Consider the following 72,089-nt stretch of genomic DNA (forward strand, 5'->3'; position numbering starts at 1 on the left):
AAAGAACTTCGGAAACTACTAGAAGCAGGCTTCATCAAGGAAGTCAAATACCCTACATGGATCTCCAACATGGTCGTCGTTCCTAAGAAAAATGGAGGGGTTAGGATATGCATCGACTTTACTAACCTCAACAAGGCATGTCCAAAAGACAGCTATCCCCTACCGAGCATAGATCAACTGGTTGAAGCAGTGGAAGGGTACGAAGAGCTGTCATTCATGGACGGATATTCTGGTTACAACCAAGTAGCCCTGGCAGAAGAAGATCAACTACACACAAGCATTCTACACCCCGCATGGCCTTTATTGCTACACTAGAATGCCCTTTGGACTTCGAAACGCAGGGGCAACTTACCAGAGAATGGTCGATGCTATCTTCAGGCCATGGATTGGTAGTACCCTAGAAGTCTACGTTGATGACATGCTCGTCAAAAGTAGGCGCAAAGATCACCACCAGGACCTGAGAGATATTTTCGAAGCAATGAGGAAACATCACATGAAAGTAAATCCAGAAAAATGCACCTTCGGTGTCACCTCAGGGAAATTCCTCGGATATCTGGTAACAAAAAGGGGTATTGAGGTAGACCCCGCGAAGATTCAGGCCATAGTGGAAATGCCATCTCCGAAGAATTTAAAAGAAGTGCAAAAGCTCAATGGGTCCTTAGCAGCCTTGGGCAGATTTATTGCCCGATCCTCGGACAAATGCAAACATTTTTTCAATATTCTCAAAAAAGGGAGTAAGTTTGAATGGACCGCAGAATGCGAAGAAGCCTTCCAAAGAATCAAGGAATACCTGGCTTCAATTCCAATCCTGCAGAAGCCTGATCCTGATGAGGTTTTGGCATTGTACATAGCAGCGACAGAAGACGCAGTTAGCGCAGTGTTGGTCAAAACCAATACGAAGAACAACCTATCTATTATGTCAGCAAGACCTTCAATTCTGCGGAAAGGAATTACACGAAGATCGAACAACTCATCCTGGCATTAGTATGGGCTACTCAAAAGCTGAAACCTATTTCCTAACTCACTTCATCCGCGTCCCATGCAAAGCACCACTGGAAGCAGTCCTCAAAAGCGCGGGAAAAGTAGGTAGAATAGCCAAGTGGAACACCCACCTGGACCAATTCAACATCATTCATGAAATTCAACATTCCCAAAAATCCCAAGTTTGGCGGATTTCTTAGCAGACCTCCCCCTGGACAACGATGAAGAGATTAGGGGAATACCAGAAGCCGACGAGGAAAGCAAGGATCCAGTTGATGTCCTCGAACCCGCGAGTCAAAGACAATGGGAAGTCTTCGTTGATGGTTCCAAAAATAAGGAAGGGACGGGAATAGGCATTATCGTCACCACCCCAACTGGACAAAGGATCGTACAGGCACTTAGGTTAGAATTCAAAGAGCATACTAACAACATCCTCGAATACGAGGCAGTCGTGCATGCCCTCCGCTTGATAATAGAGATGGGGGTAACTATGTAAGACTGACAAGTGATTCACAGCTTGTCATACGGCAAATAGGGCTCGAATACAATGTGTACAACGACACCCTCTCAGCTTACATGGCCTTTGTCCAAACATTGGCATCAAAAATTTCGAACATCAAGTTCCGGCACTTATGCAGAAGGGATCTCATGCACGCGGATGCCCTAGCATATATATCATCCATGCTGAAGGACAAGAGTATCGAAGCTATCAAAATAACAAGGGTTTACGAGCCTTCGATTGCATCACAATTTTCCTTTGCTACAAATCAAGATACAATGGAAGAAAATATCGAAGACCAGGTGGGAGAAGACATCCGTGACGATTTTGACGAAGAAGATATCCTGTCAAGAGCAAATCAAGACGAAGATTTCAACAACGAAAATGAATGGAGAATAACGATCCATGCGTTTCTCAAGGATGAAACCTTACCGCGGATCATAAACAAACCAGGAAAATACTCTCCAAAGTAGGAAGATATGATCTTCGGGATGGGGTCCTGTACAAGAAATCTTTCCTCGGACCATTACTATGTTGCTTATCCAGGAAAGAGGGGCATCGAATTATAAACGACATCCATTATGGTGACACATAGAATCATAGCGGCATGAGATCACTAGCCGACAAAGCAAAAATGCAAGGATATTACTGGCCCACAATGATACAAGATGTTGCAAGAACGTCCCGACGATGTGAAGAATGTCAGCGTTTCGACAAAAAGATACACGCACCAGCAACAACGTTGAATTCTGTGGATAGTCCATGGCCATTTGCAAAATGGGGCATAGATATCGTTGGGCCTTTCATCGAAGGATCAGGGAAAAGACGATTTTTGATAGTAGCCACGGACTACTTCAGTAAATGGGTGAAAGCAAAAGCCTTAGCCAGGATCAGAGACGTTGACGTGTTTACTTTCATATTCCAAAACATTATTTGCAGGTTCGGCATACCTGTTATAGTTTTGAAAGTGGTAGTAAAAGTTCGTTGCTCGGACTTGTAAAGATTTAAAAATAAAAATATATACAAAAAATATTAACAATATGGGCAAGAGTATTGGGACTAAAGATACGGCCGTTTTTTCATTTTCGAGTGGTTCAGATATTAATTCTAACAATTATAGTTCAAAAACAAAACAAATATTAACTCTAATTTATTGCCAAGATAGATTTTATAAAATATTAGTTGTATTTTATGAGCATGGCGCATCAAAAATCCCTAGGACCAAGCATACTCCATCAAATAAAATCACAAGTAATTAATTTAAAATCTTAATTCAATTAAAATTAGTGCAAAAAGTAAATAAAAGAATTAATTAAATTACCACATGGATGAATTAAGGCTTTCTCCGTCGTCCCAGTGCTTGGGTTTAGCTCGTCATAGTGAAATACCTCTCAAAATATTTTATTAAGCTCAATTGGTGTTTACAATGAAGAGAAAATGGAGAAAAGGGTGAAAATCGGTAAACTGCAACGCTTATAAGCGTTACAGAACACCGTTACAAAGAACGATAAAAGAGTGTTGTTGTTGTCTGCGTAGCTGACTACGACCCACAGTAACGGGTCGTTGTCACTGTTGGGGAACGACGGTCTTTGGGCGTCTGTTCTTCGTGTTCTTCCTCTTCATCAATGGCAGCAGCAACAACAGAGAAAAATGGTGATTCTCCCTCTGCAGCCTTCTCTCCTCTCCTCCCAACTCTCGACCACCTTCTCCCCTCTAATTTTACGTCTATTTATAGTTGTTTGGGACAAAAAATCCGACCACTGATGCAGTATAATCCTTATTTAATTCACTTATTCTCGCTGCCCAAAAATAAACAATAATTGCCATTTTTAGAAGATTTTCACGTCAATTTCAGTCCAGCACGCTCCCAATTGTCTTCTCCACGCCTCAGCACTCTCCCAACGCTAGTAGAACTCTCCCATGCACACAAGAACTCAAATTTTGCTTGCTTACAGTGCGTGTTGCTCTGTTTTGGTTTGGTGAATCCAACCAGAAATTTTAGCCAAAATTGACCGATTCCGTCACCCATACTGTGTTCCTGAACCTATATCACATCTCTATACCAAAATTCAGCCATTGAATCGACCTACCACTACTTCATTTCTTCGATCGAAAATTCTCCTGTGCTGTGAGCATTTCTCCCGCCAAAATCGAAATTCAAATGAAGAAGAGGGGTGTCCCCCTATCCTGTCTTGGTGTCCCCTTAGTAATTTGGGCTGAAATAGTAATTCTTGGGTTGAAATAGTAATTTTTCTGGTTTCCTCCGGGACATTTCTGGGACGTTTCCGGTACATTTCTGGGGCGCCTCCAGGACATTTCTTGGGTGCCTTTAGTACTTTTCTCCGGGGTGTAAATCATCACTTTTTGAGCAACTCTTTCCATACAAGGGTATTTTCTCCAAAAACACCTAAACAAACATAAAAACACAATATTAGTACAAAAATAGAGTTCCAACAATACAGACATTGAGGACAAATTAGACACAAAAATGTGTCTATCAGATACCCCCAAACATATTATTTGCTAGTCCTCGAGCAAATTTATTCTAGAAAGGAAAATCATTTGAACCCCTAGGTGGCCCTAGTGGCCGAGTTATAGTTTCGGGAGGGCTTACCCGAGATATACCCACAAAATCATTACTCCAGACCCTAACTATCTACAAAAAATCTTGGAAAGCACTAAAAAACCTCATTGGTTGGCATACTTATTAATTACAGGAGGAAGTACCTTGACGCGAAATTCCAATTGCTGTATACGAGTTTGCACTCAAGCATACTAAAATTCATATAAGTGACAGAGCTCTACTAAGATAGTTTCACGATGGACATCATACTCGGAGTCACACTAATCACATGAAAAGATTAAGAAGATGGAAAAAGAAAAATGTAGATGGTTGAAAAGTGAACGGTGTTTCCCATATCTGTCTGAAGGCCTCTGCCAAGGTGAACCTAACCTAAATGACTGAGATACCGGTCCGACTAATATTAACACACTGGCATATAAAAGGGAACCAGTGGTCAATAACTTAAATCTAGATCAACAAACTGGCAAATACAAGGGAACCAGCAGTTGACTACACAGAACAATAACCATTTTTATTTTATTTTTAACTCAACGGCATGAATAGATCTTTTTGATCCAAGCGCATGCTTCTTGTCAGCAGATTACACGATAGTTCCCACAGGTCCTGCATTCCACGCTTGCTTAGGCGACGGAAACAGGGAGAACACACGCATATTGCTATCCAAGTGTTAATACTTATTCCGATTGGTCTAACTGGTCTGGTCTAATTTTTTTTTTTTTTTTTGAAAAGGTAACTCAGTCACTCTATTTCACCCTAGCAAAGGTAACAACTTGAATCGTGTGCCCCACCAAATCACTTGAAATAAAAGAAAACTAAAAATAGAAAGTGAAAAGGACTCGACGAGATATGGCGAAACTATCATGTTATTTCTAACACCTGAGCTCTGTGCTTTTATGAATGGACTCTATAGATGTTTTCATCTAGTCAGATTGGTTCCTCAACTCCCAAAACAAAAATGTTTCCATCCACTTAGATTGGTTAGTGCTATCCTTAATAGGCGTAAATTTCTAGGATCTGGAGTTTATTTATTGCAACTAAAAAGTTTCTCCCATACCCCCAAACTTAAATCTAACATTGTCCTCAATGTTCTAAAGATGAAACTAAAAGCATGAACAAGGAGAAACTGTTACCATTTGAAGCGGAAGAGTTAAGGGAAGATATTACCTTGTTGCATGAGCATGGGATACCTCCCAAGAAGTGCTAAGTTTATAGTCTTCGTCCAGACTTAGGAAAGGATCAGTCAACTCGGATCGTATAACAGTAACCGGAATAACTGTGGGTCTTCAAAACGAAAAAGAGCTTACCAAAGGAAACTACAATAACCCAAGAAACTGAACAAGAATAACATGCCCTTATCTAGTTTCCTGATTAAGATATCTATATCTAATTTTGGTTCAGGTTCAGGTTCTATGAAAGGGTCTAAATAAAATATTTTCCTCGGATGCATTTCCTCATAGGTTGGATCCAAATTATTAGGTCCTAGAGTTTGGAAAAACTAAAATAAGAACTTAGAATCACAAAATAATAATAACCTAAATAACTGAGGATCCTCTAAGTCAATCAGGTTTGACTTACATAATTGACCACAGTGAGAGTAGTGGTCATTCTTAAGCAAATGTGTCGATTCTAATTTCCTAAAGCATTTAGGTCTAGTCTCACAACTTAATATTCGACACATTTGGAATATAAACGTTCCCACAGTTGGAAGAAAACTATTTGGTGGGAAAACAAAGTCAATCTGGGGATCATAGCCTGGGAAAACCACATCAACCAGAGGATGGGTTTCTAAAGACTGAACTTCTTCCTGGATATCATTAGGTTCGGGAAAACGAGTATGAAGGTAGTCTTGTAAAATTGTCGAGGCAGAGATATCAATTCCTAAGTGAAGGGACTTTCTGAGAGTTAAAGGTAAGGCACTAGGAAGGTGATAATCACCCCCAAACTTAGAGTTTTGGGTATCTCTAGATTGATCTCTAATTATTTCTTGAATTTTCGTATCTTCAGAGTCCTTAAAATATTTAAGATATTCTTCTAAGTTATTATCAGGTAGTGCATCTTTACTCATCTCTACGGGTCTATCTTCTTCTTCCAAGACTATTGTTTCTAAGTCGCTAGACTCTAAAACAGTATTTTCGAAATGAACCCGTTCCTCTAAACCACTATCGGCTTCGTAAACAGGAAATACTACATCGTCTAAAACGGTGGTATCCCTAATCAAATCCTCGTCCTTTTGAATAGGTGAATAATCATAAAAATTATTTGGATTTGAACTAGAAATAATATAATCACTATAAAGCTCAATTGGATTACTAGACTCCTGATCACTATGCCTACATATTTTAGATTCTTCATTACTGATATCCTCATCATCATAGTACGAAAATGATTGAACCTTATCTAAATAAGTAGTGTCTTTTATTCTAACCTCGTCCTCTAAATTAGGCAAATATTCACTATTGATATCAAGGGTAAAATTAGAAACACTATTTTGGAAATTTAGATTATTTCGAGCAAGTCTTTCGTTCGTCTCAGCCATCAACTTGAGGGGTTCCTCTATAGAAAGTTCTCTTTCGTCAAAAACTAAGTTATTCATTTCTGATAACTTACGTGTTGACTCAGCTAATTTACGTGTTGACTCTAGTAAAGAGGAATTATGAGAAGGATCATGAAAAGGACTACTTTTCAATAGTTTGATTGTATCCTCTAGAGACGAAGAAATAGTACTATAATCTTCTTGCTCGTAGGACTGATGCATGTGTGGATAGTAATTGGGCTCACCAGGGTATGACCCATATCCTTCCAAAGGATGGCGTTCCCAACCACTATTCCCAACATGGTCATAAAAATGATGATGTCCATATTCAAATTCAGGTCGATACTCATTGTATTGGCTTCTATCATACCAGTTCGACATTCTTAATTGCAAGGTAATTCTACACAACCACAAACAAGGCCGACTCGACTCCACCAAAACAAACCTAAAGATTTCTAGCAAACAAAAAGCATGATGGCTCCACTTAGATTGTTTTCTAGACCAGCTTCTATTCCTTCGAAAAGGAATTCGTTACAATTTAGGCACACCCCTCTGGAATCAATCCGAGCTAATGTAAGTTGAATCGAGGCGAGGGAAGCTCAGTGGAGCTTTGATACCCAAGGCCTCACCGCTATCACAAGGCGGCGCAGTCACGCATTCAACTCACAGAAACCATCATGAACTTTGGAGTGTGCTTAAAGAGCAACCAATATTTTTCGAACGAGTTTCCTATTAATCTCTTTACCCTATCGGTCTCGTTCTATTCCAAATTTTAAGCTTGGGTTCGCGTTATGTTTCGTTTTCCTAAGGTGGGCAAGAAGGGAGCGGTGATGAAATCCGAACCCTTATCTTGTTTAGGCCATGCCTTTCCCTTTACTAGGAAAATAAAGACAGTCTGGTTCGTCCTCAAACAATTATCACCTTAAAGCAGACAGTAACCCGCTTGCAGGAGATTCGCGGGTGTTTCGATTGGACTTACCTCCCGTACCAGACGGGCGATGAACCGTTTTCGTCGACTCGGGCCACGACTCCTATGCCGTGTGCGAACCCGAGGGGACGAGACGATATAGTAATCGTCGTCCTTCCCTGCACACATTTTATATAATAATTTTTTTTTTAATAATAATACCCTTCCGGAGGGTTAAAAAAATAAAGTCCAATTGTTTAAAGTCCAAAGTCCAAAATAAATAAAAATAAATAAAAAAAACAATTACAGTCCTTTTTTTCTTCTCTTTTCGCTTTTCGCTTTAAGATTTTTCCTCTCCAAGTCCTTAGTTTTCACTTTGAACCTGCAAAATAAAGACAAAAAGAAACGTAAAAAGGAACAAACAATTCTAAAAAAAAAATAATAAACCAAAAAAAATAAATCAATCTATATACAAGCCCGCATCGGCGGCGCCATTTTGTTTTAGTTTTGAAAGTGGTAGTAAAAGTTCGTTGCTCGGACTTGTAAAGATTTAAAAATAAAAAAATATATAAAAAATATTAACAATATGGGCAAGAGTACTGGGACTAAAGATACGGCCGTTTTTTCATTTTCAGGTGGTTCAGAAATTAATTCTAACAATTATAGTTCAAAAACAAAACAAATATTAACTCTAGCTTATTGCCAAGATAGATTTTATAAAATATTAGTTGTATTTTATGAGCATGGCGCATCAAAAATCCCTAGGACCAAGCATACTCCATCAAATAAAATCACAAGTAATTAATTTAAAATCTTAATTCAATTAAAATTAGTGAAAAAAGTAAATAAAAGAATTAATTAAATTACCATATGGATGAATTAAGGCTTTCTCCGTCGTCCCAGTGCTTGGGTTTAGCTCGTCATAGTGAAATACCTCTCAAAATATTTTATTAAGCTGAATTGGTGTTTACAATGAAGAGAAAATGGAGAAAAGGGTGAAAATCGGTAAACTGCAACGCTTATAAGCGTTACAGAACACCCTTACAAAGAACGATAAATGAGTCAAGTTGTTGTCTGCGTAGCTGACTACGACCCACAGTAACCGGTCGTTGTCACTGTTGGGGAACGACGGTCTTTGGGCGTCTGTTCTTCGTGTTCTTCCTCTTCATCAATGGCAGCAGCAGCAGAGAAAAATGGTGATTCTCCCTCTGCAGCCTTCTCTCCTCTCCTCTCCTCCCAACTCTCGACCACCTTCTCCCCTCTAATTTTACGTCTATTTATAGTTGTTTGGGAAAAAAAATCCGACCATTGATGCAGTATAATCCTCATTTAATTCACTTATTCTCGCTGCCTAAAAATAAACAATAATTGCCATTTTTAGAATATTTTCACGTCAACTTCAGTCCAGCATGCTCCCAATTGTCTTCTCCACGCATCAGCACTCTCCCAACGCTAGTAGAACTCTCCCATGCACACAAGAACTCAAATTTTGCTTGCTTACAGTGCGTGTTGCTCTGTTTTGGTTTGGTTTGGAGAAACCAACCAGTAATTTTAGCCAAAATTGACTGATTCCGTCACCCATACTGTGTTCTTCAACCTATATCACATCTCTATACCAAAATTCAGCCATTGAATCGACCTACCACTACTTCATTTCTTCGATCGAAAATTCTCCTGCTGTGAACATTTCTCCCGCCAAAATCGAAATTCAAATGAAGAAGAGGGGTGTTCCCCTATCCTGTCTTGGTGTCCCCTTAGTAATTTGGGCTGAAATAGTAATTCTTGGGTTGAAATAGTAATTTTTCTGGTTTCCTCCGGGACATTCTGGGACGTTTCCGGTACATTTCTTGGGCGCCTCCAGGATATTTCTGGGGTGCCTTTAGTACTTTTCTCCGGGGTGTAAATCATCACTTTTTGAGCAACTCTTTCCATACAAGGGTATTTTCTCCAAAAACACCTAAACAAACATAAAAACACAATATTAGTACAAAAATAGAGTTCCAACAATACAGACATTGAGGACAAATTAGACACAAAAATGTGTCTATCAATACCAGCGGAAATCGTGTCCGATAATGGTAAACAATTACAGGGGAAAAACATAGACGTGCTCTTCGACACTTTCAAAATAAGGAAAAACAAGTCCACTCCCATATACCCTCAAAGCAACGGACAAGCGGAAGCTACTAACAAGACCCTCGCCCTTATCCTCAAAAAGCAATTAGACGAACACAAGGGGCGATGGTGTGAACAGCTACACAATGTATTATGGGCGTATAGGACAACACGAAGATATGCCACTGGGGAGTCCCCATTTCTACTCACTTATGGAGCTGAAGAAGTCATCCCAAAAGAGATCCTCATGCCAACCACAAAGACCGAAGCATGGGAGAAAAATCTCACAACAGACATGATGTTAGAGAGACTGGAAAACCTGGAAGAAAGAAGGGAAGCAACATTGCAAAAGATGGAAAATTATCAACGAAAATTAGCGAGAGAGTACAACAAAAAGGTTAAGCTTCGAAATTTTGTAGAAGGGCAGCATATGCTAAGAACAATCCCGCAGTATCAACGAGAGAAGAAATGGGGAAGTTAGCACCTACATGGGGAGGACCTTTTATAATACACGACATTGCGAGAAACGGTTCCTACTATCTTCGCAATCTGAAAGGCGAGGTCCTCTGGCACCCTTGGAATGCTAAATGACTCAAACCGTACTACCCATAGGAGCAGCGCAGCTTTGCATCTGCGTTAAGAATACCAGAAGAAGAAGGCAGCGTAACAGTTTTACATGTTTCTATCTCTGGACGAGGAGTAGCAGACCACAACTTATCAATCAAACAAACTATTTAGGAAATCTTCAAGCAAACGAAATGGTCAAAAGGCCCGCTGGGTGAACGCATGTACATTGCATAATAAATTAACAATATTGGGGAAAGTAGTTAATCTACAATCTCTCAGGGATCCCCTATCAGTGTCTATGAGTGTAAGACCAGGGGGAAGGCACCCAGCAGAAAGAGATACCCAACCAATTTTAAGGCAGCGGGTCGACATAATGGGTGCATGTGAATATTTCAAATAAGCATCCCATATCCTAGAACGCTGCCTCGGCCCCCACCATTTGGGAATCCTCTGGCCCAGGATTCGTCAGCGGGGTGACAAGTCTCAAGACGATCACGAAGGTATTTACCTTCGGTGTCGCACCCAAACACTCTCACTTTTTACAAAGAAAGTTATTTCTAATTTAACACTTCACAATACTTAAAATAAAAATGAATTGATAACGCAGGTATGCCAAAAGGATGATCCATTTTATAAAGAGTTGATTACAAGTTCAGCGAATAAGATAAAGCAGGAAACACATCAAAAAATGATCCGAAATTATATAATCAACAAGGATCAACTTTCTATGACTAATAAAAGAAATCTTCTTGGACGATACAACTCCAACAACAGGGTTGTCTCTGCGAGATGAAGGTACGCTACCACCTGAAGAAGGCCCAGAAGAACCAGGCAAAGGCGCGGGAAGGGGACGACGCGGATAATTATTGACAAGACCATGTTCGAATTTAAGATCATGTTCAAACTTATCTAGGACTTTGTTGGTCTCTTCAGCCACTGACATCGAGCTTTATAAGTGATAACAGCAGTCCGCTGGTTGGCCTGAGACAGCAATGCAGATAGGCGTTCCGCCTCTTAGGAGGCAATCTCCGCTGCTTCCTCACGAGACGCGGCCAACCCTTTGAAATAGTTGGTTTGTCCTTCCTGCTGCACTAAGGAAGATTGAGTTTTTTTAAGATCATCATTTGCTGCGTGAAGCTGTACCTCGAGTGCTGAAAACAAGAAATACCAAGGGGTTAAAACGAAGAAATAATAGAATCACACTCGATAAAACGAGGTCATACCTTCGACATTAGACGAAGCCTCTTCATACTCATTAACAACTGCCTCCCGAGCCTCATCAAGAAAGTCATATTCGTCGGATAGTTTCTTATAATCCGTTTGAAGGATCGAAAGAGCAAATTGACTCGCGTCTAAGTCTACCTGCTTCATTGAATCCAAGTAACAAATATGGTTGACTTCGTCATTCATCTCCCCCATCCTTTTATGGAGTCGATACACATTCACTTCAAGATCTCTTTCAGATTCAACTTGGCAAGCAACACCAGCTCGAGACGCCGCTAGGGATTTACTAAGAGCACCAACCTTAGCCTTGCATTATCTCTTTCCTCGGAAAGATGCAGCATACTATCCCTAACCCCGGGGCCTAATAAAGAACGAGCCTGTTGTGATTCTCCTTCCAAAAAGCGCACTCTACCTCTAAGTCCGAAGCATGTCCTCGAGCATCACGCAGGTTGTCACGCGTCCATAGAAGCGTACCATTAAACATACAACGGTCATGATTGTACTTATTTTGCATATCAACCATCAATGTTCGCTTTTCACGCCACTCAGCTGCTAAGGCGTTGTGCTCATCAGCACGATCATTCCACTTTACGGCTTCGATTTTCAACTCACCCACCAGCTCTGCAATGTGGGATTTATGTCGTTCCCTTTCTTTCCGAAACCATATGAGCTCAGGGACTCCACCTACTGAAGATAGGGTGGGGAAACTAAGACAGAACACCAAAGTACAAATAGGGAATCACGAGGAGTAAAAGACCAATAAAAAATACGAACCTGTGAGGGACGATACATTTCTGCGAGCTTGCTCCAATTCGTTGCGGACTATAGCAAGTTCCGAACGGAGACTCTCCTCGGCATTACCCAGCCGCTCCTTTTCCTTCAGGAGACCCTTCAATTCACTTATTTCCATCTCGTCCGCAGATAGTTCTTCTTCTTTGTGACGAAGCTTAGCCTCCAACTTTAAAGACTTTGCTTTAAAGATATAGAACATGATTACAATGTTCGCTCCTCGTCATCTATGTCACAAATGACAAACATTATTATACCCAAGGGATCGGATATCGGGAAGAATACAATGATTCGTATATCATGAGGGAATCAGTACAAGGATTTACCTCTAAGACACGTTGTTGGGGAGAACCGTATTGGTACCCATCATCTATGGCCATCATATCAGTAACATAGGAAGGAATGTCAACCACTAGGTTAGCTTCTGAAGCTCTCAGATTCTTCTCCCACATCTCAACAACGCGGACTTTAGAAGAAACTTGCATCATCTGACGATTATAAGCGTCGGAATTCTTCTCACCAGGGACCACTGGGGCAGGGTTGGGGACGAACATCAGTTTTTTCTTCTTAAGCCAAGCCAAAATGGCATCTTTGCCTTCAGGCATTAGCGAGTAAGGGAAATCCTCGGAAGGAGATTCACCCGCAGACTTCCCTTTGGTTGTTCTCCCCTCACTCGCGCAAGTCTCGACATCACCAGCCTCAGTATGACCACCGGCGTTTTCAACCTGCTGACCGCTGGCATTTTATTTACCAATATCCCCAAGCACATCCTAATCATCATTTGGGGAAAGTAATGAGAAGTCTTCGGCAAGACCCATGGCAGCATTCACATCAAAGGATTCCCACACGGAATATATCCTACCAAAAGAAAATTCAAGGGAAATAATGGGCAGAGTACCCACACCAACAATATTATCGCCAACAGGGGCAGATCCACCCACGCCAGTACCACCAACGGTAATATTACCCTCAGACTCACCATCACCACGCGGCAATTCCTCCTTCACCATCACCACCCGCGACAACTTCTTCTTCCCCCCACTCACATCTTCTTCACTTACCACTTCGTCATCAGGGTGAGAAGTGTCGGTACGCTCTTCTCCATCGGACATTTCTTCATCCTCAGCATACCCTTCGTTACAGGACTGTAACCTCCTCATAAACCTCAGCCTCACCGGTAACCACAGTAGAAGATTGTTTTGGGTCCAAGTTTCTTCTTCTTCGACACCTACAAACCAGACAATCCCCACAAGGCTCATTTTTTCCTCACTTCAAAAATGAAAATTATTTCAAGCAAGGAAAAAGGGGCAAATAGATACAAATATAAAGAAGAACTATACCTTGGCACGCAGCAGCAGCAACACTCTTGGTGGATGGGTAGCACCAGAAACCCTCCTCCTCATCTCCATCAACGAATCAAGAGCGTAGGAAAATTCATGCCCGCGAAATTCGGACGCCAAGGACAGAAATCTCCATAACGAGCAGGAGGAGTTTCACGAGGCTGATGGTTTCAAAGGACGCCAACCGCGCGGACCAGAATCCAACCCATAAGCCCAAGGACCAACTACCTCAATAACAGTAGCATGCCATTCATAATCATGGTCACGCTTAATCCTTTCACGAGCAGGAAAGAGTTTCCGTTTAGCAGATCCCTCAGTACCAGGAACATACTTCAGCTTGGCATCACTCACCTCACTCAAAAGACGAATTTCACCACGAGGAGCAGCAATATTACGAAGACTAACACTCCACGGCTTACGGTTTCTACTGTTGACATAATCCCCAAAGGAACTGTTAAAATTCTGAGGAGTGTACCACTCTCTCTCAGCAGGATTTGGAACATAGCAGGTCATCATAGTCTCTCCCTTGCTTCGCAGGTAACATTCCTTCAGTGAACGAAGATAATTCCCAGATAGTTGTGACACGGAACGATTATGAGTGTTTGTGGAAGAGCCTTCGCGACTAGCACGTCATAATAAAAGGAGTCACCCGACTTATATAGGGGCAACATGAGACCCGCCTCGAAGGCTCCAACCGTAGTCAATAGATGAAACTCGTCCAACTGATACTTAGCAAGGAGCTCGTAAGTGATATCATCGTCAGAGGCACAAAAGCGAACCTCAAAAGCTTGAAGCTCATATTTTTACTTGAACATCTCAAGATCAATATGCTTGAAAGTGACCTTCTTCTTACCAACTGAAATGTTGCGTATCACGGGGACAGTTTCTTCTTCGTCTGCGGAATCAGAAGTAGGACTCAATTCTGAAGCTTTCCTTTTAGAAGGAAGATTTTTAAACGGATCAGCTCTCGACATAGTACCCTTGGAGTACTTCCCTTTGAAAGAACCATGGGAGGAGGCGAAAAATATTTATGCGGAGGCACTGAAGGAGGAGCCATAGAACGAAGGGGTGGAACATCCAATGATTCATTACGAGGAGAGGGAACACGCGTAATCCTAGAGTCATCACGAGGGGGATCCTGCACACTCCTTGAATCTTCACGAGAACATCATACCTAGATCCAGAAGGACCCTTCGGCACATCCCCTTTCTTAGTAGGCACAACCTTCGCACCAGAGGAAGATGAAACCATATGACCCTGAGAATCCGATTGCGAAGACTTGTAAGGTCCTTCCCCAAGTGAAGATCTGTCAGAATCTCAACGCGGAGGGGATCTTGGCGAACTAGACGGCGGGGTTTGGTAAGGAGCCCGCGGACGATCAGACATATCTACAAGGAAACACAAAAACATTTTAGATAAGAATACGAGGAGATCACTAAAGATCAAAAAAACCCATAATTGATGGTTCATCCGGATAAACATTAAAAACCCTAAGAACTAAAAATAACCAAAAATACTCCATCAAACTCCAGGGATAATACTTAGATACAGACTCACAGACTTTGTAACAAAGAACAAGGGGCAAGCATATATGCTTCGACATGTGTGTTCTTCATCACAAAGCCAAGAACACAACAGCAGGAAACAAACGGGTAGATACATAGATAAATTAATGATGAGCATCTAATGAAAAACCCCATACCTATATAGAAAAGGACGACAAGCACCCACCACAATCGAAGAAAGGAGGATTGGAGATATCAAAAGCTAGTTGTCTGCGATACAGGGGCAACAACAATCGAGAGCGAAAGAAACAGAAAATTGAATGTTGTTATCTTCCTCACAAGAATGACGATAATAAATGACTAAAGAACAAGAATAAAAAACAAGAAGAGGACGAACACTGACAAGAAGAGGATAAAAGTTTTTTTTTTCACATTCTCTTTCCTATTTATGAAGCTAGAGAAGACAATAACTGTCCCTCGTACCCAAGGAGCAGTTATGGGGAAAGTTAATGCAAAGTGGGAAACGTTCCCGTATCTATAAGGGAAGTTATTTCAGGAGAGATAAAACGTGTAGGACGACCTTTCTTCTTCTAAATTGCAAAATGCGCCCAAGTCAGAAGAAGAGGGGCAAATTGTATGTACACCTTTCATCATCCACCACGTGTACAGAAAGAGACACGTGGAAGGCATGCAAAACAAGATATCAACAAGCATCTCATCAGAAGATGCCACCGGTCAGCGGATATGACGGTCAGGGACAGAGGATCACAAAGGTATGATGGCTTAGTGGAGCACCAGATAATACCCCTTGGGTGTTAATACACCCAATCCCGAGGAAGATCCCAGATCAACGGCTGCGAGGAAATTTGACTGACACAGATGTGACCAGACAAAGAGACACTTGCCTGACACGAGCAGACATCCATCTACCCGCATTAAATACCAAATAGATCTACACGTGTCAATCATCTCGTGGAACAGGCGAGGATAACCCTTCGTATTCAAGCTCAGGTCGCAGCATATGCCGAAGACCTCTGCGTAATGGGTACAAAACACAAGAAGATAAGATTACGACGGAACCTCAGAAGTAGGACCCACGTTCCAACCCTATAAATACCCCTCTCCACTAAGAGAGAAGGGGTCGACCAATCGAGAGCAATTATAAGAGAATATAGGAGAGAGAAATAGGAAGAATAAGTAATCCCCCTACTCCCGCAGACCTATGAATACTCTAAAGTCATTCGACTATCTTTGTAATCATTCAATACATAGTGAAACACCAGTCCCGTGGATGTAGGCCTTGGTGCCGAACCACGTAAATCTTTGTCTTATTTACATTTCAGCACTTTACATTCAGCGTTGAACTTCATGTGCTTTACATTTATACTTGATTCTCTGTTTTTCCTTCATACGAACATTATTTATGATAATACTCGACTAGAAAATGACAAGCTCGAAGGATTTGAGTTGATGAATCGATATAATCATCCCCTTTACGCTTACGACGCACAATTTTAGAATTAAAACGTGTGCGAATATTGTTTGTGAACACGTAGATGGCTTCGTGATTGATGTGTTCACAACCAAGTTGGGAAAAGAGCCACACTTGTCCCCAGGTATAGGATGGTAGTTTCTCTATATATAATCAATATCAGGAGCGCACACACACTGCCACGCCGACGCCTGTTGGAAATGAATTTAAAGTTAAAGGTTAAATGGGTGTCGAAAGTGATGTGAAAATTGGTATTTAAATGATTAAAAAAAGGCTCACAATCACTCAAGTTGGTTTTTAAACAAAACTGGATTTTATTGTACTCAACAACTGTGGTCGTACAAGACCTTAACTTTCTTCCAAAATCACACTAGCTTTCACTCAACTACTGACCTTGCTACCCACTTTGGATTTCACTAGATTATAATTCGACTTACACCTACACCTCACTTGATGTTGTCACTCGATTACACTTCACAACTGAGCACACCCATGCCTATTTATAGGCTTTACTTGACCGACTCCACATGCTCTAGATTTCTCTAGAGTATTCTTATTACGGACTGACTATGCACATTTCTACACAACCCATCTTTGACTGTCTAGAAAATCTAGACTTATCTCCAGCCGTACGGACTAGCCGGCCAATTTCCTTCTTCTAGATTATTCTTGATTACTCCAAATCAAGTTTACATTTTTAACAGACATCCTTAAACTTGATTTCTAGTAACTCCAAGAATCTCTCGCAATTTAATGAAATCCCCGTGCTTCAATGGTTTCGTGAATATATCGGTAACTTGGTCTTGAGATTTTGTGTATTTCAATTGTACCTTATTTTCCGATATGCACTCTCTGATAAAATGGTATCGTGTGTCGATGTGCTTGCTGTGGTCGTGGAACACTGGGTTCTTTGGTAAAGCCATTGCTGACTTGTTGTCCACAAATATTGTTGTCGGTTCTTCCTGCTCCATTTTAAGTTCCTTCATTAAACTCCTTAGCCATATCGCGTGACAAACACACGATGCTGCTGCGACGTACTCAGCTTCGCAAGTGGAAAATGTGACAATCGGTTGCTTCTTCGAACTCCAAGTGAAGCTCGTATTTCTGAGGAAAAACACAAATCCAGTAGTACTTTTCCTTTCATCTAAATCTCCGGCCAATCACTGTCACTGTATCCAATGAGTTTGTATTTTTTTGACGATGAGTGAAATAAACCGAAATCAATCGTACCTTTTAAGTAGCGCAAAATTCTCTTGGCAGTCTTCATATGGGTAACCGCAGGTGCTTCCATGTAACGACTGATTAGTCCTACTCCGTAGAGAATATCTGGCCTTGTACAAGTTAAGTATCTCAAACTTCCAACAAGACTCTTGTAAAGAGTCGGATTGACCTTCTCGCCTCCATCGATCTTTGATAGCTTGATACCGCATTCCAAGGGAGTAATTGCCGGATTACACTCCTCCATTTTAAATCTCTTAAGGATTTTCTTCGCATATCCTTCTTGAGATATAAATATTCCATTTTCTTGTTGTATTAATTCAATCCCGAGATAGTATTACATATGACCAATGTCCGACATCTCAAATTCTCTCGTCATCGTTTTCTTGAACTCCTCGAACATTGTCGTATTATTGCCGGTAAAGATCAAATCATCCACATATAGGAAGACGAGCAACATATCTCCCTTTTCATCCACCTTCACATAGAGAGCATGTTCATGCGGGCATTTCTTAAAATTATTTTCTTGGAAGTACTTGTCGATTCTGCTATACCATGCTCTCGGCGCTTGTTTTAGGCCGTATAAAGCCTTTTTCAACTTCAGGACTTTATTTTCTTGTCCTTTTACTTTGTACCCCGGCGGCTGCTCGACATATACCGTCTCTTCAAGATTCCCATTTAGAAAGGCTAACTTGACGTCCATTTGATGGACTTTCCATCTATTTTGGGCAGCTAGAGAGATAATTAATCTTATAGTTTCAAGACGAGCAACAGGAGCAAATACCTCATCATAGTCGATGCCCTCTCTTTGTTTTTAGCCTTTTACTACCAATCTTGCCTTGTATCTTTCAACCTCCCCTTTAGCGACTTTCTTGGCTTTGTACACCCATTTCACTCCAATTTCTCTTTCTCTTTTCGGAAGTGTTACAAGCTCCCAGGTGTTTTTTTTTCTCAATAGCCTGGATTTCTTCATCCATCGCCTTTCTCCATTTCTCGCTTTTGACTTCTTCTTCGAAATTTATTGGTTCACTTTCTGCAAAGAGACAAAAAAGAGATATATTGTCTCCATAGATGTCATTTAAACTCCTCGTCCGTAAAGGCCTCTCGGTTGAGCTTTCATCTGCTGATGATGGATCATTCTGGTGCACCGCTGGAGGAGATGGAGGTGGTGTATTAGATGGAGATTCTGTTACTGGTGGTTGTTGTTCTTCTTCTTCTACGATAGGGAGAAAATTGTAATTCTTTTCTTGAACAACGAAATCCCAGAAACCTTCTTCATCGAACTCCACATCTCTGCTTGTGATGACCTTTCTATTGATTGGATTGTAAAACTTGTATCCCTTGGATCGAGAGTCATAACCGATAAATATGTACTTGGCACTCCTGTCATCCAGCTTCGTTCTCAGCTGACTCGACACATGAGCATATGTGATACTTCCGAATATTCGTAAGTGTGAGACGCCGGGTTTCACTCCGCTCCATGCTTCTAAAGGAGTCATGTTCCACACGCTTTTTGTGGGACATCGGTTTATCAGATAAACCGCACAGTCAACTGCTTCAGCCCAAAATTCCCTGGGAACTCTCTTTGTCTTCAACAAACTCCGGGCCATATTGAGAATTGTCCTGTTTCTCCTTTCGGCAACTCCATTTTGTTGAGGTGTATATGGAACCGTAAGAGGCCGACGGATTCGTTGTCTTCACAGTAAGACTCGAACTCCTTCGAGGTAAATTCACCTCCTCTGTCTGATCTCATAGCCACAATTTCGAAGCCGCTTTCTTTCTCCACAATGGATTTAAATTTCTTGAAATTGGAGAAAACCTCCGATTTTTGTTTCAAGAAATAAACCCATGTTTTTCGACTAAAATCGTCGACAAATATGAGGAAATAGTTATTTCCACCATACGAGCTTGGCTTTATTGGTCCACAAACGTCCGTGTGAACTAACTCCAGTGGCTTTGTGGCTCTCATCAGTGTTTCCTTAGGAAAACTTTTTCTGAAATGTTTTCCAAGTAAACAACCTTCGCACAATTGATCCGGGTGGTCTATTCTTGGCAAACCTCTAACCATATTTTGTTTGGACAGTAACTTTAATCCTCCAAAATTTAGATGTCCATATCTAAGATGCCAGAGCCATGACGAGTCTTTCACACAAGCAGTCAGACATCTCGCGACGTCATTTTTAATGTTCAGATAGAACATCCTATTTCCCGTCATTGGCACTTTGGCAATTAGTTTTCCTCTCTTATCTCTTATGAAAAGACTAAGGTTTTCCATGTTCATCCTATAGCCCTTTTCTAAGAGTTGTCCCAAACTTAATATATTCATTTTTACGTTAGGGACATAATAAACATTAGAAATAAATTGATGGCTTCCATTTTTTAATCGAATCAAAATTTTTCCAAGACCACTCACCGGAGTTTTCGCTCCATTTCCGAACGTCACATTGCCAGAAACTGATTCATCAAGCTCCACTAATTTCTCCTTCGTGCCGCACATATGGTTGCTTGCTCCCGTATCAAGCACCCATGTACAAATTTCATCATAGTCACCTCCTTTGCATGCCACCAACAAGGTCTGGTCTTCTTGATTTTCTTTACTAGCGTAGTTTGCTCTCTCCTCGACATTATCTGAAGAAGATCGACAGTCCGAAGCATAATGACCAAGCTTATGACAGTTATAGCATTCGACTTGAAATTTGTCATACCTTGGCCTATTATTGTTGCGCCATGAATTATTTCCTTTGCCACGACCTCTTGTGGAGCTCGACCTCTGGATCCTCTGATCATCGTTATTTTGCTTGCCTCTTCCTCTTCCGCCGTAGTAGCCGCGACCTCTTCCTCTAGCATTACTACTAGAGCTCTCTCCTTTGTCTTTTAAAGTAAGCTTAGCTTGTAGAACTTGTTCTACCGCTCCCTCTTTATTTCTCTTTCTCATTCTTTCTTCATGGGCTTGAAGAGATCCCATGAGCTCATCCACGGTCATGGATTCGGCGTCTTTCGACTCCTCAATTGCAACGACGATATAATCGAATTTTGGAACAAGTGACCGTAGTATTTTTCGATCACACGACTATCACCCATGACCTCGCCATTTCTTCTTAGTTGATTAACAACAACTAAAACTCTTGAAAAATAATCCGATATTAATTCGGACTCTTTCATGGAGAGAGATTCGAACTCACCTCTTAGAGTTTGCAACCGCACCTTCTTTACTTTGTCCACGCCTTTGAATGAATTTTGCAAAATCTCCCATGCTTGCTTTGCATTAATAGCTCTCGATATCTTCTCGAACGACGACTCATCCATTCCTTGATAGATGAGGTAGAGAGCCTTCTTGTCTCATTTTCTTGAAATGCGTAGCGCATCTTTTTCATTTTGCCGAAGCGCCGCTTCATCATCCGGTTCAACATAACCTTTCTCTACAATCTCCCATGCATCTTGCGAGCCTAATAATGCCTTCATTTGGATACTCCAATTTTCATAGTTATCTTTGGTGAGTTTAGGTACATGAAACGGAAACATTTCACTAGCCATTAGGATCTATGGCTTTGATACCACTTTGTTGGACATGAATTTAAAGTTAAAGGATAAATGGGTGTCGAAAGTGATGTGAAAATTGGTATTGAAATGATTAAAAAAAGGCTCACAGTCACTCAAGTTGGTGTTTAAACAAAACTGGATTTTATTGTACTCAACAACTGTGGTCGTACAAGACCTTAACTTTCTTCCAAAATCACATTAGCTTTCACTCGACTACTGACCTTGCTACCCACTTTGGATTTCACTAGATTACACTTCGACTTACACCTACACCTCACTTGATGTTGTCACTCGATTACACTTCACAACTGAGCACACCCATGCCTATTTATAGGCTTTACTTGACCAACTCCACATGCTCTAGGTTTCTCTAGAGTATTCTTATTATGGACTGACTATACACATTTCTACACAATCCATCTTTGACTGTCTAGAAAATCTAGACTTATCTCCAACCGTACGGACTAGCCGACCAATTTCCTTCTTCTAGATTATTCTTGATTACTCCAAATCAAGTTTACATTGTTAACAACGCCATCTCTGCAAATGTATGTACAGTAGATGATCAATCTTGGTTAGAGAAAAGGAATGATAAAACAAATCATTGATCAATCTATTCATGGATCTCCGCTTATAAAACTTACCGGTGAAGGCGAAGATGCAAACTAGTGTTGCAAAGAGATGATTAATCCTACTTGTTTTTATGTTTACAAGCTTCCGGAAAATATTTTGCGAGATCAAAAATGAACTCGCGGCTCTAGAGCTGTTAGATTATAGTGATTTGACATCAGCTAACTATGGATTTTAACCACAGTTATCCAATTAACCGATTTTTTTAAAGCTGCACAGTATTCCAACAATTTCAGACTTGATATTATACGTCTTCTTTCTCTCACTGATTGGACCTCCATGGCTATTGGTCTTAGAAGAACTCTTGTAATTGCAGTAAAATGTCCAGCACAGTTGTAATCACCACGTATTGTCATTATTCCCTTCATGAATTTGACCATAATCACCACGTAATTCTTCAATAAAGGTAATACATTTGATTTATCATTTTAAACAGCTATCTAATCTTTCGGTGCCATTTTCTTTGATTGTCCTTGTCCTGCTTCTTCAATTAATTGCTGACGATGCTAACCTAAGATCTTCACCATGATACCCTTTGCTAAACTGAAAGAGAATTAATATGAGTGTACTTAGAAAAGATGCTATGCTAATAGTATGTTAAAATAATCAAGGTAAACTCTTATATTTAGTTTGATGATGATCAAATAGACTTAACAGCAGTGTAAGCTGATTGATCAAATGGTGTTGGTTTGACGAAATATTGATAGTTAGGTTATGATTGGAAATATAATGTTAGTTTGATGATTCCAATCATGATTAGAATGGTCTTAACAAACCCCCCTTACAAAAAATAATCCCATTTTAAATTTATCTTCTTTTGGCTTACGTTTCGTCGCCGGAAAAGATAAACCTAACGCACTTTTATTAAGAATCGTTTGGTCTCTAATTTTATCAGGGTTCGGTAAAATACGAAGGATTGGTTAGAAATTTTGTTAGATAACCGTGGTTAAGTTGGACAATCTGACGATCCTAAAGCTGCGGGTTCATTTTTTGATCTCGCAGTGCGAGTTCAAAATCTTTTCCCAAGCTTCCATAGTTTTGAAAAATGACAAAGTTGAATTTATAGATAAGGGAAAATGGGGATTTCGTTTCAAAATAAGATACAATGTGGGGATTCTCAATGTGATATTAATAATTTTTACATGTACTATTAATTTAAAGGAAAGAATCCGTTAGGACCGTTACACGGTTTCTCTCATATTTATCTCACAGTTTTAGCCCTTTGTTCTTTTATAATACCCTAAATAGCGATAAATTTGAATGTTCCCCTTTTAAAGCTTTGTATTCCATCCATGAATTAGTATACACAAAGCCACGTATTTTAAGAGAAGGAGAAGATAAGGGATAGTGAAACCATTTATTGCTGGTAAAAATGTTAATGTATCTACCAGGAAATAGCTTCAAAAATCTTTTAATATTTTCATTTTATTATCGGATAACGAGTATTATTATTATAAAAATTAGTTGGAAGCCTAACAAACTAAACCCGAGCATCGTATTACTAATTATGTTTATTCCGATTTGCCATTTCTTATTTGTCCTAATTTTCTGGAACCTCATTTTCTAATGGGTCGTGAGATAAACTTTATTCCCTCCGTCCCCATTATATAGGCGGAATTTCTATTTTTCCTTGTACCACTATATAGGCGGAGTCCAAATTTCAAAACGGTTTTTTACTCACATAATCCCTATTTATTTACTTGGGAATTATCACAATTGAGTATGTGTCTCTAACATTGGAAATATAAGTAAGGGTAAAACAGGAAAAAACACATAGATGTATAAAATCAATAAAAGTTTCTTAATCTAAGAGAATTGGTCCCTCCGCCTATATATGTGGTACAGAGGGAGTAATTACTAAAAATCATCAAAACACAAATTTTTTATTTTATTGATTGATTATTTTGTATAACATGTTGATTGTTTTTTTCCAGTATTTATATGTTATGACGTAAAAGTTGTACGTTAAACTGGTGGATGGAGATTTGAAAGTTAGTTAGTTTGAATTAGTCGGACTTAGTCAGTCAAGCACCGGCAATAGTGAAGGTTGTGTCTTCTCTGTATATAAAAAGGCATTGTTGGGCTTGGCCAACCTTGAAAGGGCAACTGCATTCAGAGATGACCAATCGTAGAAGGAAGATGAAACTTTTTCTAGAAAACTAATAGATCCCAAACTTTTTACTTAGAAACTGATAGAGTATCTTCTATTGTAATTAGAACCAATAGTCTATCTTAATAGTAATTTGCGTGGTGAATATAGAACCACAAATTTTAAATCTTAGTTGTAGAAAGTATATGGGTTTGTATTTCATTTCATTTTATTTCGTTTCGAACTCATTTAAAATGAGTTAGTTTCGCGTGTTTGTAAGTATGAGATGTACTTACAGTGAGGGGTAGATTGCTTTAATTTTCGAGAGAGAAAATTCTTGTAAGGTAAGTAGAATGCGTAAAGATACGCAAGCTCGTCAACGGTATGAGACCGGTCAATAGATGAATTATCCGCTAATGACTCAATTAATTAAATAAAAACAATAATTAATAAAATTAATTTAATGATAATTTGGGAAAACAAATAGTACGGCTAGATAGGTATCGAAAAATTATACGAAATGGGTTACAAAAAGCATATCATTCATATATCGGACGAAAAAGTTACATACAAGTAAAGTTTCATGCAAAGGTTTGACTTAAAGTCAACTGACCTTGACTTCAGGATCTGACTTCTTAGAAATGATTGACACGTGCTCATCCGTGCCGCATATTGTGCCATGATGATGTGACGATTAGGATAACTCAGTACAGCTCACGAAACTAACGTTATGTGCCATGCTGAGCTCAGATTTTAACGTGTTGTGCTCGTGCTGGCATAACCCAACTTACATCTCTAGGTTGAATTATACGGTGACATTTGAATTCACTTGTAACCAAGAAGAGCTAGTATTTGTGAATGATCTGAGTTGACAACTTTCCTAGCTAATTAAGGTAATGAGATATAGATATCAATTTGTGTTCCCAAATTTATATAACGATGTCATTATAGAAATTGTTCATGTTGATTTAGTTAGTTTATTTATTTGATTAGCCAACTGTTGAATTAATTATATCTAGTACTAATGTTTGAGTTGGAATGTTGGATGTATATCAGAAAGAAATCAAGTTTTCCCTAGAGCCGAACTTGTCATCAATAATGGAAGTACATATTTTATGACCAACTAGATGTATGCCGTCCTTTCTAATGGCCACTAATAATAGGTCTATTGAGAAAAGAAATGAAATGATTTAGGCTACCCCATATTGCTTAGATGGATACCGTGCCCATAAGTAAATAGTTGCATGATTATATGAATCCAGTTCTGAATGGAGGAAGAAGACGGGTGGGTTGGGATTCAGTGAGTCAGATGGGTCCATGAGTCGGGTTATGGATCATTATATGGGTCGGATAGGTTGACTAAAATGGCTAACATATCAGGATATGGGTAGTGGGCTGGCTATACTGTTGGATTAGTTAGGTTTTGGACCAGTTATCTTCCTTGGGCTTTTCGGACCACTTATGGTCCGAATTAGGGGTGAGCATAAAAACCGGAACCGCGGATTTGACCCGTATCCGTCCGCAAAATTGCGGATTTCACCCAAACCGCAAGATGTATGGGCCGGACACGGATGGGATTTTCAAATCCGCACGTTTTAGCGGTTTGGGTGCGGTTGAATATTGAAAACCGCGGATTCAACCGCACCGCATCTGACTCTTCTCCATTAGCTATAAGCCACTAAGCCCAGCTAATTGAATGTGATGGTCACTAAGCCCAGCTAATTGCAATAGCTTATTCAGGACCTATTTTTGATGTCAAGTAAGCCCAGCTAATTGTTTGCTTATTCAGGACCTTTCCAACAACTTACTTGCGAGTCAGAGAGAGTTGGGCCTCATGCCAAAGACATGCCCAAAATTTTTTTTTTTTTTTTATCCCTAATCCGCGGTTAATCCGCAACCGGACGCACAATCCGCGGATCCGCGGATGTAAAATCCGCGGGTGATTGGGCCGGTCACGGTTTGATTTTTCAAATCCGCAATTTTGACGGTTTGGTTGCGGGTGACCCCTAATCCGCAACCGTCCGTCCGTTGCACACCCCTAGTCCGAATTAGCTTCTCGTTCACTACGCCAAAACATGGTATATTTGACGGGCACCTTTGATCAATTCATTTGTCATGGGCCATGTCAGTCAAAGTAAGATAAATTAGTCGGGCCCTATGGGGGTTCATTTTTGACTGGGCGTTCATTTAACATATAAGTGTTCCTTCCCTAGTTAGCAATTCGGAATCCGGCAAACATACGGAACGGTAAACGTACAGATATTATTTGAATTTATAAATGTTAAATTCGGTCAAAAATCCGACCAACCGTTCGTGATTCGGCAGTAATCCGGAACGGCATACGTACGTGTATAATTCGTTTTAGAAATATAAAATCGGCACACAAAATTCGCCACATATTACATGCCAAGAAAAGATTAAATATTCTGACAAAGTTTGGTAGGTATGATTTTTTGTATTAAATTTGTCTATATATGAAATATATGCAACCATACCACCAAGAAACGGATGGCTTCTTGGAGTGAACCCGAGTATGGGAGTGGGATGTTATGACTTCGAACCCCTGTGGATACTTTTGAAATTTATTTTGAGGCATATTCATCCATTATATTATTTAGGGTGGGTTTATAAGGGTGTCTAAAGATAGTGTAATTATCTATATATTCCTAAATAATTTCAGTTTGTCATAGTTTTTTTATCCTCAAAAACCTAAAATTAAAAATCAAAATAAACTTTAAACTTAAACATCTAGGACTCCAATTCAATAAAGAAATTAATTAAACAAAGGAAACACGAATTGAAGTGAGCGATGTTGGAATGCGAAATCCAAATCTCAATTGCTCTTAGATGTATTTTAGAATGTATGCGTAACATACCCATCTTGTTTTTGATTGATTTTATTTTGTTTGATCGGTATAATATGATTTCAAAGATGAAATTAGGGTTTTCAGAAGATCAGTTCGGCTGATCTTGCAGTATCAATTTTGAGCCGAACTTAGTGTATGATTTAGAGAAACACTATGTTCGGCTAATGCGACTTTAAAATATTTTCAACCGAACCTCAATTTTCCAAGCCGAACCTAGTGGATGATTCAGTTTCTGAGTGAAGTTCGGCTGATAACTTTTGAGCCGAACCTCTGTTTTTTTGAAATTATACCTAGGTTCGGCTGACAAGCCGAACTGTTCATCTGGTCAGCAGATCTGGGTTTTAAAAATTCAACTTTTTGGTAGATTCAACTTATAAAAGGAAATTAAACCTCGATAGAAGTTTACCTGTGATTTGAATCACACATTTTGGTCACTTCTAATCACTAAAATCTCAAAAGTCAAAACCCAAGATTTTTTTCTTCACTTCTTCTTCTCTCTCAAAAATCCCAACTCTCTCACATAAGTTTGACTTTTTTACTAATTCACAACTAATAATTTAGTGTTTAATCAATCCTTAAAATTCATAATTAATCAATTCTAATCATAGTCATTTACACTAATTATATACGGGTAGTTATGCCATTATCGAGGGGTGATGTTGTTTTTTATTTAGTGACCCTATTTTGGCATTATCTAGTATGCCTCAAAAAAATCTAGTATGCCTCAAAATAAGTTTCATACTTTTTTTGGAAAAATTTATAAAGAACGGTTTTTTGGGGACCATGGTTATTTTGGGGGGACCATGATTTTATTTTGGGTAAAGATATTAGAAGTAAATCTAGGTCACCCCTTATCTAGATATTTATATTAATACCTAAATTATCCTCTTGATTAATTTTTTGGTAATGATTAGATAGTGTTAATAATAATTAGCATAGTGATTAGTAAAATGATTAAGTTAAAGATAATTAATGAGATTAAAAAATCAGATGACTTTTTTTTAAAAGAAGCAGAATTATTGAGAGAGTAAAGTTGGAGAAGATGAAGAAGGAAAACATGAAAAACAAAGGATTTTACCAACCACAATCGAAGGAAGAGTATTTGGGTACCCAGGTATGTTTCAAACTTAGATAATGTTGGTTGAATTGCTCCAAATTTCAAAAAACTGTAAATTTTTAGGTTAGACTCTGGCTTGTTCGGTTACCTTATGTGAAGAACATGTTACCGAACTCATCTGAAAGTGTAATTCGGTTACCTTTTCCATATACGCAGGTTACCGAACATAGTAGGCAAAATAACACAGTTTGGTTACATTGGAAAAAAAATTCTTTTTGAAATATAAGTAGAGTTCGGTTACTAGATAGTTTTAGAAATTTTTGCGAACCAACCGAACAAGGTAGGTAAAGTTCGGTTATATCATAACTCAACATAGTAGGAAAAATAACACAGTTCGGTTACATTTTTTTTTTTGTATTATGGGTAGAGTTCGGTTACTAACTAGTTTTAGAATTTTTTGCGAACCAACCGAACTCGGAGTTCAGTTATGAAAAATTAAATCGTGATAACCGAAATGTTCTTCGTGTTCTTGGTTTCAGAATGTTCGGTTAAAAATTAGTTTTTTTAGAACTATTCCTAACCGAACATACCACTTTAACATCCATTTAAACCATATTTTGATGATTTCTACTCAATTTTCCTATCCAAAAACGAATTAAAAAGATTGATGGGTTTTTCAATCGAACGAGGAACGTCAAGGAAAGAGAGAAGAAGAAGATAATAAACTTTTTTTCAAAACTAAAATTTTTCGATTGCTCTTTTGATTTTGATTTTGGTTAATAAATTTATTTAGATTAGATGTAGGAGTATATGATTAGATTAATATAGTTATTAAGTTAGTTTTAATTCAAATTAAAATAAAGGGTAAATGAGTATTTACCTAACTTTGGGACACCCTTTATAAATATAGAGAGGTTGGCCTAATAAGACCATGGTCCCCAAAAAAACCATGGTACCTAAAAATTCGTTCTTTAGAAAAGGGTAGTTGGGCCTCGAAAGAGGCTCTTATGTTAGCCCAGTTCAGATACTATTGGGCCGAACCAATACGCACGTTTCTTCTTCGGATCGTAAAAGACGCGAATAATCCGGGAGATTTCCTCTAGAAAAACGAAGAAAATGAAAACCTAGATTTTGGTTTCACTTCCCCGGTGTTGGATTTGATTTCGTTCTCGATTTCGGGGGTTAATTTCGATATGTGTCTTGATTTCGTTCGTCGGATTCTCATCTCAGATGTGATAGTCTTCATCTCCATTTCAATCTTCTTCTGCTTAACCTCCGGATTATTCAATCCTGTGAAACCAGTCGTTGGAGCTGCGGATCGGAGATTTTAGGTATTCTTTGTGTTCAGTTATTTCAATTTTAACACTCAAAAGTCTAGTAAATTTAGGTTTTAATGGGTTTAGAAATAGCAAACCAAATAGTAGTAGTTCAATGGGAATTTTTATGATCATCTTTTTACAATAATAATACATTTAAGGTTATAATTTCTGCTAATTTATCATTCAGATGCACTAATTTTTCAGTAAAATTGAAACAAATATGCATTAATTATTATTCAGATGCACTAATTTATCATAAACAAAGATGCATTTGCTTAATTACATATGGTTGGTTGTTGTTGTTGTTGGCTTATGAGTGTTGAACATGTATTAGGGCTTACTAGTTCATTTGAATGAAAGGAGACTTGAGTTAGTTGGCTTATGAGTGTTGAATAAATTGTGTTTAATTTGTTGTTTGTATAAAAGGGGTTTTGGGTTTAGTTGCTGGATTTTTCCTGAGTGCTTGTGTAATTGTATGCTCTGTATGGCAAGACCTAGTGTTACCATGGAAGAACAAAGTGGGGGTCTATTTGTCTATTTTGTTTAACATGGCTTTTCAGTTACTTTCTGGAGTTTGTGGGTGCTTGCTATCATATGACTTCTGGTCAGGATGACTAGTTTCACTTTTATTTCATATTGAATTGCTCATCTATGTTAGGTTGTAAGTTCTCTGGATTGTGTGTTTCTATTGGATATCACAAGACTATTTCGTTATGAATTGTGTCTTGGATTAGTTGCAGGACAGTCACAGTTTGTGTGTATTTATCATTCCCATGCACATGACATGACCCTGTTTGACAGGAGTAGTAGTTTTGCTATCATATGATATGTAGTAATTTACCAGGTGGTATATTGTGCGAGAAATTCCCTTGTTTTGTCAAACTCGGGTTATAAGTCAAAAAGATTTTACTTTTACCATGTAGCGGAAGTCTAAATAAGACATCTGTGTCTAAATAAGACCTATCTATAAAAGTTTGTACACCCATTATTGGAGATGCTTTAAGGGTGACCTCTGTATAAGATTTAAAGTGATGATGACATCCTAGTAAATATACTTGATTGTTACTGCATAGGTGCCTAGTGTTGAGTCTTATTTTATTTTTTTTGAAGCATGCATTTTATAAAACGAACATTAGGTTACAATTTGGCGTGGGTATGTGGTATCCACGGAGTTAAGATAAATAATTTGACTAATAAAAATGGGGATTGTGTGGTCCCAAATTTTGGTTGACAAATTTCCTACTTGGCTTCCATCTGCCGCATGATTGGTGATAAGCACGTATGTGCTACATTTTATACCCATATTTATATTCGCTAGGACTCAATATTTCGACTAACAACACTATTTTAGTGCTTTTGTAGAAAGTACTGGCAAACCCGATCACTGTTATAATTTATCGCGAAATATGAAGCTAAATGGCGTATGCGACAAAATAAGCAATGCTACTGCTTACGACACCAAAATGGGAGCTTAATTATTGGATGTGTGAGCTGCCAGGTAGCTCATGTGAGATTAGGAGCTGAATGTTTAAAGTATTTGAGTGGACGTGGGCTTCTCACAACCACAATTCTGTGTGATCTCTATTGGCTGAGAGAAGACGATGAGACAAGGAGTGGTGCTGGTGATTCTCGGCGTTGGAAGTCAGTTAGAAAGCTTTGGTTGGAATCGAGTTTTATGAAGAAGAGTACAGGCAGTGGTGGTCTCCGTAGTGCCTAATGACAGCAACGAAAGAACATGATTGGAGTTGGTACAGTGGTGTTTGTGTACAGGGAGTTGGAAAGGATTTTCACGGGTCTTTGGCAGCAAGCTGATGAGTCGATGGAGCAAAGCAGTTACTGTCGAGTAGAGATGTGAACGAAGACTATTTCTAAGTGGTACTGTGGTTCATACTTCCAAGAGTTTGAACTTGAATTGTGGAGTTCAGGTTGAGCTGTGTCTGCCGGTGAAAGAATGGCAACAGATGGTCTGAATTTTCTGTGAAAGATGGCAGCGAGACAACAAGCTGCTGACACCGGTGGAGGACGATGCTGTGGACTGAATACGGCAGCGACAAGCCATGATAACTGGTGGATTAACTTGGACTGAGATCTGATCGAAATGGAGGTTGACTGTGATGAGAATATTGGGTAAGGATCGAATTATGAATGAAGGAACAATTGCTGCTGCTGTTTAGGTTATGAGGTGAACGGAAGTTGGTTGGTCAGACGATGGAGTGATGCCTAGACAGACGGAGATAAAATGACTGATTGGCTGGTGTTTACATGGACTGTTGGTTTGTTGGTCGAGCTGATTGAATCGGTGGCAATAGTTAGAGAGGGCCGGAGTAGATGCTGAGGAAGGATGTGGACTGAAGATGAAAACAGGCTTGGCATCTAACTGGCGATACTATATAGGAATTGGTGTATAGAAGGACAGAGATTAGTTCTGCGATCAATGAGTTGGGGTTGCCGTGGTTGAATGGAACTGCAGTTAGAGTTCACTATTTCTGTCCGGAGTTGGAGATGTTCAGTACTTTGGCTCGAGTCTGGAAGACGCGGATGGTGAAGATGGATTGCAGCGTGTGGAATTTGGGGTCTCTGAATATCGAGTGTAATGTGGAGATGTTGGACCATGATGGACTGGGCCTAGGTAATTCTACTAGGTCTTAGTCGGACTTCTTTGCAGCACCAAATTATAAAGGAATGAGAAGCAACAGAAAGGAGAGAGGCCGACACCGGAACAGGCTGCGGCTGTAGCCGAATACAGAGAATAGGGTTTTCTTTTTTGGTTTTGGTGGTTGTGGATAGGAGGCATTGAGCAAGACTGCGGAGCATAGCAAAGAGAAGAGAAGACGACGACGATCCTTTGGGTTTAATCTCTCTATCTTGTCTTATTTGTTTTATTTCGGTTTTTCAAAAATCCTTAATCATGTCTTGCTAGATTTTTATGTAATTAGGGTTATGGTGGAAACTATTTGGGGTATTAGGCTATTTGATTTGAATATTTGAGCAAAGACCATTATGATTTGAATAGATTGATTTCCGAATATTGGTTATTGATTTATTGAAAAAATAAGTTGTTGTTCCACCGGTTTAGTAATAACCTTCCTGCGTAATTGAATAGTTTTACGAATAGTTTTGGTTTCATTATTTGATAGTTCATACTTAGGTTGAATCCTTTGATGGGTTATACTTAGAAGAGCAATATAAAATTTGTGAATCAATAATTTAGTTTCGTATAACTTTCTCGCTAACACAATTTGATGATGCTTGCCTGGGTTTAGTCTTTTGATGTGCCATGCTTAGGGTGTCCCAGTGATATTTGCGACTCTAATACATATAACAGGTGGTGTCGATAGAACGAACAATAAACACATACTTGCAATCATGTTTCATTTCAGTAATTAAATAGAGATAGTAGTGGATACCTTGAAACCCTGGTTACTGTCTTTCCTATTGAATTCATTCTATTAGTTCAGTTTTATTTCTCTGTTTTTATAATACAAAAATCCAAAAATATCATTGATGGTTAATTGGTCGAGAATATTGATTATTGGTATTTCCACCGCTCCTTGTGGAAACGACCCGTACTTGTCTCTGTCTACTAGTTAGACACAGTGCTATTGCGGTTTATCATATAGGTATCTCCGGATCCTATCAATTGGCCAAATCATATGCATCTTGATTTCCTTCTCCGTAGTTGTGTTGTATAGCAACCTGCGGAATCTGTCGAATCCTATTCTTTATTTCCTCGATCATTGCATGGATATGCTGAGGGTGGGGGGATGTGTTGTCGATGTGATAAAGCGCAGAAGGTTCTCTGAGTCTGTATCGAAGATAACTTTTGTCCATTGCCTTTCAGCTGCAGTTTTCGATGCCAGAAGAAGAGCCCAAGTTTATGCTGTTAAAGCAGTCGTAATTCCCAGAGGTTGAGCTAGAGCCATTATTGTTAGTGTGTTGGAGTCCCTGCAAATGAAACCTGCACCCGCAAAACCCGGATGTCCCCAGGCCGCTCCATCAGTGTTAATCTTATTAATTCAGTTCATGCTCGGCGTGGACCATCCTACAGATATTGTTGTGATCCTTTTGGTGTTTCTTGAGTGGTTGAGTATCGTTGTATCTCCAGGTAGGACTGCAGGTAAGGATTGTAGCGCTGCCTAATATTCTTGTTGTTGTTTTCGAGCCCAAGCTAAGATTTCTGTTGTTGTTGTTTGTTTTTGATTGTATACTAGTTCATTCCTAGCTAGCCATAAGGTCCAGAAAACAAAACAAAAAGAAGAGATGGTAGATTTTGGAGCTGGTTGTTGTAGGATTTGAGAGATAGTTGTATGAGGTGTTAAAGAAAATGCGGGGAAGATGTTGGTGTTTGGTGTGGTTGAGGGTTGAATGAGGAAAGTGTTCCAAGATGTAGTTGCCGTTGGACAATGAATTAACAGGTGAATTGTTGATTCTGGATGAATATTACATCTGGGGAAAATGTCTGAATTGATTAAATGGATATGGTGAAGAAGAGAGAAGGTTGTTAATCCTTCATTGATTGCTTTCCACAAGAAAAGCTGAATTTTTGGTGCAGACGGTAAGGTCCACAGGAATTTAGTGGGTGGGAGGGTAGTATGGTTAGGTTGATTGTGGGTTAGACATTTGTATCCTGAAGAAGTAGTGTATTTTACGGATTTTGAATGTGGCCAGATAATTTTGTCTTGGGGGCTATCTTGGGGGAGGTGGATGTTTATGATTTTTTGGGCTACATTATTGGGTAGAGTGTTCAATTCTTTTAGGTTCCAGTTGTGAGAGATTGGATCAATGATATCAGCTAGATTTCGGATCGAGTAGCATTGATTTGGGTTTAAGTTTTGTGAGTGTGGAATCCAGTTGGCTTCTATTGGTGTTGATACCCCATTTCCAATACGAAAAAATATCAGATGTTGCATGGTAGGGACGATTGATGCTAATTGTCTCCATTGGGGGCTAGAGGAAGAAGGTATGATATCAATGCCTTGTAGAATTGGTTGTTGATCAAGATATTTTTCGCTGAAGAGACTTCCACAAATTGAGTTAGGTTGCTCGTGCAAACTCCAAATTCTTTTCATGAGAAGATCCTTGTTATGACCACTGCTTTTCCTTATGCCTAATCCTCCTTCAGATATTGGTGTTGTTACCTTGTCCCAACCTATAGGATGAAGCCTTTTAACTGATGAATCATGTCCCCATAAGAAATTTCTGGTGACACGATCTATTTGTTTGTGGATATTGATGGGAAGGTTTTGCGTTTGCATAAGATGGTTTGAGGTGGGAGTTAGGGAGGTTTTAATGAGTACAACTCATCCAGCTTGAGTTCGGAATTTTGTCATTTATCCTTTGGCTTTTCGAGCTAATCTTTGTAGTAGTGACGCAAAGGTGTAGTTAGATGCTCTTCTTTGCTTGAAATGAACTACTAGATAGATTGGAGGTTTTGATGTTGTCGGCATATCAAAAAACTGTTGAAGATTACTAACTTTGATCAGATCCAGTCTTTGGTGATGAATGATTACTGATTTGGATGTATTAATTACTTGGCCCGTCGAAGTGCCATAAGAATGAAGCAGATTCTTGAGATGGAGATTACTCTGAGAAGAGGCTTTATAGGTGATTAGAAGATCATCAACATTCATTAAATAAATAATGGGTGGTGCTTTTTTCGATATGCTAATACATTGAACCAACTTCTGATTTTGAAGGTTTCCTAAGTTCGTAGACAATATCTCTGCACATATTATGAATATATATGATGATAGTGGGTCCCCTTGTCTAATTCCTCTAGTTGGACTGATATATCCATGAGGTGTGCCATTTTTGTTGATTCAGTATGTAACATTTGTGACACATAACATAATGTAATCTATAAAGATTGTTGGAAATCCTAACTTGGTGAAAGCGGTTTTGATGAACCCCCAATCTAAACTGTCATAGGCTTTTTGGATTTTCAGAGTGCTATTTTAGGGTCCTTGGTGAGGCTTGAGGTTTTTATACGATGAAACAGCTCTCCAGCGATTGCTATTTTATCATGGATTGATCTTTGCGGTACGAAGGCACTTTGATAAGGTCTTATTAGAAAGGGGAGTAAGGGTCTAATTCGATTAACTAGGATTTTTGCAATAATTTTGTAGGTGACGTTGCAAAGTCCTATAGGTCTGAATTGAGAAGGTTTTGATGGGTGATCTACTTTAGATATCAGTGTCAAGTTTGTGTGATTCATGAGTGGATGGATATTAAGATATTTGAAAAAACTTTGAACCATAGCTACCAATTGGGGGTGAGTTGTTTCCCAGAAAACTTTGAAAAACTTACTGCTGTAACCATCTGGACCCGGAGCACTCTCGGAGTTGATGGAGAATAGGGCTTGTTTGATTTCCGCCTCAGTCACTTCCTTAGTTAGCATGTCCATTTGTCTGGGAGATAATCTGGGATTGATATCTTTGAAAAGCTCTTCAGCTATGACCGTAGGTTGAGCCGTATATTTTTCAGAGTAATGGTTAAGAATAAGTTGAACCACATCTTCTTTCTCATTAATCCAATTGTTTTGCGAATCTTGAAGTTGTTGTATATTGTTGCAGGCTCGATGAATGGTTGCTTTAGTGTGAAAGAAGGTTGTATTGAGATCTCCTGATTGTATCCATTTAATTCTGGATCTTTTCTGTCGATTTTTTGATCTTAGTTGGAAGGTGCCCGAAAGTTTCCCTGTTCCATTCCAGAAGAGTTTGTCCGGTGATTATTAGTTTTAATTGAAGGTCTAGGGTAGGTTCAATATCTTGTTGTTGTATCCAAGACGAATCAATCTCTTGTTTGAGTTGCGGATGAGAGAGCCATAAATGTTCAAACTTGTAATTTTTTTGTTCCCTTCCAATCTGTTGCTTTTCCTTATAGCAGGATTGGGGCATGATCAGATGCTATTCTTGGAAGGTGAGTAACTGCTGCATTAGGATTTGCAGTACGCCAATGTTGAGTTGCTACTGCTCTATCCAGTCTTTCTAGAATGTTGTCTTGCCCCATTTGGTTGTTTGTCCATGTATATGGATCGCCTCTAAAGCCTAAGTCTATAAATCCCATCTGATCCATCATTGTGAGGAGAGGTTGCGATTGAGCATAAGTTACTTGTCTTCCTCCCTTTTTTTCCGATTGATCCAACACGTCATTGAAATCTCCTAGCAAAAGCCATGGCATAGATGGATTGATGTTATTGAAGATTGATAGGAATTCTTGTCAGAAGATTTTCCTCATATCTGGGTGTCGTGGGCCATATATACCTGTGCACAACCATGGTTGTTCAGGGGGTGAAGGGGTGACCAAAGCATGAATAAAGTTTTGAGAGTGAAGTAATATTTGGATATTGAGGTTATGTTCCCACATTAAGAAAAGACCACCTCTCCTTCCAATTTGATTGCCGTTGAAATTGCAATTTAATTATCGATTTTGATTCTATTTGGGTTATTAATTAATTTATACCTATTTAACATTAAGATTTTGATATTAAATATCCATAAATCCATATTCTAGGCGTATTAGTTCGATACAGACTAATACGAAACTAATATAAAGAGATACTAATATATGAAAGATCTTGTATTAGTATCAACAGATATAGATACGTATACCAAGCTTAATCTCAAGGGTAGCATTCCTCCGCTCTCCAATTATTGGTGAGAGATAAACTCTTCTCGCAGAGGTCACTTGTGGCGGCCTGGTTACCAAAAGGTTAGCTCTCGTAGGAAATTGTGAGCCACACTATAAAAAAGCTATCAAGAGGAATCATGGTGGTTAGATCTGTAAGTTGCAAAACTCAAACCGTGATTTTTCTGTAGATATTCTTATCTACAAATGGCACAGTTCCTTCCACATGATTCTGGATGCAGTATATACAAGTCACAGTAGTGACGCACAAACCTAATGATGAGTGATATCACTCAGTTTTTGACTAGTGACATCACTTAGTACGTACTACTAATTGATATATCAGTGTGCAAAATCATATCATACAACTGTACAGAATACGAACAAAGGCAACTGGCAAACTGGAATAGACTCTATACCCTAGTTAGTAATTCGGGGTACGGATTGTAGTTGTTCGGAATGGCATACGTACGGGAGTTATCCGGATTTGGATAGGTCGTATTCGGTCAAAAATCTGGTCAACTGTCCGTTGTTCAGACAGTAGTTTCGGAACGACATACGTGCGTGCATATTTGTTTTATAAATGTGAGTTCGGCACTTAAAATTCGACTTATATATATGATAAATTGATAACTATTATGATCTTATTACGAGACTAATTTTATTTGTATATGATTTATAAGATGGAAAAAACATTTAATCGCATAAATATATTATAAAACGAGTTTATAGACTTTTAAACAAAAATCAACATATAAAACACTGGTTAAACTAGAAAATTATAACTGAATAATTGTATTTAAATATAAAATATATACAAAATCAAACAAAAACCTCTTAACATAACTTTGGTAAGAGAGTTACCTACAGGAGAACGAGGTTGGGCGTTCGAATCTAGTTCGGAAGTATCACTCGGATTCGGATCAATTCAGATACGTTCGCGAATCATTCGTGAGATCCACAGAATCCGCGAACTAGGTTTGAAATTCAAATTAATCCGAAATATCATTTGGATTCGGTCAATTCAGATACGTTCGCGAATCATTCAGAAATAATTCGAAAAATTACTAACTAGGCTGTAAACTCCTCCATCACGACTCAAAAAAGAAACCACAGCTCCCCAAAAAATAGCTCCCGAAAAATATTTTGCATATCATTATCAGTTTTTTGTTTTAACCTGTTTTTCTTTTTTCATTTTAGCCTAAAAATTGGGTAAATTGAAAAAAAAACAACAATAACAAAGATATATAGTGTTATTTTAAATACGACATGCAAGCCTAATTAAAAATTTCTATTTCATGGCTCCCAGTTTTTTTATAATCCAACCACTGGAAATGAATTTTATCAAACTAAAGGCATAAAATCTTAGTTGGTAATACAAAATTTCATGATAAATATATTTGCAATTTGTCTTATTTTTGAATAAAAATGAAAAAATATATTTATTTTTTCCCCCGAAACAGAGGCAGTAATGTACTCTTTTAGAGAGCATCTGCTAGGATATTTCAAGAGTTACTCTCAACCTTTAAAATTAGATTGTGGAAAGCATATATGCATACATGAACATTGCCTATAAATAGGGACAAGTATGATAGTGGTATGCATACCCGTGTGTAAGCGAAACAAATTGAGTATTCGATTATAAATCTGAGTGAAAATGGAGAGGCCAGCAACAGAAGCTGATAAGAAATATGAAAAATGGCTGAAAGAAAAATCGAATGGTATACTGGTTGCAGCATCATTGACGGCAACGATGGCATATACCACTGCCCTGACTCCACCTGGAGGTGTTTGGCAAGAAAACTACAATGAAATTCCTCCCGGAACCACCTATTTCAGCAGGCGAGTCGGATTATCAGTACTTGCTGAATCGAATCCGCATGGTCTAACTGGTTTCTCTGCACTTTTGGGTTTTAATACTGTGGGATTCATCTGTTCTATAACCGTAATTCTTCTGCTCATACATGATTTACCTGTCAAGAAAAGGGCAATCTTTTGGATGGTTGTTTCTTTCATGGCTGTAGCTTGCTACTGTCAGGCATTTTCTTATGCACTCATCTTTGGAAACATAGTACCGGATGGTTTTAAAATATGGAGTATACAGCTTAAAACGGTCTTAATGATCTCCATGTTTATTTTTTGCACCCTCCAGGTCTCCACCTTCGCATCGGTTTATAATTACGGCTTACGTGTAGCGAAAGAAACGGTGCCCCATCAAACCTCTAGATAAGAGATCAATCGAAGAAATAACTAGTAGTAGTAATGGTGCTTTGAACTCAAAAATCAAAGGTATGTCCAAAAGTTTAAGCGACCCTAATAAGATTTCAGCAGTAGAACTCATTTAAGCAAGCGTTGAGGTTGGGCTTTGGTTCTTCGAAAACAAGATCGTCAAAATATGTTTAATAATAGTGATTGTTGGTGGATTGCAAATTTCTTTGTGAAATACCGAGTCGTATCTTCTTTGTTGATGTTCTTGTGAAACCTAGAGCTTCTTATTGTCTTAAGAGATTTAAAATGTTATCTTGTTTTTCCTTTCCCTCTCCTTTGTAATCGCTTACACAGTGATTTGTGCGTTTCTCAATATTATTACGTCTGCCAGTGAAACTAATAATAATTAGACATCGTTAATATTTTTCTTCGGCATTTGTGATGTGAGTACTATGGTTTTCAATACTGCTGAGTTCCTTTGTTCTATACACAAACCGGCTATTTGCAAATTTGTAACTATGGACTATTTCGTCGCTGGAAACAAACTAAACAAATACATAATTAGAAGAAAACAAAAACATATCTCTCATGGTGGCGCCCAAGAAGACGACTCTCATGCAAATACTGGAAGAATATTAATTCGAGGAGCAAATGTGCCCACTTGAATAATATTAGTAGGAGACAGAAAATAGGAACATGATCCACTTTTTTTTTTCTAATAAGCAAAGGCCTTCAACAAGGTTAATGGTCACCCTTAACTGCTGGAGCTAGCCAAGCAGGAGGCATAGACCAGTACATACTCGTTTTTTTTTCTGTTTAGCCCATTGAGCTAGCTCATGAGCAACAGTATTACAGGTTCTAAGTTGAAAACTAAAAATACAAGCAATTAAGGAAGAAGCAAATAACTGAATGTCTTTAAAGATGGCATCTGTCCTAAAATCACCATCAAAAAACCCCAAACAGAATTGTTCCACTAACTTCTTAGCGTCGCTTTCAATTATGATGTGAGTCATCTTCTGTTCCACAACTTTCTTTCGAACTCCCCAAATAGCTCTAGCTTCGGCTTCTTCCGCTGACAAGACTTCAAAAACCATAGCAGCACATAAAGAAGCTTTGCTAGTATAGTCTCTCATCACATAGCCTGCACCATTATCTCCAGAGGTGTCATCAAAAGCTCCATCAGTGTTACATTTGATTCAACTAACAAAGGGGGAATCCATTTGTGATTTATAACTATGGGACTAGAGAGAGTAGCAACAAAAGTATTTTTCCTAGTTAATAGCATAGCTTTAGCCCTTTCTTAGATGGACTTATGATTTTCAGAATTTTTTTGAAAAACCAGGTTATTTCTACTGGTCCAAAGGGACCATAAGATAGCAACAAAGAGTTGTTGATCCTCATCAGAAAGTCTAGAGTTTTGATCCAGTAACCAGAAAGCAAGCCACTGCTGAAAAGTTTTTTGAATAAAGAAAGAAGTGTTTATGAAAAACTCGACAGAAACCAAACCTTAGAAGCAAAAGGACACATAACCAAAGTATGCATAATGTTTTCATGAGGATCCTTGCATCTGGCACATTCAACAAAATGCATGGGCATTCTGGTATGGAGATCAGTTCTAGCAGGAAGAGCAATTATGAAAGCTTTCCAAAGGAAGAGTTGAATTCTGTAAGGAACTTTAATCTTCCAAATGTGTAACCAAAGATTTTTTACAGGGAGAGGGGTTAAATCCTCTGAGTCCCAAGTAAGCAGATTTTGAAGAAAATTTCTCATTCTTCGAGAGGTCCCAAGCCCTCCCATCAGGAGTGCAATGTTGGCTTAATGGAATAGTGACAATCTTCTTAACAAAAGCATCATCAAAGTGAATGGTGAGTCTAGAAACATTTCAGGTTCTAGTAGAGTTATCAATGAAATAATCAACTCTAACGCTAGGGTCCTGAGGGGTGAGGGGGGTTAGGAATAGCAGACCCCAAGATTGGGATCCATTTATCACACCAAGGGTTGATAAATTTGCCATCCCCAAAAATCCAAGAAACAAAGGGTTTAATCAACTCCTTTATGGCATGGAGACGTTTCCAAGTCTAAGAGCATTTGGCAGGACAATTGGCATTCAGGAAGTCAGTCTTAATCTGAGCCAACATGCAATCAGGGTTTTCAATAATTTTTCAGGCATTCCTGGCTAACATAGCCAGGTTGTTAAGCTCAGCTTTTCTGAATCCCAGACCACCTTCAGATTTAGGGGAGCACAGAGTATCCCAACCCAAAAGATGTAGCTTTCTATCTTTTGGGTCTAGAGATTCTCCCCACCAGAATTTACAGAGGTGGGCATCCATCTGTCTACAAAGGGTTTTAGGGATTAAGAAAGCTCCCATTTGATACAAGGGAATGGCCTGGCCAATGTGCTTCAACAAAGTAGTTCTAGCAGTCTGAGAGAGGAGTTTGTGAAGCCAAACAGTAATTCTGGCATCCACAGCCTGCAGAATACTCATATGGGTTTGGATTTTAGAAGCTTTGAAAATAGTGGGTGTACCTAGATACTTCTCATCCAAATCCCTGCTTTGGATATCCAAAATATTGGATAAAATGGCTTTCCTATGTTCAGGGATTTTCCTACTAAAAAGAATTCCAGATTTATCAAAATTAATTTCCTGACCACAGGCAAGACAATACTTTTGGAGATAACCTTTTATGACTGTAAAATTTTTAGTAGTAGCACTGGAAAAAAGAAGAGAGTCATCAACAAACAGGAGATGGGTCATTTCAGGAACATTTTTACAAATTTTGATACCCTTAAGAGTTTCATTTCTTTGGAGACTATCTATGTAGGAAGATAAGGCCTCAACACAGATAATGTAAAAGTAAGGGGATAAAGGATCCCCTTGCCTTAGACCTCTCTCAGGTTGAAAGAAACCAGTAGGACTACCATTAAGAAGGACTGAATAAGAGACAGTGGACACACACTGATTTATGAGCTTGATCCAGTTTTCAGCTAACCCCATTTTCCTCAAAACTTTTTTTAGAAAGGACCATTCCAATTTATCATAATCCTTTGACATATCAGGTTTAATAGCAGCAGTGCCCTCAACTTTGTCATTATGATTAACAGAATATATGGCTTCATTAGCAAGGAGAATATTATCAGAAATACTCCTCTTTGGTATGAAGGAACTTTGATTTTGAGAAATGATGTTATCCATGAAAGGTTTAAGCCTGTTGGCAAGAGTTTTTGAAAGAATTTTGTAAATAAAATTGCGTAACCCTTTGGGTCTGTATTGTGACTAATTCAGCTAGAGGAACTTTGGGAATAAGAGCTACGTTGGTATGGTTGAAAACTTTTGCTATATGCCCAGTTGTAAAACAAGTTTGGGTCATATCAATAACAGCTTCACCCACAATGTCCCGATGTTTTTGGTAAATAAGACCTGTAAAACCATCTGGTCCAGGAGCTTTTTTACCCCCCATTTGAAAAACAACATTCTTTATTTCCTCAGTAGTGAGGGGGAGGTTTAAAGTATCATTATCCTCAGCAGAAAATTTCACAGGGAGATCATTTAGAATTTCATCCTGAAATTGTTGAGGTTGAGAAGAGTAAAGATGTTTAAAGTAATCTAAGAAAGAATTCCCAATACTATCTCTATCAGTTAGGATAACATTAATGGAATCCTTGATCCAACTGATGGCATTCCTGTTTCTCCTTAATTGGGTGACTCTATGAAAATAAAGTGTATCTCTATCACCTTCAATGAGCCATACTTCTTTAGACTTGTCTTTCCAGTAGAGTTCCTCCAAGTTGTAAAGTTACTCTAATCTAGCTTTAAGTCTAGCAGTAGTAGTAGTATCAGTGGGGTCAGAAATCTGTAGATTTAACAAATATTTTCTAATGGTATATATATATATATATATATATCAGTTTGAATATTACCAAATGAAGATTTGTTCCAGTCTCTAAGCCCTTTCTTAGTACTAAGCAACTTAGCATTTAGTTTATAGGCTGGAGAGCCTATAACATTGACAGACCAAGAGTTAGCTATAATGTCTCTGCAAGTTGGATCCTCAATCCACATGGCCATAAAGTGAAAAGGTCTAGGCATACAATTTTCCTCATAATTAAAACCTATATGCATGGGACAATGATCATAGGAATCTCTAGGGAGATTGTTAACACAAAGTTTGGGGCAAAGATCATCAGCAATTTGGTTTAAAAAACATCTATCTAATCTTTCAAGTATTAAATCAGGACCTTATTGCATATTAGACCAAGTGAATCTTGGGCCAGAAAAACCAGGATCATGCAAGTTGAAAGTAGAGCAAAAGTTTTTTAGATGTTCAAAATTAGAATCATTAACTTCAAGGCCACCATTCTTATCTTCTGTTCCTAAGAGGGTATTAAAATCACCAATGACAAAAACAGGTTCATCTATGGGTGTAAAAGGATGGTCTGAGGGTACTTTTAGGTTCACCATAAACAAAATGGATATGACAAGTTTTAGAATGGATGATGTCAGTTGAAGTCACATAGATGCCCCTTAAGCTGGATGATATAACATTCAAATGAACTTCTTTTTTCCGAGGCAACACCAGGCCACCACTTCTACCAACACTAGGTTCGTTGAAAGTGCAAGGAAAGCCCATATTTTTTAGTTTCCTAGCTGCCATATCTTTCCCCATTTTGGTCTCAGAGAGGAAGATGATATCAGGGTTGACATTCCTACAGAAGATACTCAATTCTTTATTAGAAGATTTTTTTCCAAAGCCTCTAAGGTTCCATGCTATAAGATTTATGTTATTGACAGGAAATGGTTCAAAACAGGGTTGGAGTTATCAAGATTAGGATGGTTTGGGATAGAGTTTACCTGGGAAGAAGATTCAGATCCACCACCAAGAGAAGTATTGGAACCATCACCGCTTTGAATAGGACTTTGGGAAGCATTAAGACTAGGATTAGCAGCATTGAAGCTACCAAAGGAGTTGAAGATAGTTTGGGTATTGAGAGGTCGATGTCTGGTAATTCAGCCAGATTGGTAATTGGGGTACACAACTGAGCATAGTCGGGCTCAGTAGAGATGTGCTCTTCAGGGATAGCAGCAAGGCTAGATGCATTAGAATTAGCTCCAGTACGTTTCCTCAAATCCGACCTTGGATTGATTTTTCTCTTGAGAATGGCTATAGCTTATTTTTCAGCAGAACTTTCGGCTCCTCTAGTGGTTATAGGACTGGTATTTGGTAAATCTGTTGTTTTGAATCTTCTTGAAGAGTTGGTAGTACGAATTGGTCCATTTGGAGTAGACTCGGAACCAGTCATTGAGGAAGCTACAGTAACATTTTGAGTAGTTACTTGCTTTAAGATTATTGTTAAGCCATTATCCATTTGAGTTGGGTGTTTTTGAACAGGACCAACATCAAAAATCTTCAAGGTAGTAGATATATTGCAAAAAGGGCCCATTTGGAAAGTATTAGACAGCCACAGACTTGCCTTTGGAGTTTACTTCCGAAGCAGTTGACCCCATTTGTGTGTCTGGTATATCCGCCGGGCTGAGCGTGTTGGTATCAATAGTGCCAATAGGTGGAGAAATAACTTCCTTGACTGCAGAAGGCATCGTTAGCTTAGAGATACTAGGGAGAGTGTAACTGCTACAAAGGGCATCCAGTTCTTTAAATTTCTTTTGCTTAAGCTTCCAAGAAGGGAAATTTTGATCTTTATGATGGAGGATGCGACATGAGGTGCAGAAGTATCTTGGGACTCTGATGTGTCTACATTCAATGATAAAAGGTTCATTTCTTCCATTTGTGAAAAGCGGAATGCTTGTTGGTAGAGCTTTCTGAACTGGAATTCTAATGCAAACTTTAACATTCTTCTTGTGGGGGTGTTTTCCAAACGATTTTGAGCTTCTATAAGTTCTCCCATATTTAGAGTAAGGAGTTTGACATCATCGAATTTTTTTCATTCATTGGGGATGTTACACAAGATGAACCACATAATGTCTTCATCAAACGAGAGTTGAAGATTTGGTGGCCATCCTTCAACTGGTACAACTTTCAGAACTGATAGATGACCACAAACAAACCAAGGTTTTTGAGAATTGATTCTATTAAACTCCTCCTCTGAAAGGAAACGAATGAGGACTTTGTTTCTTTGACCATTGAAGGTAGTGACAGTAGGATGTTCAGCCAATGGCCAATTGTTGCAGATGTAATATCTGATTGAGATGGTTGAGATTAGAGTTTCACAACAAACATATCCTTCCATACACCATTTCCAGTTAGTATCAACTTATGCTAAGCTAACTTTCTTGTCAATGAAAACTGGTTTAGTGAAGAAGATGGTAGATTTAGTTTATCATACATCTGAGTGGAGAGAGCTTGGATCTTAAGGTTAAGGGTATGGGAGTTCTCAGAGGAGGATGGGATTTCCATGGTGTAAGAGCAAAGGGTATATATGATTGTTATTTGATTGGGATTAGGATTCCAAGTAACTATTATAAAATAGAGAGATAGAAAGAAAAATCTCTGATTGATATTGTTTTGATATATGTAGCAGGTTATGCTGGAGATGGAGATGCTGAAGGGATTTGTTTTTTTTTTTTGAATTTGATCCTTAAAAAAGGAATGGGAATTTTGTTGACTATAGTCAGAGAGAACTTCAGGGGAGTTTTGATGTAAGGTTATTGTGTGTATGGGGGGGGGGGGGGCAATGTGTACTTTGAGTGATAGGTTTGTCATATGGTATGTCACTATCAATACCAGGATTTTGGGTTTGTCTTCGTGCCAAGGTATTCACATGAATATTATGGGGGAAGAGCCACAAGAGGGTAAGACTAGTGATATTGTGTTGGAAGATTTGAAACAAATTGATTTGGGAATAGGTGACAAGGATATGGGTTGTTGAGTATTTATTTTGTTTGTCATTTTTTATGATGATGTTGAGTTGATGATGAGAATTTCCAAACGCAATAATGGTAGAAAAGGGGGGAGATTTTTATTTCTAGAGGGGTGATAGGGGGCGAGGGTTTTTGTGTTAGCCGAATGGATATGATTGGTAGGTTGCCTAGAGTCGTTCCTGGTTGATATGCCCCAAGCTGCAATGGTGCCTCCCAACTGATGATGTCGTTCCGTAGTCTGCATACAACATAAGATGTTAATTAGACCCCAAAAGTAAAAATCAAAGTTAGGTAACCTACCAGATACTCCCTTAATGGAAGTTCCATAGGAGGTAATGGTCTTAATGAATATTAGGTGTTGAAAATAGGTCTTGGTAGTGTAATCATGATTGAAAGGGTAAATTCAGACGCATGGCTTTGAAGAGGCGTGGTAAACAAAGCGACATGAAGCTTAACCAAGTGCCTTAAATGACAATGAATGGGTATGGTGAGGACTTTAAAAGGTGGTTTTTGAGGGTAATTAGCATTTTCCAAACAGAAAATTAACTTTCTATCACCAGAAAGGGAAAGTTTTAGAGATAATTTAGAGGGTTTAAAAAATGGCTGGAAGTTCTTCTCAGAGTACAGGGATTCCTGGAGAATCCTCACAACTGTCATCTGTTGCATCTCCCGAGTCATCTGTATATGCACAAGCCATATCTATGCTTTCCTCACTAGGGATTTCAGAGTTGCAGAAGCTTCAAGACGATGTGCGATCAGAAATTGATCAACAGATACAACTTCAAATCCAGCGAAGGAAGAGAGAAAAAGCTGCTCGAGAACGAGAGCAAGAAGAGAGGAGACTGGAGAAGTTGTACGATATGTGGGTACCAAAGTATCTTGAATGCCGAGAGAGAAAAGATGAAGAATGGGAGGAGAAGCAAGAAGAGAAATAAGCCAAGGCACCCAAGTATGGAAGTATGACTGAGAGTGATTCTGATTCAAATAATGGTTTTGAGGCTGAAGGGGAGATGGAAACCAGTGATTTAGATTCTGATGCTTGTGAAAGTGATGAGGAAAGCAGTCATAAAGAACTAGTGTATGATGCACAACATTTGAGGAATCATTTTGAGTATGAAATTTCCAACCCCAAAATCTTCACAAGGACAATGAATGAGGGTGAACCAGAAAGACTGAGGATAAGTTTGAATATTCCTGATTAGGAAGATGAAGATGATGAAGGTAGTGGTGATGACTCTGATTCCAGTGGAACTTCTCCTGCGCCATCAGATAGCGAAGACAGCGAGAAATGTGAAGGGGATACTGGGATGGGTTGTGGTGAACTCAACAGTGTTGCTATAAGAAGCCATATTTGCAGGTTGTGCATAAATTCTGAAGATAGTTAGCAAATTTTTGGTGAATTGGCTCTTCTGATGACTTCCCTTTCTCCCAACCTTCTTGAATCTTTTGATGTTAATGGTGGTAAGTTTCTTTTTGATTCTTTGTGGTGCTTTATAGGCTTTGGTAGCAGTTGTTTCAGTTTGTGTGTTTAAGTTTTTATTGATTGATGTTGGGCTAAATACAAATTAATTCGTGAACAACTCAGAAACCCTAATCTCTCTCTCTCAGCCTCCGAGTTACAAGGAAAACCTAATTTTCTCTCTATCTCTCGCCCTCCCTTTACATTGGCCAAAGGTCTCCTTTTATAGGAACTTACAACCCTAATGGCATAAAACTCACATTATCTCGCTGAAGTTGCTTTATGCTTCGCCTGGTGTATTTTCCATAAAGTTTTTCCACACCTTTCATTGTCTTCACGTGGGCTTGTCGGGACACCTGTCTTATTTCTTGTTCAGTAATTCACCTCCTTCGTGGGGATATCTTCTCGTCCAATCCAAGTCATGCTATTTCGTTATTCACTTCGTGGTGGACATCCTGCTCTTGTCGTGTTTACGTTATCTTCGGAGAGTTATCTCGTTTGGAATATTACTTCGCCACTAGGTAGATAATAATAACCCTGACTTGATTTGACAAGTCCTTGACGACGAATCTCGGAGCGTTAAATGAGATCTTCTCACCAGATTACCGCGCCTTCCCTATGGCCACGTGTCGGTTTATACTTTGGCTACTACATTTTTCCTTTTCTTATTCTGCTCAATCATAGAGAGAGGAGAATAAGAACCGTCTGGAATTTATAACCGCCTCTTCTCTCTCTCTTTGCTTTCCACGTGGTCTCCTTCTTCCTCGTAACCGTCGATCACCGGTTCGCATTCTTCAACCGTGGGTTATTTTGACCAGTCGTATGGTATAATTACCCTAGCCTCCCCTTTATTTGAAACTTTAGTGTCTCTTTCTTTTCCCTTTTATTTCCCGCACTTCTGTTCCTTTTAATGGCTCCCACAAAGATTCCTCCTCCTAACACATCTTCATCCTATTAATATTTCAAGGCTGATCTTGATAATATGGGAATCACCTTATCTCCCGCAATAGACTCATCCGTTTCTCCTCCTGTTACGGCTTCTGAACGGATGGAATTAAACTATCGATGGATCCGAGCTGAAACCTGGACTTCTACGAGAATGATCATCATTATCGGTCAATTGAGAGCCGAACTTTCTTTCCCCTTGTATGATCCTACGAACCCTCTATTTTTGGATATTTTGGCTCGCCTTCGCCATGGTGTTTTCCAACTGAGGGGAACACTATTCGTTTGGCTAACGAATTCGTTCTGAGATCCAATGGCCTTCCTTCCCAGATTCCTGAGCTAGGATCGGTTTATCTGGCCCAAGATGCCCCTTAAGGTAGGCTTAATTTCGCGCTGGGTATTCTCCCTAACGCCCTTGTCTTTGCCTTAGTATTCTTCTAACGCCTTTGCCTTTTTCTTTGCCTTAGTATCCTCTCCCTCCTCTTGGCATGATTAAGGATCGTTCTAAGAAGCCCATTCTCGTAGAGGTATGTATTTTGGGGACTACGTTTCCTTTCATTTTATTTTTTCATTTCTAATTTCTTACTCTTTAGGATGGATAATCTTAGGCTGCCTCTGGTCCTTCCACAAACACAAGGAAACGGGACCGTTCAAAAGTTTCCTCCCCTCATGTTCAGGTTCGTTTCCTTTTCGTGGCCTGCCTCTTCCTTCGGCTTCGCCTACTAACCTCGTGACTTTCAGGATAATTCTCTAACATCTTCTCGTGCTCGTGATCCTCTTCAACGTCGTCCTCGCACGTTAGATGTAGACGGGTCGTCTCAAGTTCATTTTTCGGGGGTAACTCGTTTTCCTCCTAGCTCCTCCCGTCTTCAGGTTGATGATTCTAAAGACTCAACATATCTTCCTGATATGAAATTTCTTCGAGATATCTTCGTGACAACTCGCTCGGTTCCTTCCCTGAGGTCTGCGGCTGCCGAATCCCTGACCTCCTTGAGATCGGATTCCTTTCTAGACGCTGATCAAGGGTTTATCCAAAATGCTTCCTTGAACCTCTCCACTCAACAACATGCTGCCCTGCTGTGTTTGGTAAGTGCGACAACTGATTTTATTTTCCTGAGACCTTACATAACTACCTTGTTCATCTATTCCTTATTCGCCTTCTCAGGGGCACAATAACAGCATGTCCCATCTCGTGGAGCTTCACGAAAGCCGGGATTGTATCGCCCGCAAGAATTCTCGTATTTCTCAGTTAGAATCACAGCTTGTTGAGGAGAAAAATATTTTGTACGCTCTTCGCCGTAGGTTTTCCTTTCTTAGCCGCTTGGTTTTGCCTTAGATTGCCACATATCCTACTTATTCACTTTTATTTATCTCAGGGTCTGAAGACAAGCTCAAGGATCAAATCCATCATCTTCAAGGGGACGTCCGCGATCTAAACGAAGATCTTGACCATATGAAAAGAGACGCAATTCTAGTTGCAAAAAAGCTTCGCCGAAATGCTCAGGATGAAAAGGTCAGGCTTTTCAATGAGGTCCGCGAATCGGCGAACATTCCTCGTGTTTCTTTTACTCTTGAAGTTTTTTCTGACGACGAGCCCGAATCAGTGCCTATTACTAATTATCCCAATCCGCCTTCCGGCGAGGATGCGGAGTGATAAGAAGTTACCGAGTCTTACGAAGACGATGAATCTGGTGGAGATGATGATTAGAAAATAGGGTCCTTTGTCTTTGTGTTCTTCTTTTTCCAATCTCCTATGTATATAAACTCCGATCCCAAGTGTATATTGTGATATTGTTGTTCATTGTATGGCATTATGGTTTCTCTCTCTAGCTCTTTCTCACCAAGTATATACTTGAAGCTTGTTTGTAAAAATGTTATGCTCCCTTCTTTGATGTGTTGTCTTTAGTCTTAGATTATGCCTTAGACATCTCGTAGTCTTGAGAGGAGAATGCTAAGAAGAACAAAAAATATAAAAGTATATACTTGCCTCTTGTTCTTATTGAGCATTGTCCGATCAAGGTGAGATCCGCCCAATTACGTTCTTCATGGTCATACCATTCCAGTGTGCATGTCCATTTTTTGCCTATTTTTATTCTCTTATTTATGAGGTCTTAATGCGCCTCCTAGTTAAGGTATTATTGCGCCTCACCCTGTTATAAAGGGTATTCTTCGGCAAAGTATCAAGCACTTGTTACTCTTGCGAACAACAATCCATCAACCTCACCTTAACATCTTGGTCGAGCTTTTCTTTGCGATAATATGACAGGCCTAATTATTCCCGTGAATAGTAGCCCCGTGACATTGCCGTCTTTTTTGGTCACACAGCTCCCTAATCTAGAGGGTGCCATCCCTTTATATTCCCCCTAAGTGCCCCGTCAAGGAGGTTAACCCTAACATGCATGTTGGTCTCCTCCCATCCGGTTATTACGACATTCAATTGTTTTCGTGACTTCTTGTCCTCTTCTCCGATGAGGCTTAGGGTTACGAAGTCACACCCTAGGTGGGGTTTCTTTGGGATCAAGCGCATCGTGGCCAAAACTTGCCAGACGTACATGGCCAGTAACGTTTCAGATGTCCCAGGAACCCGCAACTCAATCGAATACGTCGGCGCCTTGGTCATATTTCTGCACCCCTTACCGAAGGCCATCATAAAAGGGACCCTCAACGGATAGGTCATATTATTGCCCCTAGCTTTCTGTCCGAGAATTGTCCACGCCATGTGTTAGGTCTTTGCCTCTTGCATTCTTATGCGTATTAGGGTGCATGCCATGGGTTCCCAGCCTTCCTAGGCGAAGGTTTTAAGTTTTCCTATAAACTGTTTATTTCTTTATTGATTGCCTCTTAATGTGAGGTCTTATCTGCTCGCATTCATTCATAAAGATTGTGGAAATATTTTATTGATAAGTTCTGTTTGCTTCTTACATTTATGGATAATATTTCTTAATGTAAACAGGATTCCAAGGATGATCTAGTCTTCTATTTTACCGTTCTACTTCACCGTAAATTATCTTTCCTTCTTCGTCAGTATCCTTTCCTTCGCAATTTTCTAATTCATATGCCCCGTTTCCAACTACCCTCTTTACGATGTATGGACCCTCCCAAGTGGATTCTAACTTTCCTCCTGATCCTCGCTGATAAGGTGTATTTCTCGTAGGACCATCTCTCCCGCGACAAAGCTCCTTGGTTTTACCCTTTTATTATATTCTCTCGTCAGCCTCTGGTGGTAGTTCGTCATATGCTGCAACGCAATTTCTCTATTTTCTTCGAGATCGTCTAGTCTTGCAAGAATTAAGTCCGTGTTTAACCCCTTTTCCCATGCTTCTCTTCTTGTCGTGGGCAGGATGGCTTCCGCTGGTAGCACTGCCTCTGCTCCGTATGTTAAATAGAACGGCGATACTCCTATTGCTTCTCGCCTTGTGGTTCTACATGACCACAACAGATTTGGGATCTGCTCACACCACCCTTTATGATGTCCTTCCAGCTTCTTTTTTAGCGTGGTGGCTATCGTTTTATTTGTATCCTCTTCCTTCCCATTACTCTGGGGATATAATGGAGTTGATTTCCCGGACTGAATCTTAAAGGCGTGTAACAACATATTCACGTTCTCCCCTTCGAATTGGTTTCCATTGTCTAAGACAATCAGGACTGGTATGCCAAATCTGCAGATGATGTTCTCAAAGATAAAATCATATATATCCCCGTCTTTTGTATGCTGCACAGCTTTTTCCTCTACCCATTTCGTGAAATAATCTGTTGCTACGATCAAGTATCTCCTTTTCTTCGTCCCCGTGACAAAGGGCCCCACGATATCTATCCCCCACATGGCGAATGGCCACACGCTCAACACTGAGTTCAGGCTTGTGGATGGTGCATGTATTATTTTTCCGAACCTATGACACTCCTCACACCTTATGGAAATATCTTTCACATATTTATGCATGTAGGGCCAAACTAACCCTGCGTTCGGGTCTTGTAAGCTAGTGATCTGGTCCCAGCGTCTCCATAATGAATTGACTTCATAATTTCGATCCCTTCCTTCTGCGATAAAGGATCAATGGGCCCAAAAATGACCGTCTATAAAGGATCCCTTCTCGCACCTCGTAATTCTTAGATTTACTTTTGATTTTGTTTGCCTCTTGTCTATCTCGCGGCAAATATCCTTTCGTAAGGTAGCTGTTGATTGGCGCTCTCCAGTCCTCTTCGGTCCTTATCGAGTTCCTTTCTTCTACTGTCATTATCTGAAGTTTTCTCTCTTCTCTTCTTACTGAAGGTTGCATCAACCGCTGAATTACAATATGCCCGATTTTTGGATTCTCAATCATAGAAGCTATGAAGGATAATGCGTCTGCATGTCGGTTGTTGTCTCTATTTATGTTTCTCCATATGATACTTCGTATTTTTGGCGAATAGTCTTGCTCGAGCTGCTGATATTTCTTCATCACTGGATCAACTGCATTATACACTCCTTATATCTGACGAACTACCAGTTTTGAGTCACTAGTAATTCGCATCTAGCTCCATTTCTATCGCAATCCTCATGGCCTGTATTACTTCCTCATACTCGGTCTTGTTATTCTTGGCCTTGTATTCTAGCCGAAAACGGAATATTATTCGCTCACCCGTCGGTGAAGTGAACACTATTCCTACACCTCCTCCGCAACTGTTTGATGCCCCGTCAACGAATATTTCCCATATTCTGGGATGATTTTGTTTTAACAGATCTCTTGGGTTCTGCCGGCTTTCGTCTACCTCCATCATATCCTCCGTACTCCCATCTTCTTCTGAAGGAAATTCAGCAAGGAACTCTACCACTATGTGACTTTGTTGAATTTTGTACTTCGTACTTTAACCCGAAATGGTCGATGTGAGTGTTCCACATTTCTATTCTCCCAACCCTTTGTGAATGTTTTAAGACTGACTCTATGGGTACCCTTGTGAGGACTTTGATTTTATGGGTATGAAAATAAGTCTGTAACTTTTTCGATGCGAAAAATAATACCAGTATCAGTTTCTCAATTTTTGGGTAGTTTCTTTCTGCGGGATTCAAAGTTTTACTTACGTAGAATATAGGTTTTCCTATTCCTTGATCGCTCCTTAGTAGGACTGCACTAATAACATTTGGCGTCGATGCGAGACAGAATAACAACTCCTCTCCTGGTTCCGGCTTTTGCAGGATAGATAACTTGATTAGGTGTTCTTTTATGCCCTTCAATGCTTCCTCGCACTACTGTGTCCACGCGAAATTTTATCCCTTCTTTAAAATTTCAAAGAAGTGCTTATATTTATCAGATGACCGTGAGATGAACTTTCCTAATGCTGCGAGTTGCCCATTTAATTTTTGCACATCTTTTACGGTAGTTGGCGATGGCATTTATAGTATCGCATGTACCTTTGCAGGATCCACCTCTATCCCTTTTCGTGACACTATATGGCCTAAGAACTTCACCGATTCCACCCCGAAAATGCATTTTAGTGGATTGACCTTCATCTTGTACTTCCTCATTTGATCGAAGATATCTTTTAGATCATCCACATGATCTCCTGAGTCTTTTGTTTTGACCAACATTGCATCCACGTAGATTTACAGTGTTGTGTGTACCAATTTCGCGAATAGTTTTTCCACCATCCGTTGATATGTGGCCTCTGCATTTTTCAGCCCGAAAGGCATCCTTGTGTAACATTAAATCCCCCTCGGAGCGAAGAAATCCGTGTGCTCATGATCTTCCTAAGCCTCTTGAATCCAGATGTCGCTTCCACCATTTGAGGGATATTTGGTAAAGGGAAGCTATCCTTAGGACAGTCGGTATTCGAATCACTAAAATCAATACATATTCTTATGTCATTGTTCTTGTTAAGTACAATCATCATATTAGCAATCCATTCTGGGTATTTTTCCGGCTTTATGATGCCTGCCTTCATCATCTTCTGTAAATCCTTGTCAATTTGCTCATGATAGGCTGTGGTTATCTTCCTTATCCGTTGTCTTACTGGTTTGACTGTGGGGTCTAGCTTAAACCGGTGACACGCTACACTCGGATCAATGCCTGGCATTTCCTCCATACTCTATGCGAATATATCTCCGCATTTTGTTAGTAATTCCACCAATCTTCATTCTTCTTCCGTCTCCATCTTATTTCCGATCTTTACGATCTTTGGTTCTTCTTCCGTTCCTAGATTTATATCTTTCATTGTTTCGACTGCGGCGAAATTCAAAGTTGGCTCTCCCAACGGGGTTGGTTCTTTTATGGGATTCACGGATTCTCCCTCCTTTTATGGTTCCTCACTAGGTATCTCCCACCCTTCCTTGGCCTTTGCCAAGTATACCCTTAGCTCGTCATCCTTCTTTAGGTCTTAAAAGTTCATAAAGGATTTAATTCATTTTTATTTCCTTTTACAGTCGGTTTTATCTTTAATTTGGGGGTTCCGGATCCTCTACAATCGATCATGGAGTCTCTTTGCTAGCAACGTTGTTCGATCATTGATTCATTGTGTTTCCTTGCAACGGTGATTTATGTTTGCCGGTGGAATAAGGAAAGAGATGGAAGATTATAGACAGACAGAAGGTTAAGGACAGAGTTCTAGAATTTATGAGAGGGGTCTAGTTAAGAGTGGATTAAATGATAAGGATGTTCAAATAATAAAAAAAAGACGGAAGTGTTGAAAAGTCAAAGTAGTCAGATCTAAAGACGGAGATGAACATCTGACGGCAGATAGATGCGGGTTCATTTTTGTTGTCAGGTGCATGCGCGCGTTACAGCAGGACTTTTTTTTTTTTTGACGAACACTATTGGATAATAAAGTATATGAAATAAAGATGGTCAGTAACTCGAAACATATTGCAACAAAATGTACTTCGTGGGTTTTATTATCAACATAGTCAATATCTTCACAATTTATAATGGGAATGGATTGATCAATGATTATCCATTTAGGTCTGAAATATGCCGTTTTCGTCTTCAATTCGAGCACCACCACCATCACCCCTTAATAATACATGGGTTATGAATGGGATATGGGTTTTGTGTCTCATATACCATGGAAAGGACAGGGAGGGAGAGAAAATGGGTTTTGATACGGCTTTTTTCTTTAATCACAGCCGAAGTATAAGTGTGGTAACACTTGGCAGTATGCTTTGTTTCAATTGGATGATGGGTAAAGCTATTTCCAGTAAGGATGGATGCCGTAATCTTTTGGGCTAGATTACACAACAAATTTAGGTAAGATTTTGGGAATCCTAATGGACGAAGTGTTCAACAAGTGCACGATAGGCACCTAATCATTGAAAATGCGATACTCGCTTTTTTAGCTCTCCAACCCCCGATTTTCAACGCCTCCAATTTCAACTTTTCCATTGAACAATTTGTAAGTATGTTGTTTGATCTTCCTACTAAACACCACTAACATAGTAAGCTTGTGTTTCGTTTTTTTAGCATGAAGCCGTAAAAGCGCGCTACTTTGAGGAAAAGGGGGAAGCATTTGCATTCGATGGAAGCTATGAATTCATGATCTCCAAAATCCCGGAGTATGCCCCGGACTTCATGCAGGCCGGAGATGAATGAGATTCCTCCAACGAAGATTGATGGTTTAAGTGTAGGTTTTGTGGGTATATATCTATGTAAACCCTCACGAGAGTATAACTCGTCCACTAGGGTCGCCTAGGGGTTCAAAGGCTTGATGCACATGCTAAGTGCATTCGTTTTTCCGTCGACAAGGAGTTGTATTTTATGTTTCCATCAATGTAGTAACCAAAATTGACTGAATAAAGTGAACAACATCTATTAGAATTCAGTTTTTGTTTTTTGGGATAACCAAAGTCGGCAAGGTTGTAAGATTACTACAATCACTACAACAAAACATGGTTTTTTCAATGAAAAATATCGTCACAATATTTGATTTTATGTCACAAATATATTTTTCTGACGTTTTTTTGCTGTCGGGCAGCGCGTTATAAAAACAGGTGTTGCAAATAATCTAACCGACGCTAAAAGCGTCACTTATGTCGAAGGTTTTTTCAGTAGTTTTTTGTGTCACAAATATGTTTCTTCGTCACAAATACTGTTTTTTTCATTTATACTGAAAAATCCTTTATGTGACATTCGTTTATGTAACAAAAAGTTTGTGTTTATAACGATTGAAGATGCCACAAACAATCCTTATTTTCAACGCATTAATGCGTTATAAAATTCGCACATACGCAGCGGATACACCCGTCGGTAATAAATCTTATGTATAACGGTCGAAGATGTCACAAACAATCCTTATTATCAACGCATTAATGCGTTATAAAATTGGCGCATACGCAGCGGATACACCCGTCGGTAATAAATCTTATGTATAACGGTCGAAGATGTCACAAACAATCCTTATTATCAACGCAGTAATGCGTTATAAAATTGGCGCATACGCAGCGGATACACCTGTCATTAATATATATTTTTTTCAACACGTAATAACATCGTGAATAATAATTATATGCTACGCATTATTATGTCATATAAAGAATTATATTTACCACGCGTAATTTTTGTAGACAAACATAATATGGGACACGTTCATAATCGTGGAATGTATATACACATTTACAACGCAGAGCTTCAAATTTTTTCTTCAAATTTTTCTGTCATGTAAGGGTCTCATTTGCAATGCGTTTGTCGATGTTAGAGTGGGAAGGAATTATCCGTCGTATTACAAATTTATAAAAGTAGGTTTCATATTTTTCATATTTACTTAGAAATTGTAATTCATCAAAGTTAGACTACTAAATTTTTTCGAAAAGAAGCAAATCATTAATAGAAAATATCTACATTGTTCATTAAATGACACCACTATTTAGAAACTTTGCATTCTCTACTGAAGAAAAGAAACGATACCACTACAACTACAAATTTCAAAAGTGAAATATAAAGCTAATTCTAAACTGAAGAAAAAAAGATATCACTTGTTGAAACATAAACCTAAAAAAAGAAATAGAGATGCACATCTCAACTGTTGGTCTCTCAACAATCATCTCAAGAGGTGCTTTGATGGTTCTCGGGAGTGCTTTGACGGTTCTCAGGAGTGCTTTGACTGTTTCCCTGCATTTCAAGTAACATTCTTCTTATGTCCATTGTGTCAGTTACCAACCCCTGTATTGTGCGATTTTGCTCATCAACTCTTTCTTCAAGTTTCTTATTTCTCTTCTCTGCTTCATCTGCCCTCCTAAGAGCTTCGCCTAACTCCGCATTATATTCGATGCTAGACGAGCTAGGTTTTTCATCCCCATGACCAAGACCCTTGACATAACCGGATCTTACACCTACGACTTCCTCACATATTTGAGCATCGGTCAAGGGTGTTGAACCTTCAGGTGTAGGCGCAGCTCGGAGTTCAAGCATTTTACCCTACACAATAATTAAAAATAAATAGCAGAACATATTTCTAAAACTAAATAGTAATTCTCAGACAAAAAATTTAAAAGAAAATCACAACGAAAATCCTTGTATTACATAGTTTTCCTCTGCCGTATGACAGATCCAAACATCATTTTTGCAGTGTGTTAACTTGTAGAACTCAATTTGTTCAACAACTTCACCTGTTTCTGGATCACAATGCAGGTTTCCCCACAAAAAAAAATTAGATACAGTATTAACCATAAACTTATATAACAGAGACAACACAATTACCATTTCCTCTCTATAGCGTGCAAAAGGTTTTGACCCCGTACAATGAATGGTTTTATTCGCTTCTCGACTTTTTTTTACCTTGAGTGCTACTTGTCTGCATTCAAATCCAAAGAAGACGGTTCAATGCAGATAAATACTACATAGATATCATAAATATGACTAGTACTGAAGTCTGAATACCACCAATATGACTACCACAAATAAATCTTATAAATACAACAAGGATCGAACGCCAATATTACCTGAAACTCATCAGACTCAAACCAAGTGCAAATTTTTTCCCAATCCTCCTGCTTAACCTGATGATGCGGGTTTTCCCGTTCTGTTCCATCTTGTTTGTACTGTAGGTAGTGTTTGTGAAGTGTGCATCTAAACTGTCTGTACTCATTTGCTAGCATTGTGTTGACGGCCTTCTGAATGCGTACTACATGTAGATCAATAGTGAATTTTTCCTAAGTTCACAGTCACCAAACAAATTTTTGTTAGCACCATCAAAAAAGAAACTACCCAAAGAGAGTTCTAATTAATAAAGCCGTAGTTTGTGCAAGAAAAACATAACAGTACGAACATTAGAAGAACAGAGTAGTAGGGACACTAAAATGATTAAAAAATAGGTATATGATTACCAATATGAGATCATAAAATTTCTTCAGATCTGATTTTCCAATTGACTTCCATTTGGGGCGAGTCGACCACGGTGCAAACTTTCTGACGATGATTCCTATTTCAGTTTGGAATTCAGTGGCCCAATCCCCAGTTGGAATCTTTTTACCTGGTTTGATTGTTATTGTAGGCTTTTCATTCTTTTTCCTTATGTGATCATTAATCTTTGCATTAAGAGCATCTCCTCTTCCTCCTTTGTTAATCTTTGGCAGATCTATTTTTCAAGAGATATGGGTTAGATTATACTTTTGCTTAAGGTTAAGTGTCTGATTGGTTTCCTAATGTTAAAATAAAAAAAATATTTGGAAAACTTTTGCTTTTAGTGGAGTAGGCTAACCATATATTTTCCTAGTTTTTCAGGTGAATCTAGCGTAGTTGAAGACGAAGTTGGAAAAGGAGAATATCACGTTTGGCTCGAGTAAGTGTTTCCAGGCTAATCTGTTTGAGGCAAATATATTGCTAGAAAATGTTGTCTCTTTTTGTTTGTTCGACGTGTGCAACTTCTTGAAGCAATGTTGCAGATGCTATGTTCTTATATACACTTGTATCATATTTTTTGAATCAATTTAATTTCTACCAAATCTTGAGACAATTGTTGTTAATAGGATCTGATATTCTTAGTTGAGATGATTGAAAGGTTATTTGTGTTTCTGTAGACATAAAACTAGTGGTTTCAATGCTAATTTTACAATCAGTTTGTTTAAAACTAGTTGTTGTGGCGGGATTGTGTGATTTATGTTGCCGAAGAGTGTCATATTGGTGCAGGATACAACCCTGAAAGCTGAAATCATCATGGTTTATGTTGTAACCTATAGAAGGACTAGGTTTGATATTGATCATAAGTTTTCCTCGGTCTTTATACTTCTTTTTTGATTAGTTCGATTAATATTAATCGTGCCCTTTTCATTAACGTTAGTGCTTCCTGCCACTGATGTGAAATCTATATTATTGTTGAAATGGTGTCTTGTAACGGTGTTGGTGTGGTAACTAATCCTAGAGAAGTCACATCAACTGAAGCTTGTATTCCTTGATCCAATATATCTTGGCATACAAACAATATGCATGGTATCTTTGCAGTGTCTAAGGTCATGTATTGCGCTAAGGCGCAATTCTCAAGGGAGTTTAGATTATATTTTAATTTTATTCAAATTCTGTTTCATTATACGTTGTTTGTGGTTTGGGTGTATAACAATTTTCTAGAGTACTCTCTAGGTTAGTTAATTCACTTGTGTACACATGTCCATGGAATAATGTTTGTGTTAATTCATTTTATTTTCTCTGAATTCTAGTGACATGTTTTGCGCGCACACTGAACATTTTATAATTTAGATGATTCATGTAAGACGAAAAATCTTGAAAATTTTCTATCACATCACATGAAATACTGCTTCTTATATGAGGCCTTTTATGATTGTCAGTTGCAAGCTTGGGTTAAGATATGCATGATTATACTTTAATGGTGGTGATGTAGTGGTGATCTGGGTGTATAACGATTGCTCAATATTCGCAGGATGAAACCATTTACGATTGCTCAATGTTTTAGATGTGTTGTGTGATTATATACTTTGATGGATGTTGGCATTTTTGAAGTATCATAAACTCATTTTTAATGTTGCGGGGAAGTGGGATCCATAGTCAAATTATCTCTGTGTACATATTCTGCTAGTTAGACAAATTGTTTATATTTTAGATTAATCTAAGACTACATGCTTTGCTTCCTTGAATGATGAACTGGATACTTTATGATTTTGTGTCTCAAGTGCTAGTATGTAACATGTAGAGAATAAAGAACACACCCAGGTCAGGGAAGTTAGTACATTCATCTATTTCTATGGATGACCACCCAGGTCAGGGCAGTTAGCTTGGGTGTGATTTTGTTGAGTATAATTACGATGGTTGGCTAGTAACACACCGCAGCAACGTATTAAATCACTCCCAAGATTTGTCGCAGAAATGATTATTTTGAGTTTGTCTATTGTATTAGAGTATACATCATTCTATTTTCATTTCTTATTTCCCGTATTAGAGTGTTGAGTCTAATTATTTTGTTGTTCCAGGAATTTATCTGTTAAAATATGGATAAGAGTTGGATGCAAGGAAAATCAGGGTTCCATCCTGATTATAAAAGAGGTCTCCAAGAATTTATGAAGATTGTTCTCGGTCACACAGATAGTATGGGAAGGACTCGTTGCCCGTGTGCCCGATGCAAAAATGGGCATTTGGACCCAATCCAGGAGGTTGAAGAACACTTGCAAGATTTTGGCATATACAAGAATTACACCCTATGGGTACACCATGGTGATGATTATGAAATTGTCTCTGATGACGACGATGTGGATGAGGAAGAAACACAAGGCGGTACATCTAATGGGGTTAGTGAACTTCTTGAAGATGTGTGTAACAGAGCAACCAACAATGAATATTCAGTTACACAAGACAGTTGTGAAAACATAGATATGTTTGATAGTCTCTTGAAGTATGCCTGCCAGGTGTTGTATCCTAATTGCAAGAACTTTTCGAAGTTAGAGTTTATTATGAGGTTGATGCATATCAAGATAATGAGTCACATGAATAAAAAATCATTTCAGATGATACTTGATATAATTAAAGCGGCATTTCCTGAAGGTGAGACACTACCAGAGACCTACTACGAGGTTAAGAAATTATTGAGGAGCCTTGGACTTGGTTATATAGTAATTCATGCATGCATATATGATTGTGCACTTTTCTGGAAGGAAAATGAGAACCTTAAAAACTGTCCCAAGTGTAATGAGCCGAGGTATAAAGTTGTCGAAGGAAAGGGGAAGAAGATACCTCAGAAAGTACTGCGTTATTTTCCACTTAAGCCAAGGCTGTAGAGATTATTCATGTCAAGGATGACTGCTGAAGATATGAAATATTGGAAAAACATACGGAAATGGGAGAAAAATGTGTTTAGGCATCCAGCAGATTCTAAAATTTGGCAAGAGCTCGACGAGAATCATAAGTGGTTTGCCAAAGATTCACGTAATGTCCGACTTGGAATTGCAAGCGATGGGTTTATTCCATCTAATGACCTCAATGGAAAACCAACACAGTATTTGGCCTGTAATTGTTGTTCCGTATAATTTTCCACCTTGGAGATGCATGAAAGAGCCCTTCATAATTTTGACTCTACTAATACCAGGACCTAACAGTCCCGGGAATGATATTGACGTTTATCTAAGGGCGCTGATATATGAATTAAAAGAGTTGTGGGAAATTGGTGTGGAGACTTTAGATGCATATTCAAAGGAAGTATTTTAGCTTCATGCCGCATTGTTATGGACGATTAATGACTTTCCTGCATATGGAAACTTATCTGGATGGAGTACTCATGGGTATCTAGCTTGCGCTGTTTGTAATAAAGATACACGTTCTCTGTGGTTGAAGAGTGGACGGAAGATATGTTATATGGGTCATCATCGTTTTTTGCCACGAACTCATGCTTGGAGAGACAGGGGAAAACATTTATTTGATGGAAAAACCGAAAGCAAGTCAAAGCCAGAGGAGTTGTCTGGAGATGATGTGCTACTACAGCTAGAAGTCTCCGAGCAGCAAGATTTTGGGAAGGCACCGAATACCAAAAAGAGGAAACGTTATGATTTTGAGTTAAATATGACAAAAAAGAGTATTTTTTTTTGAATTACCATATTGGAAGACTAATAAATTGCGGCACAATGTTGATGTCATGCATGTGGAGAAAAACATTTGTGATAGTATTGTAGGAATACTGATGGACATAGAGAAGAAAACTAAAGATACCATAAGATCCAGAGCAGACCTGGAAAGATTGGGTTTGAAGAAGGAGTTGCATCTAACTAAGAGAGGTAATAAGTTAATTAAGCCACCTGCATCTTATACATTATCTGTTCCAGAGAGAAAGATATTATGCGAGTGGTTGAAGTCGGTCAAGTTTCCATACGGCTATGCCTCGAACATTGCTCGGTGTGTAAAGGAAAAAGATGGCAAGATATCCGGAATGAAGATCCATGATTGTCATGTATTTCTACAACGGATTCTTCCTTTTGCACTACGTGGTTTCCTGCCAAAGAATATATCCAGTGCGTTAGTTGAGCTTGGTGTTTTCTTTAAGGAATTGTGTTCGAAGACACTAAGACTGGAAGTACTAGAGAAAATGGAAAAGGATGTTGCCGTATTACTATGCAAGTTGGAGCAAATTTTTCCACCAACATTTTTTGATATTATGGTTCACTTGATAGTTCACTTACCACATGAAGCTATTCTTGGTGGACCCGTGCAGTATCGTTGGATGTACCCAATCGAAAGGTAATTAATATCACAATTAGTCTCATTTTTTGAGGTTCTAATACTTTGCTCAAGTTTCCGTATCAGATTATGTCCGTGTTTCTAAATACGATTACAATTACATAAAACCTTCATTGATGCCACCTATTATAAACATCTCCATACGTAGCTTGTTATTTTAAATTCAGTTGATTGATGATCTGTCTATACATGTGATTCGCTTAAAAGTTATCATATAAAACATCCAGTGATAGATATATTTTACAAAGTGAGCAAACAGAGTGTTGATGATGTTATCTACCCATACTAGATAATTTTCAAAATCCTATTTCTTTTGCTAAACCTAACTTGGCTTTTGATTTTGCTTTTGCTTTTGATCATAAGACGGGTAACTTTTAGTTTATTGAATCTATATTATATTGTCTTTCACTGAATCAATGTTTGATCTTAAAATAGGTATTTACGCACACTAAAGCAATATGTACTAAACAAGGAACGACCTGAAGGTTTCATTGCCGAGGCATACATCAACAACGAATGTCTTACTTTTTGCTCTATGTATCTACATGGAATTGAAACACGTTTCAACCGCGAAGATCGAAATCACGATGGTGGCTCTGGAAAACCAGTTAAGGGACTGAGTGTTTTCTCAACTGATGCTCGACCTCTTGGAGCTGCTAAAAACGTGATGTTGAACTTGAAAGATTCCAGCAAAGCTAGATTTTGTGTTCTGAACAATTCTAAAGAGATAGTACCGTACATTGAGTAAGTGGATATAACTTAGAATGAAGTAATGTATAATGGTTATGCAAAATTAAAAGAATAACGTTTTTATATATTATGTATATGCAGAGAGCATATGGAAGAACTAGAAAAGGAAGACGGTCGTAATGTGGATACGAGACATGAAAGACATTTTGCTAAATGGTTTGAAGAACGGGTAAGTACCAAATCAGATTATTTTATATACCTAGACGCTGTTGTTGTTGCTATCATACTTCAAACCATTATAAGTAGTGGACATAGCATATTGTTGTAATAAGATGCATGTATGAAACTTAGTATATTCATGGGTATAAACTGTGTTAGTTGGATGAGGAGTATTTTAGGTGATTTGAGAATATCTACGTAGTTGATACTAATTTATCTCGATTATACTGTGTATATATAAATGAACGGGTAATTTTGAATTGTTGGCGATAATGAAGAAAATGAGATACATGTTACCCAGATATATACACATAATTTTAAAATACGAAGATGACCAGAAACCACCTAGATGTGATGCCAATTTTTATATTTTATATTTTTAACTGCCAATTTTTTCATTTGATGTTTCTTTTTAGATTTCCTCCTAAATTCTTATTAAACTTTGAGTGTCATTATGTTATTTGGTTCTTGCGGTTTTGTACCCAACTTCCTCGGACTCTGTGAAATCTATCATTGGGATTATAATTAACATTTTATCACTTTATAGGTGAATCGTTTGCGAGAAGAGAATTCTCCTAATGTTTCAGATGAAATATATTCACTAGCAGTTGGCCCTGATCCACGTGTTGTGCAATATAGTGGGTGTATCACTAATGCAATTCGATTTCATACAAGGGACCGGGAAGTTAATTTGCGGACGCAAAATAGTGGTGTTGTAGTAAAGGGGGAGCACCAGTCTAATGTTGCTGATTTTTATGGTGTGTTAACAGATGTCTTAGAGCTAAGTTACCTGTATAGAAAGAAAGTTTTTCTTTTCAGATGTGATTGGTGGGACGTCGATAAGAGAAGGAAAAATATTATTGCAGATAGCCATTTCACTAGTCTTAACTTCTCCCAGACATGGTACAAAGACGATCCTTTGGTGCTTGCTGACCAAGTGCAACAAGTTTTCTACCTTAAAGACCTTAAACTGCGTGGAAAATGGCATGTTGTTCAACATGTAATTCCTCGAAATGTCTATGATGTCTCAGAGAAAGAGGTTGGGTCAGAACCAAATAATGACGAGGCATATCAGCAAGATGAACACTTCACAACAGAAAACATCGTTCAAGATACTTTTGGAAATGCATCAAATTGCAATGAGGAAGGTACTAATTCAAGTTGGAATAGAAATGATGTCGCCGCCGAAGAAGTTGATATGGATACTGTTATTGTTGATCTTGAAGGTTCCGAGGACTATATTGAAGAAGAAGAACTTGAAGGAGAAGGTGGTCTTTTGAGTGAACGTGATAGTGAAGATGAAGGTGTTATATCAAGTGGTGAAAGTGATATTGATTAAAGATAAGTGTTTCTCAACCTTTTTTTTCTTTTTCTTTTTGTCTGTAGACCTTTTATTTCTAGTTGTATGGATACATTGACTTGTCATTTTAACGAAAGTTGTCATTTTGAACTGTAATAGTAAACAAACTTTCGAATATACCAGAAATAATCAAAAAACGGAGTATGGAAAGAGATGCACCACGCAGCTAAATTTATATTAAGAAAATATTTTTGACCCTAGCGACCATAGAAAAATTGTACAACATTAATAAGCATCGTACTCGATACAAAATTTGAAAAAAAAACTCAAATCATATAAATTCTAATCAGCTATAAAAAACTCAAATCATATAAATTCTAATCAGCTAAGACGTTGAACTTGTAGTTAAACTACAAACTATTTTTTTTTACGACATATGAAAAGGTTTAAAATAAAAAACAATTATTATGCATTATATACGTCAAGGAATATCATTGTATTTACAACATTTTATATTTTACCGATAATGTAAAAAGGCATTTCTAATAGATGGATGCGTCGCAAAAATATTATTATCGTGACATTATTTTTAAGTGGCAAAATAAAGGGTTTTACTAACATCATAAAATGTTAGTAATGCATGAGCTTATTTGCAACAGATGAGAGTGCTAGGAAAAATATATTATTCTCAACGACTACACAATGTCGTGAATAATTTGATATTTGTGACAGATTTTAGTGTTAACAATATACATGATTATTCGTAACATTTCTAAAATGTCAGTTATAAAAAATTATAATTATTTTAAATTAAAAATTAAAAAATAATAATTTTTCCACACATAAAATGTTGCGAAAAAATCATATTAATGTTATTTGTTTTTTATTTTAAAAATAAATATTTGCGACATAATGGAAGGTGTAGAAAATACCTATCCTGACACGTCTGGGGATTTAGCTAACACAATATTTTTGTGACACTAAAACTATCACGAATAACTAATATTTATGACGTTTTCTATTATGTTGCAAACATAATGTCACGAATACGTCTGTTTGTTGTAGTGAATGCCGAAAAAATGCTAGCCGACAAGGTAAGACAGTTAATAAATGCGACCACATATTGCCGGATAGGTAATAAATCAATGTCATGCGAACTACCTATGCATCTATAACAGTTTCTTGTGTGTAAAAAAAGAATAAAGTCGGTATCTTCTTCATTCGTATACCTTGCCGGCCATATTAGGTCGGAACTTTCTTCATTCGTCGACCTTGCCGGCTTAGACTGGTCGGCATGATGTTCATTAATCGACCTTGCCGACCTTTCATACTTTCAGAATTGAAAGTGTTGATTTCTTCTTTAATTTTGAGTATGATTTCATACAACAGATTTACAATCCCATTTTTAGAAGTGTTTCGGTTGTGTCCTTCATTTTCGTTGCAAGAGATATTCTCAACAAAAAGAAAAAAACATGAAAAATCATCCCACAAAAGTTCAATCAAAAACAAAATTTCATAACTTAAATTCCTAAATTTTAATCTATTCAATCAATCTAAACTCAATTAGTAAACCTAATCAAAAATTTTAGTGTTAATTAAACAACGACATACTAGCCATTTAAAAATAGAAAATACAAGATTAAGGGGTGGATACTTTTACTTCCAAATGTTTCGAATTTTGTCTCATTAGGTATACCCAATTAATTTGGTTATACCCAGTCAAGCCAGGTAATAAAAGTAATTAAAACAAAACATTGTGGTTCAATCTTATCCTGATTCCTGCAAACTTGCGACTCACAGACCCTAAAGATGAGTGACATCACTTAGCTTTTGACCAGTGGCGTCACTTAGTAGTACTATCATTGGTTATTGCACAAAGTTATTATTTCTGAATAGCTGTACAGAATACGACGGACAGCTAGGCAACTTGCAAGCTGTGCATCACGAGAAATAAATTGGAGAACACAGTACGAACAAAACAAAACCTAAACCTCATGATGGCACCCAAAAACACGAGGTCCATGCAAAATAGGGAGAATCTTAAAATTTTAATAAAAAATTATAATTTATTGTTTTATTTTGTGAATGAAATTTTTTAGTCCCATATCATGGAGTTTTCAATTTTTAGTAGTTTTAAAAACTATATAAACTTTTTAGTCCCACATCGGGGAGTTTTTCTTCTTAAGTTGTATTTGTCAATTATATAAAGAAATTCACTACTTTTGTAAAATTTATGGGAAATGGGTCGCTCTATATTTAGAGGGACCCCCAAGGGATAAAATATTTTATATTGTTTTCTCAAGCGTTCGAGATTTTCCTTTATGTTTTTTTTCGGAGTTGCCAAGCTTAAATTGAGCATCTACTACATATGCTAGTAGTAGGTGTATTAGAGTGTTTTATCCTGGAGATATCCGTCCTGTGAGGGCTATAACATCATTCTTGAGTGTAGCCGGACGCTAATGTCTTAAGGGCATTCGTTTTTCCGTCGACAAGGAGTTGTATTTTATGTTTCCATCAATGTAGTAACCAAAATTGACTGAATAAAGTGAGCTGCATCTATTAGAATTCAGTTTTTGTTTTTTGGGATAACAAAAGTCGGCAAGGTTATAAGATTACTACAATGCCGACAAAATTCTAGCCGGCAAGGTAAGAGAGTTAATAAATGTGACCACATATCGCCGGATAGGTAATAAATCAATACCATGTCCACTACCTACGCATATATAACAGTCTCTTGTGTGTCAAAAAAGAATAAAGTCGGCATCTTCTTCATTCGTATACCTTGCAGGCCATATTAGGTCGGAACTTTCTTCATTCGTCGACCTTGCCGGCCTAGACTGGTCGGCATGATGTTCATTAATCGACCTTGCCGACCTTACATACTTTCAGAATTGAAAGTGTTGATTTCTTCTTTAATTTTGAGTATGATTTCATACAACAGATTTACAATCCCCTTTTTAGAAGTGTTTCGGTTGTGTCCTTCATTTTCGTTGCAAGAAATATTCTCAAAAAAAAAAAATCATGAAAAATCATCCCACAAAAGTTCAATCAAAAACAAAATTTCATATCTTATATTCCCAAGTTTTAATCTATTCAATCAATTTAAACTCAATTAGTTAACCCAATCAGATTTCTTAGTGTTAATTAAACAAGGACATATTAGGCATTTTGAAATAGAAAATACAAGGTTAAGGGATGGCTACTTTTACTTCCAAATGTCTTGGATTTTGTCTCATTAGATATACTCAATTAATTTGGATATACCCCAACTAAGCCAGGTAATAAAAGTAATTAAAACAAAACATTGTGGTTAAATCTTATCCTGATTCCTGCAAACTTGCGACTCACAGACCCTAATGATGAGTGACATCACTTAGCTTTTGACCAGTGGCGTCACTTAGTAGTACTATCATTGGTTATTGCACAAAGTTATTATTTCTGAATAGCTGTACAGAATACGACGGACAGCTAGGCAACTTGCAAGCTGTGCATCACGAGAAATAAATTGGAGAACACAATACGAACAAAACAAAACCTAAACCTCATGGTGGCACCCAAAAACACGAGGTCCATGCAAAATAGGGAGAATCTTAAATTTCCCACTTGAACAATTATTGATTGAACTAGACAAAATCCACACAGCTACAGTCAGCCAAAACACTAGCTAGCAAGGGGCCGTGTCCTTTAACTATTAGCGATCCAGTATGATGGGACGGGAAGATGAAGTAAGTCGCAATTTTTTTTTATCTTAATCTTATTTTTCTAGAATTAAGTAATTATTATCGTTTTGGTGTTTAACTAACTTTTTAGAACTGACCACACACCCTTATAAATTGCCAAGTTATCCATGAATAGAAAAGCATCTCCTAATCAATAGGATCCATTAGCTGGTGATTCCAGAGTGCGAAGAATGGATGAGCTTTATGGAATTTCAGTGAGAGGTTATGTTAAAGAACTCATAGAGTGGCGAGAGAAAAACCCACAACTTCCTCTCAATCCGAAATTTACAGCTCATTGTAGAACTCCTTTACACATAGCAGCTATGTGCGGCCATGTCAAGTTTGCAGAAAAACTTTCTAGTTTCGAGAAACAACTCACAATGGAGAAAGACTCGCATGGATTTACTCCTCTTCACTTGGCTTCCGCAAGACCAAGCGTTTCTATGGTGAAGCAGTTGTTAGAAGCCAACAGGGATGTTTGTATGGTTACGGATAAAGATGGAAGAACACCTCTATATATAGCAGTAATGCATGATCGATATAAAATCATAGACGAATTGATTATAAAGAAGCCGGAAGCGTATCACATTCGATATCATCAAAATGAGACGATACTGCACCTCTGCGTCAAACATGACAGTTTGGTCTCCCTAAATTTGTTATTATCAAAGTACTCGCGGCACTTGCCACATGGGGACGCACTGTCTGTGGGCTTGGATCCTGTATCTGTCAACTCCAAAGACTTAGATGGGAACACAATTTTACACCTTGCTGCAAATAGGAGGCAAATGGAGGTAAATACATTATTATTTATTTAGATTACCCTTGAGAACTTTGCATAAAATACTCTTTTCCTGATAGAATCATTAGAGATGTTTATGGAGAAATGTTTAAATTCAACGTTTATGGACTTCAATGATAATTATTACTCAATATCACTGTTTCATTTTGCAGTGTATAAAGTTTTTAGTTGAAGACAAGGATACCGGAATTGACATCAATGCCACAAACAATAACAACATCAAAGCACTCGATATTTTAACACAAAAAGAAAGAGATAGTTATGAAATTGGATGCTTCCATTTTGAGAATGAGGAGAATGTAGATCAAAAATGGTTGAAAGAGAGAGTGAGTGCGTTAATGGTGGTTGCAACATTAATTGCAGGAATCGCTTTTCAAGCTGCTATAAATCCACCGGGTGGAGTTTTTCAGGAAGACTCGTATGTCAATGCTCGTGATCAACCTGTTACTTTTACTTATTATCTAGGATCTGTGAATAAGACCTCTAAGTCTAGTTACTTTGGAGAATATCTAAAGGGCCTTCCCCATCTGAAACCAAATGATAGTAGTACCCAGAGACGGAATTCCACAATGATCACTAAAACAGCCACTTTCGTCAGTTATATGTTAGGCACACTAAGTAACGTTTCTTATGGTCATGATAATCCTTATGTGGTGGGTAAATCGCCCGGTGTTGTTTTGGAACACGAAAAGTGGAAACCCATTATTTCCACACATAAACGTAATGCGAATTTTACCCCTTATCTCATACGATATGCCGGGACACCAATATTGGCTTATGCACACCCAAACCTTTACTCTGTCTACATAGTTTGCACTGCAGTTGCATTCTTAATGTCTTTAGCCATAATCATGCTAGTTATAACTGGGCCTGTAGATGAAGATTCCATCCACCATCAGGTTAAAATTCTTGTTTACACATTGTTCTTTTCAATAACTTTATTGATCGGAAGTTACGTAGCTGTATTCCTAAGCATGGCTCCTCCATTTTATGATAATATGTATACTTTAGGATTGTCATCTCTCGGGGCCGCTGCAATCCTGGGGTTTAGCATGTTTGGGTACCTGATAATCCGCCGGAAGTGGAAATATTGGAAGCTAAAGATAAGGTTGCACATCAAAAAGGAAGAAATATTGATAGATCAATTACATACAGAATCATTAAAAATCATATCAAAACGATTTATTGTAAGGATTCTGACGCTTCTTTATTTGTTTGCGGTTGTCCCTGGTCTCTTTATTGCTGTATATAAAGTTTACAAAAGTTGAGTGTAACATGGAATGTAATGGTTCATTCTTGGGTATATAAATAATATTCCTGAGCATCTAGCTCGTGTTTTCTAAATTGATGCATGTTCCACTTCACTTGGATGGGCATCAGACTGTGAGTTCTCCCTTTGATTCTTGGTTATTTCTTTTTTAGTCCAAGAGTCAATAAACTCAAAGGAAAATTGGAAAAATGCCCCAATACGAGATGTAATATTGGAAATTTTCCCCAACATTAAAAATAGTTGGAAATATGCTTTCTTCCCTTAACTTTGAAAATCAGCATTAGAGGCTTGATCTACCATACCGCACTATTAATGGAAAACTATTATTCGGAAAAAAGAATCTCGATACTTTGGAGTCTAGGACCAACATGAAATTCCCTTATCATTATGCATACATGATAATAGAAATAGAAACATTATCCAGAAGATTGTAAAGTCACCAGGGTGGCTAGTATTGGTAATTTGGACTCGTTTTACTAGGTTTGTAATTTGGAAATCAACATTAGAGGCTCTATTGGGATATATATTTAAAAATATAGTTTTGTAATATTGTACCAAACTTAGAGACATAGTGTGGTGGTATTATTTGGGGATCCCACACTATAGATTTGGGTTCAATTCTCACCCCACACATTTGACTAGGTATATTATATATATATATATCTATATTACTTAATAAAATTCAGAAACTGATTTAATATTCTCTAATTAACTCTATTAATTTTTGGTAATTATATTGTTACCGTTTTACGACTGTTATGGAGGATTTTCAGTGAGCACTAATTTCGAAATTTATTTTCATTAAAAACCGTATTGATTTCTTTTTGAGATATAAAAGAACAGTTTCTGGAGAAGATGAAATACATTGTTTTTCATGTATTTTTGAGTTCTGAGCAAGTGAATAAAGAGTAGTTGTTGGTTCGATTTCTCATAGTGCAGAGAAATCGAACAAGAGAGTATGAGCTGTTTTATCCCATAGGATTTTCGACAAGTTTTGACTGCTAGCACAATCAAGAGGCAGAGTCACGAAACACCTTAAAGATAGCGACCTAGTCCGCGACTCAGCTGTTTGAGATTTATTTTTGTG

General features: G+C 38.3%; 2 protein-coding genes and 1 long non-coding RNA gene across 4 annotated transcripts; all 3 read left to right on the forward strand.

Moving 5' to 3' along the window:
* Positions 1 to 29,053: 29,053 nt before the first annotated feature.
* Positions 29,054 to 32,323, forward strand: LOC113350393. Its single transcript, XR_003360768.1, has 2 exons — positions 29,054 to 29,268; positions 30,619 to 32,323. It is a non-coding gene; the product is annotated as an uncharacterized LOC113350393 (long non-coding RNA).
* A 6,155-nt stretch (positions 32,324 to 38,478) lies between these two features.
* LOC113350394 lies at positions 38,479 to 39,525 on the forward strand. Its single transcript, XM_026594522.1, has 2 exons — positions 38,479 to 38,827; positions 39,035 to 39,525. Exons 1-2 carry the CDS (start codon positions 38,540 to 38,542, stop codon positions 39,110 to 39,112), a joined length of 366 nt encoding a protein of 121 aa, XP_026450307.1. The 5' UTR covers positions 38,479 to 38,539; the 3' UTR covers positions 39,113 to 39,525.
* Positions 39,526 to 68,545: 29,020 nt separating this feature from the next.
* On the forward strand, positions 68,546 to 71,068 carry LOC113350395. Of its 2 annotated transcripts, XM_026594525.1 has the most exons (3): positions 68,546 to 69,724; positions 69,885 to 70,631; positions 70,744 to 71,068. In XM_026594525.1, exons 1-3 carry the CDS (start codon positions 69,122 to 69,124, stop codon positions 70,798 to 70,800), a joined length of 1,407 nt encoding a protein of 468 aa, XP_026450310.1. In that variant the 5' UTR covers positions 68,546 to 69,121; the 3' UTR covers positions 70,801 to 71,068. The 2 variants fall into 2 exon arrangements, with proteins under 2 accessions (XP_026450310.1, XP_026450309.1); XM_026594524.1 differs by having other exon boundaries at positions 69,885 to 71,056.
* The last annotated feature ends 1,021 nt before the right edge of the window (positions 71,069 to 72,089 follow it).

Source organism: Papaver somniferum, chromosome 2 (genome assembly GCF_003573695.1).
Source record: "Papaver somniferum cultivar HN1 chromosome 2, ASM357369v1, whole genome shotgun sequence".
In the NCBI taxonomy this organism is placed as follows: Eukaryota; Viridiplantae; Streptophyta; class Magnoliopsida; order Ranunculales; family Papaveraceae; genus Papaver; species Papaver somniferum.

Excerpts from the sequence above, each read along its gene's own strand:
- LOC113350395 (XM_026594524.1), top strand. The coding sequence starts at position 69,122 with ATGGATGAGCTTTATGGAATTTCAGTGAGAGGTTATGTTAAAGAACTC. Across the intron at positions 69,725-69,884 it reads CAAATAGGAGGCAAATGGAG|TGTATAAAGTTTTTAGTTGA; the intron begins GTAAATACATTA and ends TTCATTTTGCAG.
- LOC113350394 (XM_026594522.1), top strand. The coding sequence starts at position 38,540 with ATGGAGAGGCCAGCAACAGAAGCTGATAAGAAATATGAAAAATGGCTG. Across the intron at positions 38,828-39,034 it reads GATTCATCTGTTCTATAACC|GTCTCCACCTTCGCATCGGT; the intron begins GTAATTCTTCTG and ends TGCACCCTCCAG.